At 40.5% G+C, this 72,089-nt stretch overlaps 2 protein-coding genes and 1 long non-coding RNA gene across 3 annotated transcripts; 1 reads left to right on the forward strand and 2 right to left on the reverse strand.

The window, feature by feature from the left end:
• Positions 1-1,135: 1,135 nt before the first annotated feature.
• Positions 1,136-3,384, forward strand: LOC124269584. Its single transcript, XM_046704608.1, has 2 exons — positions 1,136-1,370; positions 2,337-3,384. The coding sequence occupies exon 2, from the start codon at positions 2,349-2,351 to the stop codon at positions 3,297-3,299; it is 951 nt and encodes a 316-aa protein (XP_046560564.1). The 5' UTR covers positions 1,136-1,370; positions 2,337-2,348; the 3' UTR covers positions 3,300-3,384.
• Positions 3,385-13,162: 9,778 nt separating this feature from the next.
• LOC124269585 (outer dense fiber protein 3-like) lies at positions 13,163-15,793 on the reverse strand. The gene is made up of 5 exons (XM_046704610.1): positions 15,584-15,793; positions 14,852-15,041; positions 14,281-14,405; positions 13,766-13,906; positions 13,163-13,257 (listed from the first exon to the last, which is right to left on the reverse strand). Exons 1-5 carry the CDS (start codon positions 15,791-15,793, stop codon positions 13,165-13,167), a joined length of 759 nt encoding a protein of 252 aa, XP_046560566.1. The 3' UTR covers positions 13,163-13,164.
• A 22,718-nt stretch (positions 15,794-38,511) lies between these two features.
• LOC124269589 lies at positions 38,512-40,681 on the reverse strand. The gene is made up of 2 exons (XR_006896546.1): positions 40,320-40,681; positions 38,512-39,679 (listed from the first exon to the last, which is right to left on the reverse strand). It is a non-coding gene; the product is annotated as an uncharacterized LOC124269589 (long non-coding RNA).
• Positions 40,682-72,089: the final 31,408 nt, after the last annotated feature.

The raw sequence follows: 72,089 nt of genomic DNA on the forward strand, positions 1-72,089 counted from the left end.
ACGAAGCACATGTGACACATGTGGTCTCACCACAAGTGAGTTTGTTCAAAATTGCCTCTGTTCCCCCAGCAGAAAATGGGTACCCGGTGAAATAAGTGGTGAGACTATTAACCTTCTAGCGCCAAACAGGCAGCTTGGGTTATCCGGAGTAATACTGATCAGATTGTGCGCTTTGAGCAGCATATCTAGGCTGGAAAAGGCGCGTCATAAATATTCTCATTATCATATACGCCACGTACGGTAGAGTAATACAATATCCACAGTATCGCCGTACGTATGTAATGTATACAAAGCCGTGTCACTAATTATCTCTCGTACCCATTCAGCTTAGCACCACGAAACAGGCGGATGGTGGTCACACTGGACTTGACCTTGACGCCGTCACATCTGTTACAGCCAGTATCATCTTTACCATAAGTATTGAACCATGTTCTTTAAGACAGTTTGTTGTTGGTTTGAGTATGATCAATACTAAAAGACGTGTGAGCAGTTGAGCAGTTTTTAAACTCGACATGAAACGATATGATTGAATGTCATTTTTAATTCGCCCGTATGTTGTTGTCTTGTGAAAACTGAACCACATAAAGCAGGTATTGTACGATTCGAATTCGGCATCAATCTGAATGTTACTATATATATATATACATGTTATACAAAAATGTAAACTCTTCACAAGTTCAATAACGTGTCATATGAAATCTCACAATTACAGTCAATGTAAGTATAAGTATTGAACCATGTTCTTTAAGTCATTTTGTTCTTGGTTTGTGTATGATCAATACAAAACGACATATGAGCGGTGCTTAAACTCGACATGAAACGATATGATTAAATGTCATTTTTAACTCGCTCGTATGTTGTTGTCTTGTGAAAACTGCACCACATACAGCGGGCACTGTAGACTTTAAATTCGGCATCAATCTGTATTTGTATATTACTATATTAATATACATGTCATACAAAAATTTAACACGAGTTCAATAATATACCACATGATATCTCACAATTACAGTGGACGAAATTGATTTTCTTTGAGAAATGTTGTCGACACTCATGAATGCCAGTACACTGTTGACAGATGGCAGTGGTTATGTCCCACGCTGCTATCACGTGATGCTGTCTACGACAACATGTATATGATTGCGAAGTGGGTCACTATACGCCTCTGAACTGACCCAGGGAAAATCCTCGGGACCTCCGTGTCCATGAAGTGATTTAAACAAGCCCATGCTGAGTCATGCTAGCTTGTATAATGTTATCTTTACATTCATCAATATATAAGCAGAATACTCCTACGAAATATTTATTCCCAAGGAACGGTCTAGTCGGAACAAGGCTTAGGATTGGAGCAAGACTTTGACCACAATCAGGTAGGAATTGGCACAGCTGTGAATATCTGTAGTAACTTTATTCCACGTTGTAGCCAGTTTTGGAAAAGTCTATCGCAATAACTTACGTGAAATTTTGAAACTTGAATATCTAGCTCATCTGAATGTGTTAATCCTATTTTAACAAAACACATAATGTTGACAAAGGGAGATGATGGTTTTGTGAATTTGAAGTTTCAAATCACATAAACGACCTCTGAAACATTTCTAAATATTTTCCCCAAAACTGTTGCCTTACATAATATTTTTAGGAAGATATTTTGAAATACTGGTGTGCACAATTGTAGGTTAAGACGTTGTGGTTCCTGATGTAGTAAAAGCATGTACCACAATATATCCTTGGCAGAAAACGACTGGGACCGTTATTCCCATTATTTTATGTGTTAAGCTCCGATTCTGTTGCAGAACAATGAATGTTTTAACGTCAAAACAATGCTCAATCGTTTCCTTATCTACTTTATAGAAGGAAAGCTATAATTGTGCCTCGCACAGTATATGTTTGTCTCGTTTTCAATTTATCTCATATAATCGAGTAAAGAATATCGATCTCAGAATAATATTTGAATATATATACATGTACATAGACAGGGTTTGCTAACACTATGTATCGTTTACTAGCGATGATATATAAGAAACCATACTTTGATCTTATATTTCGTAATAGGAAAATACTCTCTTGAATTTGTTTTGCACGTAAAAGTTATATGCATGTAAAAGAACTTGGCATGTGATCGTGTTACAGCCCATTATCAGAAATACCGTACAAATGGATGACAAAGGACCTAATGATTCGGAAAATAGTGCCATGAGTAGGAGGTCGAAAACCTTTTCAAGATAATTAATACCTTTTATTTTTTGAAAGAAGAACTGGTTTTAAGGTTCATGATATGTGACTTTCCAACGAATGCTTGCATTTTATATTAATTGTTATTGGTTACCACACTTCAGATAAACAAGAACATGTCCAGCAACGGGAAATACAAAATCATCATCCTCCATGACAACAAAGAATGGTTCTCCTTCCTGAAGGAAGAATTCAAAGAATATGACGTCACAATGGAACAGTGGATCTCTGACGAAATAGACTTTGAAGTGACATCTGAGCCACCCAAAAATGCTGTCTTTTACAACCGCTGCAGCCCATCCTCTTACATCAGGGGACATCGCCTCTCTCTGGATCAAGCAAGAGTCATAATTCAATGGTTGAGAAATCACAACCGAATTGTTGTCAACGGCGAGATGGCCATTGACGTTGAGGACAGCAAAGCCTATCAATACGTCATGGCCAAAAAATGTGGACTTAACGTACCAAAGACAATTTTCACATCCAACCCAAATGCACAACTCATTGAAGAAAACTTTGGGAGAGACTCTGCATTTGTTATAAAACCAAACCGAGGTGGAAGAGGTCTCGACGTGAGAAAGTTCGACAACCTGGCTGATTTCGAACAAAACACGGAACCCCTCGCATCCACAACCGGTCTGTACGTCATCCAAGGTTTCATTCCGTTGACCAGCGGACTTTTCCGGGCGGAGTTTGTCGGCAAAAAGTATCTCTATACCAGCAAGGCTACGGCTTGTGATGGTTTCAACTCCAACTTTTGCCCGTGCGAGGTACCACGTGACAGGTTCAAAATTCTCCCCGATGTGGAGGACCCATTCATTGAGAACTGTACCAACTTCTTCAGATCGACAGCCCTTGATAACGGCGCGATTGAGTACATATATGACGCTAATGGCGTTCCATACGTCATCGACATCAACTGCAACACGGGTTACAACACTGAAGCGGAAGAAGAAGCTGGTTCCAGACGAGGCTACGTTGAAGTGGCCAAATACGTCTACAGCAAAGTGACCGAACTACGGAAATCTCACGCCGAAAAGAAAAACAGCATAACTCATGAGGATTAGAGGCATCATGCCATCAGACCGTGGTTCAGGGTTATAATATGATTGACTGATCTTCACTGCATTCAAATAAAATGTAAAATAAGAACTAGATTGCTTAATTATTTTTATATAATTATACACTTTTCGAAAGCCAAAATATCCAGCATGAATACTATACGTGGGTGTGAATGTGTGTATGGATGAGTGTGAATGATGTACATGTACTTATTTTAAAATCGTGTTCATGTAAACCTCTAGAATTAGCATCAACTACAAAAACATGTTAAAAATTAAAAATAATTTCGAAAGCCACTTATTGTGACAATATGTATACAGGTAATATAGAAGAATATTGAGGTGAGGTGAGGTGAAATTGGGTTTAACGTCGTGCTTGAGAATATTTCGCTCATAGATAGAATATTGATAAGCCAGGAGTACCAATATATGTAATATTCCAGATACAGATATATGTGATGATTATATGATACTACTGATGACATAGATGCTACCGTCATGCGTCGCCTATGAGTAAGCTTAGTTTCAATTATACACTCGAAGAGCCGTCGAACAGCGAAAGATCTTGTGCAGATAAAGTAGTTTTGACAAGAAGAAATATTTAAAGTCATATTTTATACATTTATGACTTATGCACCTGCGGAACTCACTTGGTTATATGTTGTAACGCCTGAGCCATCAATATTCTATCTATATTACCGCGACCTGTATATAATCTCATCTAGAACTGCCAAACTAGTGATTAATATTGTGAAAACCCTCCACACCTTTGTGGTGCAATGAAGCATTATTTACAGGCTGCAGGAGACGGGTTCGAACCCGGAATACCCACAGTGTGTAACGTCATATGAGCAGCATCCATGTATCTTTACTATAACGTTGCTAGAAGTATGAAGTATGAGGTGAACGTTCAGGTTCGATACTTGGACGTGCATGTTTTACTCATTCAAGCTTAAGCATACTGAGCCCCAGGCCTATATCGTCTCTCATAGTGGAGTGTTAGCTTCCCTTGAATGTGAACGGATCCGCTGCAGGTAGATTGGTCTGACCAACAATCTTGACTAGTCAGCACATTCTTCGTTCTCAAGAGTACATGCAAAGCGATAGGATGTACGAGCTGCTATAGCTGAAATGGTGTTCAGATCACACATAATATTACTCTCATCTGTTTATGAAGTAATGAGAACTGGTTACATATTCACTTTAATGCAATCATTACTTAAAATAGTGATGTGTAGCCCTCATTAAGTCATATGTTTAAGCTTAAATTTTATATTCTTATGTAACTACACATATCTACTTCCCCGATGGCGTCATACCAAAAGACGTTAAAATATGGTACTTGTTGGTCCCTGCCTGGCGCTCGGCATAAATGGGTACAACAAGGACTGGTCGGTTCGGAGTCAGTATAATGTGTCTGAGTGGGGTTTGACCCCAAATTATCCAAAATATAAAACTATAAAACCATAAAACTATAAAACTATAAAACAAGCTTCAGTTTGGGCTAGTACAATCAGCTGCACATACACATACACACGCATGCACGTCGTCATATGAGCAAAATATTCTCAAGCACGACGTTAAACCCAATGTCACCTCACCTCACACATATCTACAATTATGTGTATATTTTATTGGTGGTCAAATTGACCAACGCATTTTTGAATTGGCAATATAATCCACCAAAAATACAATGTACTTCTGAAATACAATGCGATCATAAAATCTATGTCAAGTAGAAGATATTCGATAAGCGGATTTGCTTACGAGTAATGCAAAGTGTAATCGCATCGCACCCAACGCTATAATCTAATACCCCAATGCAGGTGCCTTTTGTGGTGATCCATGAAGATCCGGGTTAGATTTATCTTCAGTAGCCCTTGCTTGTCGTAAGAGGCGTCTAGCGGGATCGGGTGGTCAGGCTCGCTGACTTGGTTGACACATGTCACTGTATCCAAATTGCGTAGATCGATGCTCATGCTGTTGATCAATGGATTGTCTGGTCCAGACTCGATTATTTACAGACCTCCGCCATATGGCTGGAATATTACCACCGGGTACCCATTAGTCGCCTCTTGCCTAAGTTACAACAAACAGGGGTTGCTGAAGACCAATTCGAACCCGGTTTGTCGAAGTACGATAACAAGCTAGTTCTCAATAACGAATATCGTTGGCACGCTTGATAATCGACAAAATATTCCTGGACGTTAGGGAAGAGTTTGTTTAAACACCTAGTACAGGCCAACTGTCTCTTTGGAGTCTTTACATAGACCCACCATAACACTAACATGATAGTAATAATAACATTTCTATTGTAACGTTTCCACCAATACATGCCCGCCTCCGTGGTGTAGTGGTTAGAGCGTCCGCCCGGAGAGCGGAAGGTCGAGGGTTCGATCCCCGGTCGCGTCATTCCAAAACACGTTAAAATATGGTACTTGTTGGTCTCTGCCTGGCGCTCGGCATTAATGGGTACAACAAGGACTGGTCGGCTCGGAGTCAGTATAATGTGTCTGAGTGGGGTATTCATGCTTCACTGCGGCGTGGTATCTCAGTGGGCTAGCACTATTAAACCAGCTTCAGTCTGGGCTAGTACAAGCAGCCGCACATACACATACACACGCATGCACGTCGTCATATGAGCGAAATATTCTCAAGCACGACGTTAAACCCAATTTCACCTCACCTCACCTCCACCAATACATAGTGTAATTGTATCGCAGAATGATGATACTTTAAACCATAACAAATATCCAATATCCCTATAGATGTTGGTCCATATTCCAACTCATACGATCACTTAAATCGATAATGTCACACATCGAATTGAAAGGCATGTCTGTCTTTTCCATCAACCTCAACAAAGGCTGGAGATCGTTCCTTCTCAGTTGCAGCTCCCGCCCTGTGGAACGCGGTCCCCCTTGACATCAGGAACAGTGACTCTCTCCCAACTTTTAAGAGAAAACTCAAAACATTTCTTTTCTCATCTAGTGATTGAACTGTAACGTGCAAAGCACCATTGAGCAGCTGCATATAGCTGGAAATATTATTATTATTATTATTATTATTAATCAGGCTCATTTAACGCTCTGTTGTGTGAATGTAGTTTATCAGTCACTGATAGTATATCTTTGAATAGTTATTGGTATACGGGATTCACAGTGTCCCATCTGGACCAGCAGAGTTAGAACGTGCAAGGCTCGACTTTCATGGTTTACAGTGTGCGTTTATCAACATATACATGGATTGAAAACAGTTTAACAGTAAAACATTACACATGTGTCACGTGTATTCACCGCATTTCAATGCATATATACATTTCATAATGAAACTACATATAGGCAAGAAAATCACAGATGGATTCTACCATGACTTCAGTAAACACTGGATTGTGATTGGTTAATTAAAGTCATTCAGAGGTATATAATCACGTTATACAGGTCTCTGTTTTCCGTGCGCAATCATACATGGTTTACGGTAATGCACTATTTTTGTCTGCCCACTAACATGGCGGACACCGAACAACCTACCGATGCATCGATAAATTACGGCGATTTTACTGTCGGAAATTACACATATGTCTTTAAAGATGGATTTAGCGATGACGGGCACGACTCACTACTTGCGTAAATCACAGCAATAGGTGTTTATACATACAAAAGTACTTCGAAAGCATGGAAACAAATATTCAGTCGAACAAGATCAAAACATCGTCTGCTTTCCGAATAAAAATTCAGCAAAAACAAATATGTTTACGTTGATTCTATGTTATGTCAGAATAGATCAGCAATAGACTGCTACAAAATTTCCGTGTTAAATTTATTATCAGCTTTCGTCAACGATATCGCCACTGATCTTGATCCGGTAACGGAGGATGCATTAACATCGAACGCCGAAGAAATTTTAGATTCTAATGCCTTCCGTCCACATAAATAAACAGTTGGGTTATCAATTCAAACAAAATGATATTTTGAAATTTGTACTGTTTCAAATTTAGCGGTAGTAAAACACAATTAGATCTACAGAATCTGCAAACCGTTCTGTTTAGCCCAACATATTTTTTTTTTCTAAATGTATAATATCGTTGAAAAAGTTATTTAGCTTAGTCATGATCCCTCTTATCCATTACACTGCTTGATCTAAAGTAGTCTATTAAAGTATAATTAATTACCTTACCGTGTTTATGCCAGAGGTACACCCTCGTGTCCTGATCCATCCTTTCGGAAATATCACCACAAATCTGGCTCTTTGTCAACAGACTCGCGAACATGCCAGCCAATCCGATTCAATTTGAATTCACTACACTTTGAAGCCACTAGGTCACAAAACACTTTCCAAAATGTAGAAAATAATATCCGTAGAATCGAATTTGAGCACAAAGTACACACATGAGTGTGTAAGAGTCACCACAGCTGTCGCACGCAGACGTAGAGGTGCGTGAAATCGTCAAGTTGACAGGGCGCAAAATTCAACAGTATCTAAATTCGGTACAACACGGACTTCTCGTTACAGCAAAAGCGCCCCTACTCTTAAATTTTGTACCAGTACCAGTAATTAGATATCAAAGACTATCTCAGTCATACAATCAGGTTAACCTTGCGCAAACTGTCAGTGGCTCTCCTGTCGCATCTTTCCAAATGTAAACAATGACTTCGAGAAAGGTCAAGGCCATGAGGTTGCTGCCACTATTCTGGTGGGGAAAGGGTCTACGGTGGAATTTTCAAATGTGAACCAAGCTTTTGAAACTTATTTGATATATGTTTTCCAACTTATCAGTTAATGATTGGTGATTGATGCATTGAAAAACAAAACGTGATTTGTTATTACTGAATCTGGAGTTTGTTAGTCATTGACGGTTTGCCACCAAACACCCGTTTCGGGCGATACCACTTGAGATTGGAATGCGAGGCCGCTTCACGTATTGACTCGTAACCAAAGAAAGAGCTCCACCTGAAATTGTTCATAAAATTGTCATGGTAGAATGGAGATAAACCTACTGTGTTGGAAAATCAGAGGTATATAACGAAATTATAATAGCTCTAAATTGTTCATTTAAAACCTCACGCTACGCGTTCGGTTTTAAATGAAATTTAGAAACTATTATAATTCGCCTCGGCATCGAACGAATAAGTCTCAGAATCTCGTGTTGCCCAATAGCAGCCCACTCTGCCTGTAGTGCCTGTGCGAGTTGCTGAAGTGTCTGGGGCTGAGGGTTACGGCGTCGCACCCGTCTGTCCAGGGCATCCCACAGATGTTCGATCGGGTTTAAGTCCGGTGATCTTGAGGGTCTGGGGAGCACACTGATGTTGTGGTTCTGGAGGAAGTCTCTACTGTGACGTGCTGTGTGGGGCCTGGCATTGTCCTGTTGAAACAACTCCCTCTGGCGATCAATGATTGGAAGGAGGTGTGGGCGTAGGATTTCGTCACAGTACCGTTGAGCTGTCAGGTTGCCCTGGATCATCACCAAATCACTTCTCCTACGGCAGGTGATCGCTCCCCACATCATAACACTTTCCCGGCCGAATCTGTCGACCTGGGGAACGCAAGCGTCGGTTCACGTCGATGTCTGTACACCCGCATTCTTCCATCGCGTCGTTCCAATAGAAATCGTGATTCATCACTGAACCGGATTCTACGCCAATTCGGTAGGTTCCAGGCCTGTACGTTGGTGCACCATTGAACTCGATGTCGACGATGTTGTTGTCGAAGCACAGGGCCAAAATAAGGTCTTCTGGCACGTAAACCAGCCTCTCTCCACCTGTTCCTGGCGGTCTGTGCAGATAGCCTCCTCAATCCGGGTATTTGTCGAGCGGTACTGGTCGCCGTAGCTGTTCGATGACGCAGGTGATGTACCCGGATGTAGCGATCCTGCGCTGCAGTGGTCGCTCGAGGTCGCCCACTACGAGGGGCATCTGCTACCGCATTCTGCCGCGATGGTGCTTTGGTGAACATTCATGCGTCGGGCAACTGCATGTTGAGACTGGCCAGCTTCAAGCAAACCAATGGCGATATGACGGTTGGCTTCACTTAGACGTGGCATTTTGCTTTCGTCAACAATATTCCAAATACAGTGAATAATCGACAGACAAGTATCAACCTTTTATACCCATCATTGAGACTATCTGATCCCCAACTTTCACGTGCATTGCATGTGAATTGTGTATTCTGTGACACTACACGCCGAAATTGAAAATCATGCTGTTAAATACGGGTATTTTACGGATGGTACGTTTTGTTGTGATGTTTCAAAACATAAACACCATGGGACTCATAAACAGAGCAAAACCTTTTGTAAAATGAATCACGTTTTAATTCATTGCTACATGAAATTGCTATTTTCATTATGCGTTTCTTTTTTGGGAGAGTATATATATGAGAAACTAATCTAGATGTCTCTTTCTCACTCAACATGATAAATGAATAATATATATAGAGAGTTATATATGTATAATTATTCATCTGTCCGAGAAACCTTATCTTCTATCACGGATGGCGCACTTACGCCCGTCCTTTGTGTGATTACCGCCAACTGGCATTAAGGAATAGCTGGTTAGCACACTTGGCGAACGCCAGCTTCATTATACATTATATTCATATGAATGTCCATCACGACAGAGTCATTTTACTCATGTCCGTCCTGTTTATGTAAATAAGTAGCATGTATAAAACCTATGCTGGTACTTGTATTGCCAAAAAGAGGGGATGGCCGGAGTGGTAGAGACAGACAGGACCCGGGTTACGCTGTCCTGGATCTCCTTTCACGAAGCAACCTTTACTAAGGTTAACCTTGACTCCCATTCTTTAACACTGCACTAAGGTTACCTTAGTGACTTACGATCACCTTAGTGCTTTGTGAAAGGAGGCCCTGGTCCCCGGTCACGCTCCTGGGGAGCCGGTATCCGCTAAATAAAGGCTCTACTTACACAAAGACTCAGGTCTTATAAACATAGGCTCTACTTACACAAAGACGATCGCCAACAACCCGTAAGTAACAGTAGCATTGTCGACACTTAAAATATATATTCGCGAAACATGTTTGTCTTTGTCATGTTTTTGAGTAGTAATAAATAACCTTATGAAATAAACAGATTTTTGACTCAGATTGAATCATAATACAATCTAAACCGATACGTGTTATGACTCATAAAGTATAAAACTAACACAGCATATATTTATTAATATTTAAAACATCGTCATGTGAAGGTGATTCGACAATACACCGTTCTGAGTACCATCAACATTAAAATATTGACAAGTAATGCAACCTTTTGGAACGTCTGCATTTGATGTATGAGTGAGTGAGTTTGGTTTCACGCCGCTCTTGTCCGGATAAACGGGGTTCGACTGTACCCAAGTTGGGAATCGAATCCGGGCCTTCGGCGTGACGAGTGAACGTTTTAACCACTTGGCTACCCCATCGCCCAAGTGACAAATAAATACTGTCTATTATAGTATATGTTGTAGAAATTAATTATGAAAGTCGTTAGATGGGAGATGAACCATCGATATCGTAACAAATCAGTATACATGGAATTATTTTCCAGTATATTTACGAGCACAGGAGATCAACCACGAGTGTCTTATCTTTTACTACATTTCACGATAAACAAACAGCTGTGTATATTCTCAAAGAACAGGTGTGGCGTTGGTTTACTATTTCCTTCAGATTTCTGTTCTTGCATCATTATTGCAAACGGTATCAGCACATATATCATCAAACATAGTATACATTTCAAAACAAAATTGATTCTCTCGTGACAGCCACTATGGCGTTGGCGAATACCCCCAAGTATGTATGGACATTTCCAAAGTATTACCTTCCCAGTTAAACCCATTTGTGTCTTTTATTAATTAATTACAGTGAAATCTGAGGACGATGTCTGGTTTATATTTGAAACCGAAATCGATTCTAGTGTGACAGCCACTATGGCGTTGGCAAATAACCCCAAGTATATATGAACAGTTTCCAAAGTATTACCTTCCCAGTTAAACTCCTTTGTGTTATTCATTAATTAATTACAGTGCAATGGCTGAAGACGATTTCTGGTGTTCCCCGCCGAGACATTGCTGGAGTTTTACAGCGGCGCCAATCCCCCTCACTGACTCATTAATGACATAATTGCTCTGTGTACTTACCACATGCATTGATGACATGTGACAAAGACATTCTTTTGGTCTTCATTACGGAATGGTCAAACATCAACTTTCAAGCTCCATCCTCATCATCTGGGAGGAAGGGGTAGCCTAGTGGTTAAAGCGTTCGCTCGTCACGCCGAAGATCCGGGTTCGAATCCCCACATGGGTACAATGTGTGAAGCCCATTTCTGGTGTCCCCCGCCGTGATGTTGCTGGAATATTGCTAAAAGCGGCGTAAAACCAAACTCAGTCAGTCAGTCAGTCCATCCTCATCTCACCCATTAGCTACAGCGGTAAACAATATTTACTTTTCCACGTCCATAGTTCTCATCATTTATCAGCGCAGTAACCATCCTCCCATATTCGCCGGAAGGTAACCTGGAGACCGAATTAGAGAACAAGGGAATATGGGTTCAATGTACACAGAAGGCAGCAGTTTACTGTTTGGACAAATACAGGGTGATCAACGAAGCGACAGATTAATTATATCCTTGTCTGCTTACATTTAATATCAAATGAATACACAAATACACAGTACCAGTCGTCTCAAGTAACCATATACTTGGCATATAGTTGCTTCATCCAGTAGCACAGTCTTGGACATTAAGCCAATGTGCATACACGAATGATTGCTGTTATTCCTGTATCTTCGACTAGTGCGGGTATTATGACCAAAGATTGAAGAACTGAATGATATTTATGTTGTAGTTAATTAAATTATGTCAAGGAAAATAATGTGTTCAGGTTTGTGACTAACTGTTTTGTATCTTGTGTGCGTATTATGATTGTATGTGTTTTTGGGATTTTTTTGTTTTGTGTGTTTTGTGTGTGTGGTTTTGTGTTTTTCGTGTGTGTGTGCGTGTGTGTTTGTGTGACACTACCAGTACCGGTGCTAGCCGAGACTGATGCCAAAAACATGGATAGCCCACACAGAGTGAATAGACATCGAGTTGACCTTCCCATATGCTGACCACTAAGCACTGTCCGTTGTCTGGGCAGATGCTCTTTCTATTAGACCAATGACAATATCGTCATCGACATCACACAGGTATATTACCAGTGGATGTTTGGGTGTTTTTACCGCAGAACTATTCCAGCTATATAACGGTGATCTGTTGATATTAGAATTCCGAAGCAGACAATCAAGTGATCAGCGACATGAACATTGCTCTACACTACTGGCAGCATGATATTTGCACAAATATATGTGATATTATGCTTGTCGAAATTGAATTCAATTAATGAACAGATTAATAACATGATTAATATATATCTCTCAAATGTTTAATTCAAAACTCAAAGCTATACATATACATTCATAGATGAAGTTAAACATAAAAATGTACAAAAACATAAAACATTCAAATGATGATACTATTAACAACCATATAAGTAATATATGGTCGGCAAAATTTCAGATGAAGGTTGTCCCCCTATGTCTCGTCTCCTACCGCGAAAGAATTGCGAAACAACTTAGTAGAAGCTGTTAGTCCTTATATGAATTCACGTTTATGTCAGTACTAATGGAACTGACTTGAGCAATGCTCTCAGCTTTGTCAACGTCTCTCCAACATGTACACAACGTGACACGTTGAACTATAATACATAACAATGGTATATGGCTGCTCCGTACCATATAAAGATAGTGATTGAGGAAGGTAGTTGTCCTGAAGTGGAATGCTTTGTAGTTTGCATTGAACAATGTAGATTTGCTTGTGTCGGTTGCCGTGGATACCTATTCTTGAACATCAACGATGAGTGGAGTAAGGTATTGGCTGTGGCGGATTCCAAAGGAGTAGTCGGGTTCCTTCTTCTTGTGGATCCACACCTAGGAAGAAAACACTCCATGTTATATATCTTCCACTCACAGGAAAGAAGAAGAAACATTAAAATATTGTCTGGAAGACCTCAAAAAAGAGGCTTGTTGAAACAATACTGGAGTTCAGAAATTGGGAAGCATTCTGGTGGGTCACTGACACCGCCTCCGTGGTTACATCAAGACATCTTTCCCAATTTCAAAGATCGATGCTCATGTTGTTGATTCAAGGCTTGATTGTTAAGAGACCGCGGTCCTATAGCTGGGATATTGCTGAGTGGGGGGTTACAAATAAAACAACACGACTGGTTTGTCAGGATATGGATCCATAAGATGCACACTCCACATTTTCATTCATGTTATATGGCAACCTGTGCCAAATAGTGCTCGCCTTTTTTTCAACCTTTGGATTTGATACTGGTGTTAGATCGTTTATTAATCTTTCTTTGCCCATAATCTGAATGCCGGACCAATGTTTCACTGATAGATACGTTATATGACGTTGAAGATGAACACTTACCTTCTGTGGTGAGTGAGCTCCTGGTCCTGGCTTCTTGGTGGTGTCCCCTGGCATGATGTTCCTGCTGGTCATACTGAACAAAGGGGCCTTGTTCTTGAACGTGCTGGGGTCGGTGGTGTTGTAGGTGCCTGGTCCAGGGGCCTGAAGAGCAACACAATAAGCATCATGTAAATATACTACCTGTAATCAGTCGACAAGTGTTTTGCCGAGTCGAGTGACGCTCATGTCATTTACATTCCACACCTTAACAGTGGATTTTTCATGCTCAAAGGTAAGCATATTATTTTTCATTCTATAGCTGGGAATGAGTTATATACTAACGAACTCGTGTAACAGTCCACTCGCTATGACTTGACATAACTCAGAAGTGCACAGATTACACCAAAGGAGTTACCTATGCCCGATGTTAGGGCGATATGGGCCCCAAGGCTAACTACCAAAAGGGCAATAATTCCTGCAATATGCCGTTTGTTCATAAAGACACAATTCAGTCCACAATGGAAGCGTGTGCGTACCCTGGCCAGATCCTCGGAAGACCCTCCAATGGTCTGTCTCCCAGAGAGACTGTAGCAGGCTGCCTGTTTCTTCCCACTCTGAACTGTCTTGCCGACCATATTGGGCAACGTGTAGCTGTTGGCAGCTGGAAATATACAGTTGAATAATTTCAAATATCACATTAAAAAAATATTAACAAGCGAGAAGATTTGCTACAAAGTTCTGCTTGTGCAAGGCGTATGAGCACATCTGGCTGGTATAGAGAGGCAATGAAATATGTTCACACTTTCAGCCACTGGATTGCATGCTCCAGGCTTTAACACATCATTGTCTCCTCCAAGACAGCCAAATCATTTGTAATGGAACTAAAGATCTATTCAGATTCAAGGTCATGGAAATAATATCAGTTAAAAAGCCCTATCCAATCTTAAAATGTAATTGGTAACTATTAAACAATCTTTTCATTCATTAATGTATATAGAATATGTCTACATTTCGTTACATTCGGTATCCTTAAACCCGTATCCGTTGAAAACTCCACAACTCCGAACATTATTACTTGTTCTGATCAAAATCATCCGTGTCTCTCACCTGGATTGTTGTCGGTCCTTCTGTACCTCTGTCTCATTCCAAAACTGTACTGTGGATGACGGAACTTGGCGCTGGGGCCGACTTGTTCAGGGTTATAAACACCAGGCCCGGGAGTCTTAAATGATTTGGCATCCTGCTGCCGACCGTATAGGGAGTAATGGGGGGTACCATCCATACCATCGCGGTTGACCTGTGGGAGAGAAGATTTAGTGAGTGAGCGAGTGAGTTTAGTTTTACGACGCACTCAGCAATATTCAAGCTGTATGGCGGCGGTCTGTAAATAATCAAGTCTGGACCAGACAATCCAGTGATCAACATCACTAGCATCGATCTACGCAATTGGGATACGATGCTATGTGTCAACCAAGTCAGCAAGTCTGACCACCCGATCCCGTTAGTAGCCTCTTACGACAAGCACGGGATGCTGAAGACCAATTCTAACCTGGATCTTCACAGGTGAGTGAAGTCTCAAGTTACATATGGTGTTCAAATTCAACTTTCAAGACATCCTTTGAAAAACCACACACTTTCTGAAGCTGGTTTGTTGATTTTGTTCATTTAGTTTAAAGCCATATTTGGATATTTTTATGCTGTGGGACTAATCTTTCTTGGTTGTTACTTTTACTGTAACTGTGTCTTATGGCAATACATATATGTGGTTGTCTTTGAAAACTTCTGGAAGAACGAGGGTGGTGGATGGTTGGTGTTGGGTGGTTGAGATGGGATCCTTACCTTGGTGTCTGGGTAGTAGCATGGGCCAGGGCTGCAGTCATCCCAAAACTTGCCGTGACGGACGCCAAAAGAGTAGGAAGGCTGTTTGATGTGAGAACTGCGAGGATCGTGGGTATTCTGGCCGATCAGTTTGGGAAGGCCATAGGCAGGGCCAGGGCTGGTGTACATAGCAGCGATCGCTCCACGGGGTTTGGTTACGTTGTGCGCCATTGTAATGGAATCTAATGAACAAAACAGTCAAAGAAAATATATTATTTTAGGGAAAAGAAATGCAAGTCTGGATTAAATATGATTGCTAATGTAATGACCAAGACGTTGTGATATCAATACTATAACATACATTATAAATAGCCTGGGGACTGTGTAATTGAAATTGCCAATTATATTTACCAAATTATGTTTTTTCATATATTTAGTATTCAGTATTTGAAGTAATATTACTTGCAATTGGATAGCGTCATGGTTATATGGCTGACTGTAAAAACTAATTGTACAGTTGTTCAATTTGCTGATGTGCTAACTATTGAGGTACTTTGATTGTAAAATTTTCGTTATAAAGGTCAATCAAATAAAAAGAAGTAAATTGTACCTCTACCATAAAAAAGCTTTTCTGAGAACTAAAAAGCGAGTATATTTTTGGAAGGAAGCATTGACTTGGTATTAGATATTGCGGAGTAGGTTGTCATATGAACAACAAATCATGCAGAATGAATTTCATGACTGCCATGCTAGCTATTTGTCTGAAAACTACCGGCAGATATACACTCAAACGTCAACGCCAGAAATTAACCAGTCTCGCTTCTACACTGAAACACATACTGCTCAAGCTCCACTCATACAATCTGCACAAAACACGTATGTGTTCATTACCTAACATAGATAAGAAATCTAATGAAACAAATGAAATATGCTTATGTATTGAAGCTCGACTCTAGGCATATTCTAGACCCTTCCATAATTTCCAAATGTCTAGCAAGCTGTCACATTAAGAAAACGTTTCTCGATATACGTTATACAAACGGATCAACGGCAAACAGCCAACGGCTCAACACTGACGTAAACGAACCTTTTTAGGGAGGTTCAAGTATGCTAAAATGTACAACGTACCAAGTTTGATGTATTCAACAGTGCCTTTGCCCGACTGTCCTTGCAATACTTGTGAAGTAAGTGACAACTTATCTTGCTCTGACGAACCTTCAACCCGGCATATATAGTCACCCGTTAATTCCCTAATCACCTTCAAAGCAACCGGTCCGCAGACAAAAACTTCCAGCGCCGTCCCTGGCAACGTAATTCCGTGTCCTTACCAACTCATCCATAAGCCTTAACGAATCATTAATCCTACATATGAGGTAAGCAGTTTACGTCAAGCATACAGCGGCGAAGCTTATTAGATAACAGCTTAACAGAAACCCTGACGCTCAGATTCACCTCACGACTAACAACTGGCTAAACTTCTCTAAGTGGCATTCAGGAGCAGGTATGAGGAAGAGGAACTGGTTTGTATCGATAGAAAACTTCTTTGTTGCAGTAGATGCAACGTTTCGGTGTAGATGCTAACATCGTTATTAAGCATCAGTTGTTGAAGAGGAACACTTTTTATGAACAGACAATTTCTTTATTGCAATAGATGCAACGTTTCGGTGTAGATGCTAACATCGTTATTGAGCATCAGTTGTTGTAGAGGAACACTTTTTATGAAGAATGTCTTTATTGCAATAGATGCAACGTTTCGGTGTAGATGCTAACACCGTTACTAAGCATCAGTTGTTGAAGAGGAACACTTTTTATGAACAGACAATTTCTTTATTGCAATAGATGCAACGTTTCGGTGTAGATGCTAACATCGTTATTGAGCATCAGTTGTTGTAGAAGAACACTTTTTATGAATAATGTCTTAATCGCAATAGATGCAACGTTTCGGTGTAGATGCTAACATCGTTATTAAGCTTCAGTTGTTGAAAAGGAACACTTTTTATGAACAGACAATTTCTTTATTGCAATAGATGCAACGTATCGGTGTAGATGCTAACATCGTTATTGAGCATCAGTTGTTGTAGAGGAACACTTTTTATGAAGAAGTCTTTAATAGATGCAACGTTTCGGTGTAGATGCTAACATCGTTATTGAGCATCAGTTGTTGTAGAGGAACAGATATGAAGACATCTTTATTGCAATAGATGCAACGTTTGGTGTAGATGCTAACATCGTTATTGAGCATCAGTTGTTGTAGAGGAACACTTTTTATGAAGAATGTCTTTATTGCAATAGATGCAACGTTTCGGTGTAGATGCTAACATCGTTATTGAGCATCAGTTGTCGTAGAGGAACACTTGTTATGAAGAATGTCTTTATTGCAATAGATGCAACGTTTCGGTGTAGATGCTAACATCGTTATTGAGCATCAGTTGTTGTAGAGGAACACTTTTTATGAAGAATGTCTTTATTGCAATAGATGCAACGTTTCGGTGTAGATGCTAACATCGTTATTAAGCATCAGTTGTTGTAGAGGAACACTTTTTATGAACAGACAATTTCTTTATTGCAATAGATGCAACGTTTCGGTGTAGATGCTAACATCGTTATTAAGCATCAATGGTTGAAGAGGAACACTTTTATGAACAGACAATTTCTTTATTGCAATAGATGCAACGTTTCGGTGTAGATGCTAACATCGTTATTGAGCATCAGTTGTTGAAGAGGAACACTTTTTATGAAGAATGTCTTTATTGCAATAGATGCAACGTTTCGGTGTAGATGCTAACATCGTTATTGAGCATCAGTTGTTGTAGAGGAACACTTTTTATGAAGAATGTCTTAATTGCAATAGATGCAACGTTTCGGTGTAGATGCTAACATCGTTATTAAGCATCAGTTGTCGTAGAGGAACACTTGTTATGAAGAATGTCTTTATTGCAATAGATGCAACGTTTCGGTGTAGATGCTAACATCGTTATTGAGCATCAGTTGTTGTAGAGGAACACTTTTTATGAAGAATGACTTTATTGCAATAGATGCAACGTTTCGGTGTAGATGCTAACATCGATGCATCAATGGTTGAAGAGGAACACTTTTTATGAACAGACAATTTCTTTATTGCAATAGATGCAACGTTTCGGTGTAGATGCTAACATCGTTATTGAGCATCAGTTGTTGTAGAGGAACACTTTTTATGAAGAATGTCTTTATTGCAATAGATGCAACGTTTCGGTGTAGATGCTAACATCGTTATTAAGCATCAGTTGTTGTAGAGGAACACTTTTTATGAAGAATGACTTTATTGCAATAGATGCAACGTTTCGGTGTAGATGCTAACATCGTTATTAAGCATCAGTTGTTGAAGAGGAACACTTTTTATGAACAGACAATTTCTTTATTGCAATAGATGCAACGTTTCGGTGTAGATGCTAACATCGTTATTGAGCATCAGTTGTTGTAGAGGAACACTTTTTATGAACAGACAATTTCTTTATTGCAATAGATGCAACGTTTCGGTGTAGATGCTAACACCGTTATAAAGCATCAGTTGTTGAAGAGGAACACTCTTTTTGACAGACAATTTCTTTGTTGTAATAGGTGCGACGCGTGGTGCTTGATAACGGTGCAATAAGAAGTTGTCAGTCCATAAATATTGGTCCTTTTCAACTGACTTCTATATTTGAAATGATGTTTGTGAGCCAGGAATGCGTACCATGAAAGACAACTCACATCTGACACATGGGTTAATATAATTATATTTCGATCTAATTATAATTATACATTCATAGATAAATTATATTATGATATTATTACTATATATGTTAAGCAAGACTTAGTGCTTGTGCGGTGTGTCAGTGAGTGGCGAAAATATTCTGACAACGTTCTGATATTGGAACATTACAGGTAAAATTTATTACCGACAACCATTGTTTTATGCATCAAAATGTAGGCCTATAGTCGATGTATTTACACAATGTTTCCGTTTTTCTTGTAGGAACTTTAATAAATCATCCATGACGTTGTTTAACAGCGCATTGAGCAAAAACCCAGCTATTTGCTGGGGATATGTAAAGTATCGATTCTGGGCTTTGTGGGCTTTGATTGACTTTGTGAGCATCGATCTAAAGTATCGATTCTGGGATACGATAATAATAAAGAAATGGTCAGTGGTCAGTAAGCCTGACCATCCGACCACCTTACGAACAGCAAGATATACTGAAGATCAGTTCTCATCCCGATCTTCGCGGGGATGTAATTACCAAAGTGGCATTGTCTTAGATTGGCGTTAATAGCTTGTTTGCTTGCTAGTGTGTTCCACGGTGTGCGTTCAAACTCAGGAATTTGTGTAGGCGTACAGAAAGTGATCAAACACTATAATGTACATGGACAAACGGTAGGTTGCAATTACACAAATTCCCTAGAACCGCCTTGTGTTATATTTCTCTTTAGGTAATAAAGTTTCAGTGATCGTGGATCCCCTAATATGAAGGTGGGTCTGCTCTCACCCTACCAGTGCTAATCAGTTTCCGTTAAGTACATAATCGACTAAGGTGTGACGAAGCGAACACTACAAACTATAGCCTACCCACTTAACTGCAGGACTTGTGTTTAGGGGTTGTATCCGAATACATGTACCTTACCAAGCTAATAAGTAGAGGTGGGTGTTGCAGAGAATTTTCATATTGTGATATATTGCGATGCGAAAGCATATATTGCGATATGTATTGCAAAATATTGCAAGAATTATGTTTCTAAACAAAAACTACTTATAATCGAGTTAATGCTTGATTATAAAGAAAAACACAACAAAATCACTATGATTGATTAACCTTTAATAAAAACGTTTAATCATGACAAAATAAAAATGTAAGTAATATTTGGCACTAATGAAACAAGGAAAAGAACAATTTAAAAAGCGGAAATATCCGAAGATTTCCGAGTGTTACGAAGTTTTCCGAATGCAAGTCAAAATACCGGTTTTCGATCAGTGTATCGCAATACGTATCGTTTTCATGTCTGAACCGGTAAATACCGGTAAAGCGGTTATATTGCGCAGCCCTACTAATAAGTCTTGACTATCTGGGGGTTTGGGTTTCGTGGGTTGTTTTGTTGTTGTTGTTGTTTGTTTGTTGTTGTTGTGACGTAAGCGCACATTCACACTCTCCCCGTTGAATAATGCCCCAATTCTCGTGTCTCGTTTGCTTCGCTTAATGTTCAGTAAGGACTGATTATACAATGGAAACTATCTTTCAAGCAGATGTGCCACTTTATCCGAGCATACGTTCTTCCATAAGTGTTCAGCTGCCTTGAATATGGCAATTCTAAACGTATAATGTATGATTCGTCTTATGGTCGCTTATGGATTTCCGCAATAGAAAAGAGACAGAACAACATTCAGGGAAGACAATGTACCAGGACATACCGGAATATTATGGTTTTCTCAGCCCGAATATGTTTATAGGTTTGACAGCACCCATGATGTAGGGTTTAACCGCAGTCATCACTTCCCACATTAAGGTCAGGACATTCCTGGAATACTGGGCCTAGATTTTCGAAGCTGTCTTAACGCTAAGATAGTCGTAAGTGCCATACATTAACATACACTTACGACTATCTTAGCGCTAAGGGAGCTTCGAAAATCTAGGCCCTGTTCAAAGTGGCATTATTCACACACGCATTTGGGACATAACCCTTTTTCGCCGAGCTCCCTAAATGCAGGACGTTTGAGGAGACACGCCTCCCCTAAGGGTTTATTTGATGTTTAACGCTGCACTCAGCAATATTCAAGCTATATTGCGACGCTCTGTGAGCAAGCGAATGCGGACCAGACAATCTAGTGATTAACAGCATGAGCATCGATCTACGCAACTGGGATACAATGACATGTGTCAACCAAGTCAGCGAGCCTGACCACCCGATCCCGTTAGTCGCCTCTTACGACAAGCATGGGTTACTGAAGGCCAGTGCTAACCCGGATCTTCACGGGTCCTACCAAGAGTTCGTCAAATGAATTTGCTACAGTCACAAAACAAATGTTAACAGACTGATATATATCGTGTAATCTTTTTATTGACAGTGATTTTGTTTGTCAAGAAAATTTATATCATGGCAATAAGTCAGCTGGCTGGGGGTTTCTGAAGACCAATGTAACCCAGATCTTCAAGGGGTCACCTGCGTATAACTAGTGTGTGTAGATTGTAGTAACTCAGTGTGAACGTGATTATTAGTTTCCACTATACTTAACTGTGCTGTGAAACACTAAAAAACACAAAACTGTTGTTCAGCATTTGGAAACAAGTACCAAGCCTTCAGTAAGGATAATCTCATTTCTGTGACTACCTTTCAGTACCATGTACTCATAACCTGTTGACATTAAGACAGAATAAGAATAAACTAAAGAATAGATTTTATAGATTTTATTCTAAAATGTTTCATTGCTATATGTGAACACTACACAGACTTTAAGGATGAATATCATCCTGAATTTTATTTATTTAGCCACATGCCTCGCTCTTATAGACGTGCTTTAGCACTTTTTAGATGTGGTATTGCTCCTCTAAGAGTTGAAACTGGACGTTATAATTGTACTCCTCTAAAGGAAAGAACATGTTTTTACTGTAATGATTTTATTGAAGATGAATGTCATGTTTTACTGCACTGTCCACTTTATTCTTTTGAAAGAGGTGTCCTTTTTAGTAAATGTGAACAGCTTACTGTGAGCTGTTTGTCTTTTAGTGACTTTGATAAGATCCGATTTTTACTGTCCAATCCACAGGTGTCTTTTAATACAACCAAAACCTGCTTTCTTATCATTCGGCGTCGACATGCCCTTTTATATTCTTAACTTCGTACTGTAAATATGTATTATATATCCTATATTCTTTTAGTTTTGTATTTTATATGATATAGTCTCTCATAAGTCTGTAAAGATTGGCTCAACGTTTTATTATTCTCTTCTATGTACATATGTATGATGTTGAGGTGAGACTCAAATAAATTATCTGTCTGTCCCTACCACCCCACATCCTGTCACCTGTCGTCCCCATCCCACACCCTGTCACCTGTCATTCCCATCCCCAACCTGTCACCTGTCATCCCACACCCCTGTCACTCCCATCCCACACCCCTGTCACCTGTCATCCCCATCCTAGACCACGTCACCTCCCATCCCACACCCTGTCACCCGTCATCCCACACCCTGTCACCTGTCTTTCCACTTCCTGTTACCTGTCATCCCACACACCCTGTCATTCTCCTATCCCACACCCCTGTCACCTGTCTTCCCACACCCCTGTCACATCCATCCCATACCCCTGTCACCTGTCATCCCACACCCTGTCACCTGTCTTTTCCACTTCCTGTTACCTGTCATCCCCATCCTGCCCACACCCTGTCACCTGTCATCCCCATCCCTCCTACACACCCTGTCATCCTGTCATCCCCACCCCCACTCCCACCCACCCCTGTCACCTGTCTTCCTGACTACCCGTCACCTGTCATCCCTCATCCCACACCCCTGTCACCTGTCATCATCCCCATCCCACCCTCCCCCCCTGTCATCCCGTCATCCCATCCCACCCGTCATCTACCCTGTCACCCGTCTTCCCCACTCCCTGTCACCCGTCATCCCCATCCCACCCACACTCATCCCCTGTCACCCGTCATCCACACCCCTGTCACCTGTCTTTCCACTTCCATGTTACCCATCATCCCCATCCCACCTCACACACCCCGTCACCCGTTATCCCCCATACCACCCACACACCACTCACCCGTCATCCCCATCATCCCACACCCCGTTTTCCCACACCCCGTCACCTGTCTTTCCATCCCACACCCTGTCACCCCCATCCCACCCCAGACCCCGTCACCTGTCTTCCCAGACCCTGTCACCTGTCTTCCTTCACCCTGTCACACGTCATTCCCATCCCACACCCTGTCACCCGTCTTCCCACACCCCTGTCACACGTCATTCCCATCTCACACCCCTTCACCCGTCATCCCCATCCCACTCCCCTGTCTTTTCCACCCCTGTCACCCGTCATCCCCCACCCCACACCCAGTCACCCGTCTTTCCATCCCTGTCACCCGTCATCCCCATCCCACACCCCGTCACCCGTCTTCCCACACCCCGTCACATGTCATTCCCATTTCACACCCCTGTCACCCGTCACCCCCCACCCCACACCCAGTCACCCGTCTTTCCATCCCTGTCACCTGTCATCCCCATCCCACACCCTGTCACCCGTCTTCCCACACCCTGTCACCCGTCTTTCCACCCCACACCCCGTCACCCGCTTCCCACACCCTGTCATCACGTCATTCCCATCTCACACCCCTGTCACCCGTCATCCCCACCCCACACCCAGTCACACGTCATTCCCATCTCACACCCTGTCACCCGTCATCCCCCACCCCACACCCAGTCACCCGTCTTTCCCACCACCCCCCACCCCATCCCACCCCAGACGTCGTCACCCGTCATCCCCGTCCCATGACCCCAAGAACCAGCCACAGCCGACACCTCTATTAGCTGACACTGATAGTGGGTGTGAATATCTGCTCGGGATATGCGGGAGATGAACTGAGAATGTCTAAAACCACAATGGACCTCCATATAGTGCCGCTGAAGAAGACCAGACCAGTCCTGCACAAAATAATTAAAAAAAACATAATGCAGTCAGAATTAATTTTCGGTAAGAATTGATGTGTCCGTGCAATAACCAGATTTTGGACTGGTTATTGTAATTTATCATATGAGATAAAGTCGAGCTGACCTCTTGAGATATCAGGTAGAGACAAACTGCACAAGATAATTATACATGGAGGGAAAAGGAAATCAAACTTGTGTCCATACTCGGGTCGTGTGAACAATGTAGCGATTTAATGCTGCATTAACGTGTTCTTGCGACGGGAACACACAACTGACATCGAACTGGGGGGTTAAAATCCTCAATGAGGAAATTATTGTACGACATGCAGCAGAGAAGCGGAGTTGACATAGTATACCCAGCTGATCACAATATACACTGTAACAAATCACATGTACTTGCAATGAGTTCAAAAGGTTCGTATCTCGTGAAGGTCCGGGTTAGAATATTGGTCTCCAGCAACCAATGCTTGTCGTAAAAGGCGACTAACGGGATCGGGTGGTCAGGCTCGCTGGCTTGATTGACAAATGTCATCGGTTCCCAATTGCGCAGATCGATGCTCATGCTGTTGATCACTGGATTGTCTGGTCCAGACTCGATTATTTACAGACCGCCCCCATATAGCTGGAATATTGCTGAGTGCGGCGCTAAAACTAAACTCACTCACTCACAAAAAAGGTTCTTGCTAATAACTCACTGTCGGTTACTTGCAAGGCCCCAATACAAAACATGTGCACAATGCGTTGCCACGGGCCATTTGGAAGTGGTCGATATGGGCAGATAACTCTTCACCTTCCACGCGTCCTGTTCTGTCTCCGACGGCCCAGCAGTCAGCACCTGAGGGATGTTCCATGAGCCAAGTTCGGGTATCGAACCCAAAACTGCGATTTTAACACAACTATCGGCTCTAATCAGGGCCTCTATCTCTGGAGGCAGGTTGTAGAGCTGAAGCACGACCTGTACAGTCTGTCGTGGCATCGTGGGGAAATACAGACTGACAAAACAGCCGGAGAGAGTTGAATGCGACTGTGTATCCAGGCAGGTAGACAACAATAACGTCACGTGATACGCAGTTCCGCCTTCATGTTGTGACGTCATGACTATGTTACTGTCCAACAGTGACGTCATCGTGACTGTGACGCTATCATTATTGTGACGACACGTGTTTTGTTCAAAGAAAGCGACGAGGCACTGCTTAAGCTGGTCCCCGCCTCCCTTTGCGCGCGAAATGCGAGACGGGGCACAGTTTACAGCACTGCTCGTCCTTGTTCAATATTGGGTTGTCTGATGACTGAGAATGCAGAATTTCGTTTGATTGTTGTTTAACGTCGCACTCAACAGCTGTATGAGGGCAGTCTGTAAAAAGTCGTGTCGGAATCTGACAACCCTGTGATTGACATACTGAGCTTCAAACAGACGTTCAAATAAATGACCCTGTTCCTTAATGACTGTAGCACCGCGGTATACCAGTATTCAACTGATGTCAAACCGAAACCTGAGTCTCAGACAATGATCTACCGAATTTTCTCGTGTGAAAGAGAAAATAGACATCACAAACAACTATGGTTACACTGAATTCCAATTCCCTTTTCATACGAAAATGGTATTTACAATAAAATTTAATTTTAAACTTTAATAACATCGTATTTCTATATTATATGGCGATGTGTAGGCTGCATGACCTAAACTAAGACGCCACAGACTGCACTTGTTTAATGAGGTCGTAAAATGGTTCACAATGCATCTGGCTGACTGGGTTACTGGCTATGTGGCTTTTGCGCTTATTCAGGGTAGTTCTGTAACGCACAATGTGATTGATATAATATCAACTCCGTACCAGATTGCCAAACTTTTCTAGCGGCAGAGCGTCGTTTTGAGATGTCCACGGTTTCCATGTTTCCGTTTGTCAGAGCACGCTGCACGACGTGTTTGCAAGGATTAGAAGGAGCCTAGTGTTGCAATATACAAGTGCTTAGATGTATCAAATAATACTGATGAGTATTTATGTATCCAGTTAAAAGAATTGGTCTCAAAATTCTGGACTGGTTATTGTACTTAGTTGCGCAATAGGACGGAACCCAGTCAACAGGAAACGAGACTGTTGTGTAATGAATGTTTTGACTTGCATGTCCGAAGAGCTTTAAAGGTTTTGTTACCCAATATCTGTACTGTATATGCTCTCAATAATACAAATCGGTTACCAAAAGGACGAGATAAAAAAATATATATTTCCCTTTAGACCACAGAAACTGCATAATTTAGGAAATGAGCAAAACTATTACAAATCGTTCTTTCTTGCTCATATTCTTAGTTCCATAGCAGTTCTTTCCACTACATTCGTGTCGAATCAAGGACCTTCGCTTGGAATCTAATTTATTTCTGCGCAACGACTGACACAAATGTAATACACGTAAATTATTGAAAAAACTGAAGATGCATTTCAACAACGAGACGATGGTACCCGTGAAGGGTTAGAACTTGCCGTGAGAGGTGACTTGTCGTAAGAGGCAACTGACAGGATTGGGTCATGCTCGCTGACTATTGTTGGTCAGTGGATTGATCTGGTCTAGACTCAATTGTTTAAATACCGCCGCCATATAGTTGGAATACTGCTGAGTGTGACCTTAAACAACAAACAAACAAACGAGACGAGGGGTGTAAATTCCCAACTAAAGTTTTATATCTAACTTAACATGTCATTCTAACATGCCTGGCTTACAGAGGTGAGGAGAGGTGAAATCGGGTTTTACGTCGTGCTTGAGAATATTTCGCTCATATGACGACGTGCATGCGTGTGTATGTGTATGTGCGGCTGCTTGTACTAGCCCAGACTTAAGCTGGTTTTATAGTGCTAGCCCACTGAGATACCATGCTGCAGTGAAGCATGAATACCCCACTCAGACACATTATACTGACTCCGAGCCGACCAGCCCTTGTTGCACCCATTAATGCCGAGCGCCAGGCAGGGACCAACAAGTACCATATTTTAACGTCTTGTGGTATGACGCGACCGGGGATCGAACCCTCGACCTTCCGCTCTCCGGGCGGACGCTCTAACCACTACACCACAGAGGCGGTCCCTCATTTACAGATGCACGCACACAGAAGAGTGGTGCAACATAAAGGAATTAACGTATTTCGGCGTCAATACACAGCCATTCAGCCCTGCATTACCCATGTACCCTTTACAATACTGTTATGGAAGGGAGACCAGACACGGACCGACTGGCAGATATTTGAAATCCACCATTGCTGTTTATACCCTATGTATGATGATTATCAAAACGATTACCGAAGACCCGGGTTCGATTTCTGGTGTCCCATTCTTATTGCTGAAATATTTAGGCGGGGGCAAAACCTTAATCACTCAGTCACTCACTAGTATTCGATGTGCATTTGCAATCATTATACCCAGGCCTACCAAAAAAACTTTCCCATTGTGCAGAAAAACGCAGAAAAGCCCACATTTATCGTAGAAAATAGCAACATAAACATAATACCTCGCTACTGAAACAGTAAAACGGCAACTTTAAATCGCTAACACTGCATCATAAAACGAGGAGCCCGCAACTTCGATTTTGCGCATGCGCACATGGAAGAGGAAGTCTCGACCGCATGTTGACATTTTCCAGCTTGGACAAAAGTTACATTCCTTTTTAAGTATTTCTGTTGTGTTATTTGGCATTTATCATCATGATACTTGTGTGCACACTTGTTTAGTTTACTTTCCATTCGTATGAAACGATTGACAGCAATTATTTCGACATATTTAATACTTTTTCTACGCGAGGCGATTCACGGATGCTCGGAAATTGGAAAGAAGCCCGGATCGTAATGCGCATGCGCAGTAGAGGTCAAAGTTCGCTGATATAAAAATGTTGCAGTTTCATAGTTTTCGTTGCCGTTTTCACAGTTTCAGTAACGAGGTATTATGTTTATGTTGCTATTTCCACGATTAATGTGGGCTTTTCTGCGTTTTTCTGCACAGTGGGAAAGTTTTCTTTGGTAGGCCTGATACCACTCTTCGTGAACTTCCGTACTCTTCAAGGCCGTTGTTCTTCAGTGAGCGTGCGGAAACGCAAAATAATCTATTTCTTATGCTTATAAGTTTATCGATCCAGATGATATATGATCATTATTTTGGTCTTTCTTGTCTGATGTTAATATGTCTACATGGAATTATGGGTTAGGGTGAATTCCATACATTTATTTGCAAGCCGGAAGGCAAGGTAATAAAAGTAGAGACAAAGCATTTAGGCAAGGTAATAATAAGTACATCTACTTCAATTTCAATTACAAATATGTACACACGCACACGGACTTCTAGCGGTATTTATTGAGCAGATCATTATTGTCTGCACAATTGCTGCTTCACAATTGAGAAGAAAGAATAATTAAAATACAAGGAATAGTCCAACAGTTTTATAATCAGGGGACATAACCACTACTGCTGCCAGGGAATAGAGGCGAAATACACATCTTGATCAGAAAACAGTGAGTGAGTTTGGTTTTACGCCGCCTTTAGCAATATTCCAGCAATGTCACAACTGGGGACTCCAGAAATGGGCTTCACACATTGTACCCATGTGGGAAATCGATCTCGGGTCTTCGGCGTGGAGAGCGAACGCTTTAACCACTAGGCTACCCCACAGCTTCGATCAGAATAGAAAAATCCTGAATATGTCCAAGTCAGACTGGACATTTATAACTTGTTTGAGTGGCATTTTAGAAGTTGAGACGTACAATATGGAACAAAGTTTTATGGATAACAACTTTTTATTTCGTGAGTGCGACGTTTCGATACAGATTTTGTACCGTTGTCAAGCAAGAGCTCCTCCACTTCATGTATCACTCTTTGCTTGACAACGGTACAAGAATCTGTATCGAAACGTCGCACTCACGAAATAAAGAAGTTGTTATCCATAAAAACTTGTTCCATATTGGACATTTATGTCTGCTTCAACAGAATTAAAAAGAGAAAAACTTGACAAAAACTTCACTAAAAGATCAAATAATGATCATTTAGTCTATTCTAGCCTTTCAGTACCTTCCAAACAAGGGGTTCAGTGGTAGCCTAGCGGTGAACGCGTTGGCTCCTCATGCTAAATACTCGGGCTTGATTCACCACATGACAGAAATATGTGAAACCCATTTCTGTTGTCCAACGCCCTTTCTGGAGTTTTGTTAAAAGCTCCGCAAACGAGGTGGCACTAGAGGCTTGAGTTAAAGAAACACACATAAAGAAATTGATTGATGTATTATATATCTGATTGTTTGTGACACTTTACATTCGAAATAATGAAGGAATATATTTTTACAATTTAACTTCAGGTTTGACAAAACAATAATTGATCCAAGCGCAAGTAAAATTTCAATTTCGTCGGATCACATGTTCATAAATATCGTACGTTACTTGAAGCCAATGTTTACTTGCGCGATAACAAAGTGTGTTGTGTCACACAGACATTGTAAATACTTTGGTGATGACTTGTGCCAAAGATAAGTTTCTGAATTTGCGAAATGTTGTTCACGTTGTTCAATGATAAGCAAGAGAAACAGTAGCTAAGATACGCGTTCATGTCAGTGAATGCTATGTATGTTGATCAAGAGAAACAGCAAAATGCGACAACCCTCATTATCACACAATCTGTACCTTTACACCTTACAAATCCCATATAAAACGAAGATAACATTTAATACGAAACATGAATCGAAATAAAGTACCTACAGAGGATTTTGATGGACTTCAATTGTTTTTAAAAAGTCACCCGAATGAAAAGCGGTTTCGGTTTTGCATCAACCAAAATGGCTGCGCCCTCAACGAGTCCTGTTCGGATATAAGATCAATGTTGCAACAGTGTGGGTTGTATCAAAATTGCCAATAAGCTGATCAGGCACACACACAGATCGAGCTGTGGCAGAGACGGTCTGCCTGGTCTGGCGTTGCCGAGTCAAGATCTGCAGCCAGAAATTTTCGATCCGGGAGGGGAGCTGGTTTACTCACTCACTCACACACTGATTTAACGCGTTTTTGGACGAGACCCCTCCAGCTGGACGTTTTGAGGAGACAGGTGGTAGGAATATCTCCCCTACGTATAACTTGTGTGTATAGACTGTAGTTGCTCAGTGCCAGTGTGATGTTAGACCACTTGCTCTTTGAACTTTACAATAGTCTCTTTGCAGTGAAAACGTACCGATGAATTTCACTTTAAAGAAAAAAGTAAATCAAATTAAGTCAAATTAAGATTGCGAATCCTCATGATTTTACCTTGCCAAATGAACATTTAAATCTCAAAATTTTATTCAACATGGATACAAGTTGTTTAAAAACGATCATAGATTCAAATCGCTATTACTGGTTTGTATTACAAGGGGGTAAGCGCAGTAGATGGAACAGTGAAACAAAGGCACGTGCGGTACGTGATGAGCGTTAACTTAGACCAGCCCCACTTGTTCTCGGTGTTTCATCTAATGTGCATACGCCCTTGTAATACAAACCAATAATAACAATTTGAAACTATGATCGTTTGTTAAACAACTTTTATCCTAATTAAGTTGAATAATCGCTTTAATCGATTTACTTTTCCATTTAGAGTAAAATTCATCAGTACGTTTTCTCGGCAAGCAGACTATAACAGTGCTGTGAAACACTGAAAACAAGCAATGTCAGCTCTGAGAAACAAGTAACGAGCCTTCACTAAGGTAAGTCTCATTTCTGTGATTACCTTCCAGCACCATGCAGTCATAACCTGACGTGTGTTGACATTAGGACAAAATAAGAAGAAACTAAAGAACGTATTTTATAGTTTTTATTCTAAAATTTTTCATTGCAAAATATGAAGAGACATCTCAAACATGAAAGTACAGTATTGTTTGCACACATTTTTTCTATGATACTGTACAACTGATAGATATAAAATATTTACAAATCACATATTGACACATTACTGTGTACCCAAATGCCAATGAAGCTATATCTATGAATCGGTTTCTGTTCTTCCTTAGGACTTTACTTGGTGTTTACATTATCCTATGCACTGTGTTCGTGGAAAGTGGCTGTTCTGTCATTTGTTATTTTATCATTGTTTAATATACAAATTTATCAGTGATGAAAAAACATTATTTATACGGCATGTTGTAATTTGCCGTAAGTTCACCCCAAAACCCACATCCATTCCCTGTCATCCGTGATCCCAAATCCCTCAGCCCGTCCCCCCAAACTCTACACTCAACACCCCACATCTGCCCTCCCGCTCCTCTCAACCCTCACCCCGCCATCCGTCATGCCACACCCCACACCTTGTCTGTCATACAGACCCTGAAACAAATGTACCCAATGCAGCCCATGCATGTCTAGAATGCGTGGCAGGTCTAGATTACCACAGTCTGCAAATGAGGAAAGTCTCTGGGCTTTTTTAATTGTATTTTATTAACATATTTTAGAAACATTATTTTCTGTAAAATATGTTCAATTCGGAGACTAGATGCGGCCTAACCCCCACACCTTGTCACCCATTATTTCCCCACATCGAATATCCCATATCCCTCATTCCCATCCCACATCCTGACACCCGTCATGTTGTACCTCACCCCGTCACCCGTCCTCCCACAACCCACACCCTGTCAAGCTTCATCCCACACCCCGTCACCCCTCAACCCCCACCTCGTCACCTGTCTTCACTCACCCCACCCTGTCACCCGTCTTTCCACGACCCAAACCCCGTTGCCCGTCTTCCCACACCCCGTCATCCCCTACCCCGCACCCCAGTCACACCTCACCCGTCTTCCCTCACCCCCACCCCGTCACCCGTCTTTCCTCACCCCGTCACCTCCCATCCCCCAACCTACACCCCACACCCGGTCACGCGTCTTCCCTCACCCCCATCCCGTCACCCGTCTTTCCTCACCCCACAATCATCCCAGACCGCGTCTTCCCTCACCCCGTCACCCGTCTTTCCTAATCCCACAACCCATCCCAAACCCCGTCTTCCCTCACCCCGTCACCCATCTTCCCTCACCCCACAACCCACCCCGCACCCGTCCTCCCACAACCCACACCCTGTCTTCCATCACCCCGTCACCCGTCTTCCCTCACCCCATCCCAAACACCGTCTTCCCTCACCCCGTCACCCGTCTTCACTCACCCCACCCCGTCACCAGTCTTCTCACAACCCAAACTCCGTCGCCCGTCTTCCCACACCCCGTCATCCCCTACCCCGTCACCCCGCACCCTGCCACATGTCTTCCCTCACACCACCATCCCGTCACCCGTCTTTCTTCATCCCACAACCTATCCTAAACCCCATCACCCGTCTTCCCTCACCCCGTCACCCGTCTTCCCACAACCCATCCCCAACCCCGTCACCCGTCTACCACCTGTCCACCCCACCCCCCCGTCTTTTCCTCACCCTACAACCCATCCCAAACCCTGTCTTCCCCTCACCCCGTCACCCATCTTCCCTCACCCCACAACCCACCCCTGCACCCTGTCCTCCCACAACCCACACCCTGTCTTCCATCACCCCCTACCCCGTCACCCGTCTTCACTCACCCCACCCCGTCACCAGTCTTCTCACATCCCAAACATCCCGTCGCCCGTCTTCCCACACCCCGTCATCCCTACCCCGTCACCCCCCACCCTGTCACATGTCTTCCCTCGTCATCCCAAACCCAGTCACCCGTCTTCCCTCACCCCACATCCCGTCACCCGTCTTCCCTCACCCCACATCCGTCATGCCACACCCCCGTCACCCATCTTCACTTACCCCATACTCCGTCACCCGTCTTCCCACACCCTATCACTCGTTTTCCATCACCCCCCACCCCATCACCCGTCTTCCCTCGTCCCACAACCCATCACCCGTCTTCCTAAATCCTGTCACCCATCATCCTCACCCATCACGTCACCCGTCATCCGTCTTTCCTCACCGATCCCGTCGCTCGTCTTCTCCCAAACCCCCCTTCGTTCCAAACCCCCGTCATCCCTCACCCCACCCTGTCACCCGTCACGCCCCTTGACCCGATCACTATGCCAGGAGATTTATATCCCGAAAAGGGGGAACCCAAAACAAACTACAACAAAAACCAATTGTTTTGTTTCGAACTCATCATATACTAAAAGCCTCAAGAGAACTGAGGTGGGTTCATTATTAAAATACCATTATTTGGCTTTTAAATACTCCACGTACAATAACAGGTGTATGTCGACTGAACAGAAAACGTCATGTTGATGTCTTTGTTTGGCTTAAGGTGCTGGAGCCGGTAGCGCCATGGCTGTTTCTTCTCACTCGGTAACTGTAACAACTCTAGGAGTGGAACACAGCTATTCCTTGGAAACAGAAAAAAATAAATGACGAAACCATTCATCACATTGAACCTGACTATTGCATTAAATCTGGCCTGGTCAACGCTCGACATGCTCGGGAGCACCAAGTTACCCATGTACAGATTCTACCATGAAGTTGAGTCAGGTACCATGTGTCTCTTGGTGATCGACCTAATTCTAGGCCATTAAACGTGAGTTAGTGGACTTAAACAATACGTTGGTCGTCTTGAATAAGAATTGGAAGTATTATAGTCTGTTTGCAGTGAAAACGTACCGATGAAATCAAATAAAGTGAAATTAAGGATGCGAATCTTCATAATTTTGCCTTGCCAACTGAACATTTAAATGTCAGAATTTTATTCATTGTAGGACAAAAGTTGTTTAGCAAACGATCATACATTCAAATCGCTATTATTGGTTTGTATTACAAGGGGGCAAGAGCAGTAGTTGGAACAATGAAACAAATGCACGTGCGGTTCGTGATGATCGTTAACTTAGACCAACTCTACGCTTGTTCTCGGTATTTCATTTAATGTGCATACACCCTTGTAATACAAACCAATAATAGCGATTTGAAACTATGACCGTTTGTTAAACAACTTTTATCCTAAGTTGAATAAAATTCTGAGATTTAAATGTTCAGTTGGCAAGGTAAATTTATGAGGATTCGCAATCTTAATTTCATCTTATTCGATTTACATTTTTGTTTAAATTGATATTCATCGGTACGTTTTCAATGCAAACAGACTATACAAATGAGCACTTTTAACAAGCAGAATGTTACTCACCTGCGAAGTACTTGTTTTCCAGGGGAGCATTTGCGATTTATTTCGTCGCTACATCCTGAGCAACATTTAACTTGGCTCACATGGATGACTCGCAGTTCCATCTGGCGTCCATCACCAGACCCTCACAGTTGGTTTCAGATGGCGGTTTAGCGCTCCGAATCTGATGACGGAGTAATCCAGATCAGTGTGGGCAATCCAGTACTAAGACGACGACAGGTATATCCTTTTGCGTTCACCATACATCCCTGAGAACCCGCCACAGCCAATACCTCTCCTGGCTGACACTGGTAGTTAGTGCGGATGTCTGCTCGACATATTCAGGGGATGAACCACCGACATACAGTGGTTGTTGACAGAACAATTCAGTACCAAGACTTCAACAGGTATTCTTTGGCGTTCACAAGGTCCCAGGAACCCACAGACACAACCCCCTCCCCAACCCTCCGACATATTCGGGAGATGAACTGGGTGTGTTTCAAACCCCATCGGACCTTCATGGTGCCGCTGAAGAAGTTCAGACTTGTCCTGCAACAGATAAGCTCAAATATAATCCAATCAGAACTTAGCCGTGTCCTTACAAAAACTCTCTATGAGTGAGTGAGTGAGTATGGTTTTACGCCGCTTTTATATTTTATTATATTATATTTATATAGCGCTGAGTTTCAGCTCGGCTGCTCGCATGCGCTTTTTAGCAATATTCCAGTAATGTCACGGCAGGAGACACCAGAAATGGGCTTCACATATTGTACCCATGTGGGGAATCGAACCCGGGTCTTCGGCGTGACGAGCGAACGCTTTAACTACTAGGCTACCCCACCGCCCAAGCTCTGTATGAAGGTCATGTGATTGCACAACTGAAACACTGGTTCATGATTTCGACAGGTTAACCTTATTTATACGAGATAAAGTCGAGCTGCCATATTGAGAGATCAAGTAACGTAGTTATGTACATCATTATCCCAGAGGTACACGCTATACAAAATGATTGCATATGGAGGGAGAAGGCGGAAGGAAATCAAATTTATACCTGTACTGGTACCGACTTTATGCAGTATTAACAGATTAGTTATTGACGTATACGGAAATAGAGATGAACACATTATAGCATGTCGGGAAAATAATCGACATGACTTATTGTTCATGCTTATAACTCACTGTTTGTTTCTTGCAGTACCAGTATTGTCTTGCATTGTCACCAATTATCTTGAAGTGTCCGATCTGGACAGATAACTCTTCACCTTCCACACGCCCTGCTCTGTCTCCGACATCTGCGGGATGTTCCATAAACGAAGTTCGGGGATCGAACCCACAACTCCGATTGTATCCCGTCTTTTTGTCCTCATCATGACCTAGGACAGGCTGTAGAACTGAAACACACCTGTACAGTCTGTCCTGGCATCGCGAGGAAATATAGACTGACAAGATACGAGTTGAATGCGGCTGTGTATCCAAGCAGATAGGTCTACAACAATAGGGTCACGTGACACGCAGATCCAACCACGTCGTGATGAAGACACCAACTATGACGTCATTGTGATTATTACGTCACGTGTTTTTGATCGAGGCGAGCCCAACGCCCTTTATTTGAGATAATATTAATATTACCAGAAAAAGACACCGCACCTAGCGTTAAGAAATACAGTTCGCTCTCCTATGTAAAAGTATAAAAAAGTACACTTTTGCCCTGAACTATTAAAACGTTAAAGCGCTCCGAGTGTTTAAGGTTTAATAATAGTTCAGTTGTGGATAAATCTAAGGCAGAAAACAAAAAGATTAACAAAGTGTTGGACATTAATGGTGTGTGTTTCCTTCACATATAAAACGTAAAATGATATTGACATCCTCCAGACCATTTTTACATTTGGGATAAGATAAATTTATGCCATCTCCCTTCATTGTAATTCAAACCTGATAACCCTGTTCGTATAAAATTTCGTTCTATTTTGGTTACAAATAAGTGTAGAAGCTGTGAAAGTATTATCCCTTTAATGCGATGATACAATCTCTAATTTTAGAGAATTACCTTACAAATCCGTTTTAAACGAAGATGACAAATAACACTAAACATGAAATGGCACCGAAAGCAATATTGTTCTGTTGACGGTACATTTTGTATTGCTTTAAAATTCATCTCCCGAATGAAATGCAGTACTAGTATCTGTTTTACATTAACCAAAATGGCTGCTCCCTTGACGAGGTGTGTTTACCTGTGTTGTTCGTCCTTCGTTTACGCTCTCACAGAGTGAGTGAGTTAGTGTTTTACCTCCGCTTTTAGCAATATTCCAGCAATATCACGGCGGGGGAACACCAGAAATGAGCTTCACATGTTGTACCCATGTGGGGAATCGAACCCGGGTCTTCGGCGTGAAGAGCGAACGCTTTAACCACTAGGCTACCCCCACTCCGGCACAGCGATGACTTAACATAACTGCCACAAGCTAATTTGCATATCACCCGGACTTTTCTCTTGTTTGTAATCAAACGCGCTCATAATCAGAAGGACTGGACTCACGAAAGTCGGCGCTCTCTTCATAATGTTTTACATTTTACATATTCTTCCACAACTGCGACAGTAACGTTTATGACGTACATATTTAGCAACTGGCTGCATCGTTTGCATTCGATGACAGCACTCAAATGTAAACAAAGGATCGCTACGCAAATCGAAATTTTAGGATATTTTCTCAATGAAACTAAACCATTCTATCAAAGATGTTTAATAGTTGTGTAGACTCATCAAAATAAAAGTTGCGAAATATGTAAATTATATTGAATGGAATACAAGATGTGACGAATCGTCACATTTTTCAGGTATCATGCTAGCTTGCCACATGGATCTTTGCAGCTACCCCACCAACCCCAGCTCTCTCAGAGGCAACGGTGATATCCATCTGGTGCATTTGCAAAGTGATGTTTGAAATACATAATGCGCGGGTATCATTTAATATTTGCAGTGTGTTGCATATTTTGCTTGTGTTGCAGTATAAAGGGTTGTGGGGTATCCTAGTGCTTAAGCATTCGCTCGTCACCCTGAGAACTCCAATTGCATTAAATAATATAAATACTATATATTCATAACTGGTTCATCAATATGTAAACATATCACTTATTAGCAAGAAGTAAAATGACTCGGACATATTGATACATTTTACTTTTCAGCTAAAAGCATATTGGACACTTTATCGGAACAATGTGTTTGTATATGTGTGCACAATGCATTGTTATTTTACACATGCCCATATGTTCAAACAGGATGCATCTCAACCTGGCCTATGGTTACATTATTTACATTACAGGAGAGAATGGAGAAATTTGCTTCCTTTCACAAGGAGTGAAGCCTGAACTGGTGCGAAGGGAAAAGAACTTCATACAGAGGATTTTTCCAGGTAATTATGATTTGTTAATAAACCCATGCACGACCATACACAAGCACACACGTGCACACACACACTACTTGTAATTTCTGCAAAGGATTATTGTTCCAGAATGCACTTGTGAGTTAGTGTGATGAACTACATGTTTTGTTTTGTATATAATTTTATTTATCATCCAAAGATATTGCATGTGTGAGATCAAACGTTGACAGTAGATTTTGTACAATGTCTTGACAATGCTATGACATCATGAACTTGATGATGTCACAGTGCTATGACATCGCTGCACTGCAAGTCTAGTAGTAGTACTGTGTTCAGAGATGTACATTTTTCATTGAAAACTAATGAAGAGTGATGTTGATCACTGGATTGTCTGGTCCAGACTCGATTATTTACAGACCACCGCCATATAGCTGGAATATTGCTGAGTGCGGCATAAACCTAAACTCACTCACTCACTCTGATGTCAAATATATCAACACCCGTTGATAAAAGTAAACATATCCTCGGCAAGCCTTGGATATTGTAACTTTACCAACTCGTGTTGATATAATTGATATCAGAAGACACTTGGGTGAGATTATCTATGTATGAATCAGAATATATAAAATAGTGACAAACATAAAGAGCCTGTTTCCACACATTTGTGCATGCTCAAGGTGCCTACACAATATTACCCTGTATAACCCTAGCTGCCTGTGAGGCACTAGGTTTACCACATGACTTATCCCACCAGGTACCAATTCACTGCTGGGTGAACAAAGGCAATTCATGTTGAAACATCATGTACACATCAATAACACAAAGATGGTTGACAAAGTAGACAATAGTTTATTCATAACAACTTTTGTAATCATTCTGTAACAGTTACATTATAATACAAGCGGTTTTGTTGACTTCATTCTCTGCCAACTTCTAAGAAATGCATGTTTAACAAAACAGAACAGAATTTCATAATCACAACCAATATTCAGATAGTATACACCAAACACATTTCTGTTTCCAGAAAGCAGTTTTACATCTGTCATTTCCATAAAGCAAGCCGGAAAAGATGGCTACAGAAGACACCATCAAGACAAATGAGAAAGCAATGGCGTCAGAACATGTTCCTGTGCTTCTGTCTGTGAGCGGAACTTTTAAAATGCATAACAAATAATTACAAAACAACAATGCAACATAAACATATTTATATTTAACCATATATTTATGGCAAACATTAAATTGGATTGGTAAACAAGTACATATTGAGCCATTGGACACTTAGTGTATGAAGTAATTAATAAATCAGTGACAGTAGATTGTAATACAAGGCAAGCCAGATGGATATATGTGTTAAATATAGTTGCTGTTTATACAAATCAAGTCATAACTAAAATAAAAATCTTCAAGTATTGAATATGAAGTTTGGAGATGAACCTAATATTTGGATTTATCAATGAAATATATACTTCTGTACAACACTGTTTACAACATTTCATTTGGAAGATTTAGTTATTGTGTAAACATAAGGAAGAAATGTAAAGCTTTGTATGGAGCGATATACACAGAAACAAATAGTATTATCCAAAATATGTCTAAAACTGATTAAGATCAGTTCAATCAATCTTTATCACGGAACTTAAAAGGCTGCAGGTCTATTGTACATTTATATACACAATATTTACAACTGAGCAGCTGAAAGCATATGTAAAATATTTACAGATTACAAATTTAAAGCAGATTTTCTATGTATAATTGCAAAATAGATATACAATGACAGGTTCTCTAATTCAATATTTTCATTTGTTAATAATATAGTCATTTTATTTCATTTGGATGGGTATAATAGTAGGATGTTAAATATTTCTTTCTAAGGTTTTCATAGTGGGGCAGATAAAAGGAAAATGGTATTCATCTTCTACAGCATTAAGGTTACAGAGGTTGCAAATTCTATGGTTCTGGCGAGGAGTATTCATATAACACCCAGTTTCAACAAACAACTTCGTGCAATGAGCTACAAAAGAATAAAGAAGAATTTTTTGATAAATAATATTTCCAATGTTTATGATACAGACATTTAGAGGGTCGATAGATTGATTCAAGCCATCTTTGTTGCCAGATGTCTTTCATTCTTTGGGTCAGTGACAAAGAATTTTCTGGTTGGGACATGGCATAGTTAACAATAAGTAATCAGTACTTTATAACTTTAACAGTAGAATATATGTAATGATATTTCCCCCAAAATATGGATATTTCTAATTATATTTATCAAAACCTTAAGGGCTTGTACAGATGCCTGTTTTGTGTGGTTAATCCACTAAAGATGATTAGAAAATAGACTCTAAGATATTTATATACGTTTGTAGTTTTAGTTTTCGCCTTTGTAAACCCATCTTCAAGCTTCATCACTCCGATGGCTCCGTCATCCACCTATCAAGGTTTGTCTCCCTTTGGTCACATTAACATTTTGCCTGAGTTGTTGATCCCAAGCTGTAATAGGCCTGATATTGAGTTACAGCCACAGCAGATCCCCCCCCCCTAAGTTGAGAAAATAGATAATTTGTACATAATTCCTTAGGTATTTCAGGAGAGACAATATTCCTAACTTTGTGAGCATTAATTTTTATATTTAGGTAGGACTTATTTTCCTTACCTCATTTGTTTCTAAAACTTATATGAATGAGAATTTATATGCTTGTTTTTATCCACCTTGTCCAACATGTCCCACCTATAAGAGTCGGACTATGGAAGTAAAGTTCAGGAACTGAGACCCCAGTGAGGGCACTACACAAACTTCATCAACTATCTGGTTATGCCCACCTCTGGTATATGTGCATAATATGGACGATTAACATAAGAAGTGTTTGCTGTTATGTGGAGAATTCTCAAGATAGATTGTACAATTAAGTTGAAGTTTACAGGAATATAAGAACATAAACTTGAAACTGCTTGTATGTTATACTTATCATGTATGTTCCATTCCAGCCATGGGTGATGGCCTTCAGACCTTTCAACCAACACGTGGGACTAACAACTAACAATGGAGTAGAGATGCTTCATTCTCTGTTTAAGAGTGAGCAAAACATAGGACAGACATCAGCCTAACAGGGCTGATTGAACTTCTAATGAAACACCACAAGAGCAGACAGAGGTCCCTCCTTTGACTGCTTCAGCGATCCCCACAAGACCTTCTTGACCAAGAGAGGGTCAACATACTTTGACCACCTGCAGGAGGAGACTGAATGAGGTGATGTAGACTCAATCTATCCACAAAGGTGAATCAACTTACCAAGTGAGCAATCAAGGTGTTGTTTTAAATGAGGACATCAAAGATCTCTGTTCTTGTCAAGACTTTAGAAGATTTGTTTTTCCATGTGAGCATTTTCTGGCAGCATTATATCACAACACTACCAGAGGAGGCTTTACCCAAGCAATACAGAGGTTCTTGACCAAGAGAGGGTCAACATGCTTTGACCACTGCAAGAGGAGACTGAATGAGGTGACACCGAGTTAGTCTATCCACAAAGGTGAATGAACTTCCTGTAATGATCTCTGACCCTATCAGGTTTTCTAGTAGCTTATTCTAGAGTATTCCAGAACTTTGTTAGCATATGTTTTATCCTTAGGTATGACTTTTGTTTTCCCTTACATTATTTGTTTTCTTAAATGTTTGTAACTGAACTTATATTGATGGTTAACTTAAGTATTTGAGAATTGTTTTATCCAATTTGTCCAACATCATGTCCCACCTGGAAGAGTCAGACTATGGAAGTAAAGTTCAGGAACTGAGAGAGCTCAGTGGGGCACTACACAAACTTCCGTCAACTTTATGTTTATGGATAACTTCTGGTTATGCCCACTTCGGGTTTATGGGAATAAGATGCACGATTATCATTCTGAACATAAAAGTGTTTGTTGTTAAGTGGAGTCGAGAATGTCATTTGATGTGACTTTTATCCATAATACTTCTAACCTTATGTTTGAAGATGCATATTGAATGTATCATATATACATCTACATCATTTCACACAAACATGATTATTTATTTTTTTCATAAGGAACCGTGCAATCTACAGAATGGCATTAAGTGTTATTATTTTTTTTATTTGTTTGTTTTGTTTATATATATTTCTATTATATAATATGATAAATTTGTAAAGCTCCCCATATAATTTGGAAACTAAAACACTCTAAGGAGCTTCACAGAAAGATTCACAACTGCCACTGAGTGTAGGCTGATAGAAAGAGTTGGGCTTTTCTGCCCTGCTTAAGAATGTCATAAGATTTTCTCAAGATAGATTGTACAATTAAGTTGAAGTTTACAAGAATATATCACTTAAACTTGAAACTGCTTGTATGTTATACCTATCATGTATGTTCCTATTCCAGCCATGGGCTTATGGCCTTGGGACCTTTCAACCAACACGGGACTAACAACTAACAATGGAGTTGGGAGGCTTCATTCTCTGTTTAACAGTGAACAAAAACATACGACAGACATCAGCCTAACAGGGCTGATTGAACTTCTAATGAAACACCACAAGAGCAGACAGAGGTCCCTCCTCAGACTGCTTCAATGATCCCCCACAAGACCTTCTTGACTAAGAGAGGGTCAACATACTTTGACCACTGCAAGAGGAGACTGAATGAGGTGATGTAGACTCAAATCTATTCACAAACGTGAATCAACTTACCAAGTGAGCAATTAAGGTGTTGCCTTAAATGAGGACATCAAAGATCTCTGTTCTTGTCAAGACTTTAGAAGATCTGTTTTTCCATAAGCATATATTCTGGCAGCATTATATCACAACACTACCAGAGTGGCTTTACCCAAGCAATACAGAGGTTCTTGACCAAGAGAGGGTCAACATGCTTTGACCACTGCAAGAGGAGACTGAATGAGGCGATGTAGACTCAAGTCTATTCACAATCTATCATCGCTAAGGTTGGGGTCAACTCATGATACCCGGGGTCGTCAAACATTTGATTTTGATGCTCTGGTGCGAGCTGTGGATCCACAACAGACTGTTTGTGCGCCCCAAGTCTCTCAGGTTCCCCAACTTGGGAATGCCCTCACAAGATGAGGTGTAACATAGTCATGTTTACGCTAGAAACGTGATAGCTTGTCCACTGAATACATGGGTGATAAGATCTACCTGCTGGGCTGATAAGACTAACGGTCAACCAGCACCTGGACAAACATCTTGTTATGATACTGATGTGCTGATTGTCCACGAAATATAGGGTCGAGGTATATAGCTGGGACAAACATCTTGTTGTGATACCCAGACTACGACAACGCTGCTGATAAACTTCTCAACCCAGAGTTGAACATGGCAGTGGTAAACTGAAACTCAGATCAACCAATAATTTGTTGACACAACTACTGTCAGTAGAGACAAACAAAGTGTTTACCACGAAAACCATGGCAATAGGCAGATCTGGTCGGTCGGAAGGTTATGACCAGCCTTCTAGAAATGCAGCATAAATACCCCAGGTATTCAGTGGCAAGGCAGACTTGTCTCGGCGACTCCCTTGAGTCATAGAACGCCTCAGTTCCCAGTTCTAGTAATCTAGACTGTTTGCATATATTGTAACTATGCATTTTTGATGTTTGATTTTCTCTGTGATGTCCTTGGCATGCTGATTAAAACCTTCGTCGTTGAAAACCCACTGACTCCTGTTGTGCCAGCCTCAACGTTGGGTCTCTTGTGAACATTTTGTGGTTACTCTGTTACAAGAAGGGGTGCTCTCTTGCGTTTTTGGTGCTGTGACCCGGATTCACTTCTGAGAAGGAATGCACTGGAACGATACTGGATTGACGCCCTTCAGTGTTCGTGTATCTTCCAGAGGTGACAGGTGAGTAACTCGCAGAGTGTATTTTCTTGAGTCTCAACAAAATGGCTGAAATGGGGGAATTTTTGCAAGGCATGGCATTACAGATAACAGGACAATTGGCTCACTTGAGTAAGGCAATAGGGACGCAAGGCATAACCAACACAATTCAACCATTGAAGGGGAACAACAAAAGTTAAAGGAGTGGATAAGGTCGATTGAAAAATACGCAGTTTTGGCAGGAACGGAACAAAATGATATAAAACTAATAGCGTATCAAGCTAGCAAAGGGACAATAAGTAACTTTATCCATAGGTACATTAGTGATCACCCACGAGCCACATGGGAAGAGTTAAAATTGGAATTAACCACCCGATTTGCAGAAATTGCCGATCCACAACATGCATTCATGTTGTTGCGGACTTTGAAACAAAGGCCAGGTGAGAGTGTTCAAATGTTCGGAGAAAGGCTCCTAAATTTGGCTGAGGATGCCTATGCTGGCCTGGGGCGGGATGGACAGCAGGGTCCAGCCATAGAAAGACAACTTGTGGGATTTTTCATAGATGGGCTCGCTCATGATTATCTTAAGATGAAGGTGATGAGAGACAACTCTCACAGTCTGGCCAATGCTTTGGCAGCAGCCACCCAGGAACAAAACATTAGGGCTAGATTTGATTTGAGTCATAGAACGCCTCAGTTCCCAGTTCTAGTAATCTAGACTGTTTGCATATATTGTAACTATGCATTTTTTGAAGTTTGATTTTCTCTGTGATGTCCTTGGCATGCTGATTAAAACCTTCGTCCTTGAAAACCCACTGACTCCTGTTGTGCCGGCCTCAACGTTGGGACTCTTGTGAACATTTTGTGGTTACTCTGTTACAGAGGTTCCAAGGTCTACCTCCCCATCTTCCCTATTGGAAGACATTCCTACACCGGAAGGCAGTACAGCACAACCTTGAGAAATGGGGCGTGAGGGCGTGAGGCCTTTGTTCCAGATGAGGACCTCAACGAAAACGATCGCAATGACCTACCTACATTTAGGCAAAGCGACCAGACTTGAAAAAAAATATCAAAATCAGTGCAGAGGAAAGTGAAATTATTTGTATTCCTATTAGGGCCACTGATTTTTGTATTATCTTGAAAATTCAAGATATTAAGTTGAAAATTCAAGAAAAAAATTCACTCCTGTTTGATGCCAGGTTTGACAATGAAGATTTCTTTATTGGAAACAAAATTGAAGACATGGACCATCTCCTGAATAGAATCAGACCTCCGTATTTAATCAACAGACTGCCTAGAAAACTGAAAAACTACCATCGCTGGAAAGCCTCTGAAATTCGTTCTTGGTTTCTCTTCTACAGTAGTCCTTGTTTACAGGGCATCCTACCTCATATATACCTTCAACACATTGCTTGTTTAGTGGAAGGAATCTATCTTCTCTTGATGGAATGCATATCACCACATATCTGCTCTGAGCGAAGACCTTACTACATGCATTCTACAAGAATTCAACTGATTTGTATGGAGAAAACTTTGCTGTACTAAGCGTTCACAATTTATGGCATTATGCAGACTTTGTGAAGATGTGGGGGCCATTATGAGCATGGTCATGCTTTGGATTCGAATCCTGCAATGGAGAAATGTTGCAGTCCGTGAATGGCAAAGGAAATGTTTGTTCAGAAATATTTTGGTCTCTCCATGCAGAAAAGCAAATAGACCTTGGAATGAAAAGCATGCCAAAAAGGACAAGTGAAGTCTTACTTCCAGAAGGTGCTGCTTGGTAGCAAAAGAAAACAGCCAAAAACTGCTCAAGCATATCAATGCGAGTACATTCCACCCCTCCAAGATCTTTGAAAATGATTTGCTGAGGGATATGAATATCAATAGCACAGAGGTGACAACTGCAAATAACAATGAAGCATCCCAAGCCAAGGTTCTGAAGATAGTATTGTAGTGATGTTATTATGTTATAGATAATATTATTAATGGTTATACATACATGTTAGTGTGCTTAGTATAAATGTTGTAAATGAAACATAGTGTAACAAAGTAGGCACGTAGAATTAAAGGCCGGGGTTCAAACCTATACACAGATGGGGTGTGGCCTCCTGCCTTGCCAAAGCTGTCTTTCAATGCAAAGCAATGCAGTATTCAAGTACATTCCATGGAATATCACACTACTGGTTATGAAGATTTGGACGGCATCAACATCATGCCAGACGCTCGTCATGGTTGGAGGAAAAATGCCAAGGATAGTAGTCTGGTGGCCATTGGTGACTACACACATAAGGTGTCAACATGCCAACATATTACCAAACAGAATGATCCTAGATAATGTCTTGAGAAAGCTGTGAAAAATAGTATAACCTGGAGAAACAGCGGATCATGGAAGTTGAACAAGAAAGACTCTCTCTCACATTGATGGTTACTCCTCTCCAGAGAGAAACTTTATATAATCTATTTCATCATCATAACTGGGATATAATAGAAGTTCCCCATTCCAAGGCAACAGTGACAACACTTCCAGGTATGAATGAACCTGATGGTGACCCCGAGTTTGTCATTCAACAGAGACCTGAAGCAGATGAGTGTCCTCACTGTTTGTGCAAACCATGCATAACAGACCCAGTGAACAGGCAAATGTGGTGGGAGGAAGATATCCTTCAGGAAAACACAAGAAATTCTGAACTTAGAAAGGGACACTATAAGCAATTTTGGACCATGCTTCTTCACCGAGGTGTATGGAGAGATGCTCGATATCAAGAAAGAAAGAGACAGGCATCAGAAAGACATTTCAACAGACATCACTTGGTGTGGACTGGAACCAGACACCAGCGTGACTGGATGCCAGGTTCCCCACCCCCCTGTTTAAGTTGAAAATTCAAGAGTGAGCGAGTTGAAAATTCAAGATGACATCTTGAAAATTCGAGATAGCGTGTTGACACTTCACCACAAGCTCACTCTCACAGATACTGATTCTGAGTAAACATGGAGGAGTTTAGGCGGAAAAGGGGGGTTCCTGATGCTTCCCTTGAGAAGATAAAGTCTGAAAAGGTAAGTTTTAATTCTATTGTCATGTTTCATTGCAAATTGATAATGTTAATTTAGATGCTTGATGGGCATTTAGAAGTTGAAAGGTAACACAACATATGGTATGGATTTTCACCATCTTTAATGTTTATAACACAGCGTTTCTGGGCTACTTCCTGCCCCTTCATCAGTCGAATGACAGAATGTGATCTACAAGCAAAATATACAGTGGGTACAGGAGGCCAGTGAGATGTTTATTTAAGTAACTGCTTATCTTCTTATAACAGTATATTAAGAGTAAAATAAGTAATTTCGGCATGGTGACCTATTTCAGAAGTGAATTTAGGCAACTATTTAGCCTGTCTCACAGTCCCTGAACCACAATAAGTAGAGATAAATAAGAGAGCTTGAGTTTTTCTTGATGACTGAATCCAGAGTGCTCTGTTAGTATTCACTGTTCAGCTATGTCGAAGAAAATATTTTTACAAAGACAACTAACAGACAGTTCAGAGAATGCGAGGAATGATACAGAAGAATACAATTCTGATCTACGAAGGAAAGTTCCACTGCCAAGATAAGAGACGGTAATAACAACTGACTCAAGCAGCGATTTTGACGAGGTTTCTAGCTTGGAACTTATCCCTCAACACGAATTTAAGTGATTCCGAGAATTCGAGTGAACATGCTTTACAGATTGTTTACAGAAAAATACTTGTCACTAAAATGATGGGAAAAATGAAAGCAATCCAGTATTTGCTTTAGCTTGCTGGTACACTGCAGAATGTCTGGGGTTAAAATGTAGAAATGGTTTAATGTGGAAGGAGAATGTAAGACAGTTGTTGTTTTAGGCAACACAAACCTGATGAACACAGTGGGAATTATGGTTTGTATCTATTCATCCTGACAATGTCATGAAAAAACAACAAACTTTATTTTCATTCCCATATTAAAATGTCAACTTCAGTAAGTCTTTGTTGAGAAAATATTTATTGGGGTGCAGGATGCAGTCTGCTTATCAATGAGATAAGAAAAACTTCTGAAAATTATTTTTCCATTTCAGAAAAATTTACTGTCAGTGGGTCCATAAAGCAAGTTAAAAATTAGGCCTGAGATGGAAGAAATTAAATTAAGAATGATGGTGTTGTGATTAATTCCTATTATTTTCAACAAGTTGTAGCAATATCAATGTAGGGCTCTTGTCTTCAGGAACAACTTGAAAGTCTCGCCATGAGAAAGAAATCACCTGGCTTGGCAACTGGTGTTCTCTTTCGAAAGATGTTTTCACCAGAAGAGATAGGTGGGAGGAGTGCCTTAGGCACAAGAGGGAAACCTGGCATAGATCAGACTAAAAAAGGAGGCATTAGTTGGTGAGTAAATAAAAATGAATGAAACCGTAACTTCAATGTAATTACCTGTTGATTAATAATGCAACAGTTAAAACATGACGCTGGGAGGCCAACCATGATATGAGGGGTGGTTAGGAGGAGTTAAAATCATGGTTTACCTTCAAACCAAAACAGATTGCACATGTTGATACAGGTGTTATTTTGAAATTAAAAAACAACTTTTTTTTACAATTATTGAAATTTGAAAAAATTGAATCAGAATTCATTCATATTCCATAACTCTGTTACACCTTTTTGTTCCTTCTTTTCGTTCAATAGGGATCATTTTGAAGTGCTTTCCTGGTTGCTACACTGAAGCTGATGTTCACCGAAAGCTGGCAGAGCTGCTCAAACCATCAAGATTCGTGGAGACAACTGATGAGTGATTTGTCTAGGCCTGCTCAGAGGCCGGTCTCTTTTTTCTTCATTTTATATATAAATGTGATAAAATGATAATATTTTCTGCTTATTTTACTTTGGATATTTTATTACATTGTTTACAAATTAAAATGTTACAGTACTTAAATGACAGTTTTTGCCTTTTTTGTGCTGGATTCATTTGTTATTTAAGGAACAGTAACTAGCTATACCTAAAAGTTACACATACATGAATTATTTATGTAACCTGTTGCTTTTTGACAAATTTATTTGGTCTATTGTGTAGTATGGTAAGATTGCAACAATCACTTGCGGATTTTCTACAGCAAATATATGGGGTAAACTTGCTGCTTTTCTGTGGAAAATATGTGGAAAAACAGGGTCTACTCATACTGCATTTCTGTGGCAATCACTTGCAGATTTTCTACAGCAAACACATGCGGTATTTCTGCGGTAAACTTGCAGTAAAATTGTGTGGAATATCTGCTGCATTTTTGCGGTAGATTTGCGGCATTAGGACCTCATGTCAATTTGTTCCTGTTTTCATGCCGTTGTGTAAAATAGCCAGTTGTGGCAAAGTTGCATCCCAATACTTGCAGTAAATTTGTGTGACAAAGTTGCGGCATTTGCTTGCAGTAAATTTCTGTGGTAAAACTGTTGATTGCCGCATGTTTTGCGGAATTCTCACATAGGGGATTCCTCTGAATCTCCTCTCCCTTATCCATCTATAAAGTGCAATCATTTCCTGTTCCAATAAATAGAACATCTTCTCACGCCTCCCAAATTTTATACCTACCTGATAATTTAATCAAGACCGAGTCCAGTCTTTATTTCACCACCATGTCTACTACTGATTCAGCAGTTTGCTCAATCAGTAACACTTTAACTTGCCCCTTCAACCTAGCAATTCATACAAAGTCCTCCATGTCCTGCGTTTCTGCCCTATGTTTCAATCACAAATCACATGTTAGCAAACCACCTTGTTCCACAACTTCAGGAACTAACACCAGGTTCAGTACTTGTGTATGAATCAGATCTACTTGCTGTCGATTGTCATGCTCATCAAAGAATGATTCAGGGATGTAAGTTTTGCATCCTCTTTATCCCTTGTAGATCTATATTTCTTCCAAAGATTTGTATTTACCTCGACATTTGGCATCATGCTCAGATGTTCAAAGAACGGTTTCCGTTCAACATCCAGTGAATCTAGCACTCATCCAGGCCTTTTTCAATGATACACAATATGGAACTATTCGTGGTAATACTACATTCCGGGAATCTATCGATATCAAACGTGCCTCCCTTTCACTTGTTATAAGTCCAGATAAGAAGGACCATCTGTGGTTTATCCTGACTAGTACAAAGGGCTAAGAACAGAACAATTGCCTTCACCAATTTAGCTGAACCTATCCTTGATGGTTCAGCTATCGATCCCTGTTGCTTCGTGGTCCAACCTTGATTCCATACTGGCACTTATTGGCTTAACTTTGGCATCCGCATCTACTCTTGCATTTGTATATACCTTTCAAAGTCTACGCGCAATATCCACCCTTCTCATACTCCTCCAAACCAGTAGGGTCAAGGCAGATGTTCATCTCCCTCAATTTAAATACAACGCTCCCACAACCAACCCCCTTTAACCCTTTTGCGGCCTTACAGTCAATCGAATTTACCTTGGACCACGCCATGGTCATTGTCCTTACTTTTCAGTCTATTTTTAATGTTTCCCTTTTATTGTGCTTCACTTTCAAGGTGATCTGTCAAAAGTATCAACAGTCTTGTACTATCGTATTGGAAATAACATATGGTCCCGAATGCTTTTTTATACCAATTGCCAGGCTGATTAAATGTATCACGCAGTACAACAGAGGCCCCAGTTAACATCACCAATCTTTAGATAGTGGGTTGGATTCGTCCACGTTTATATGTCGATATGCCAGGGCTTACGATCACAGATGTTTCTTTAGGTAAGGCAGTCATGTTACCTTCCTACTTTCTACTGCCATTCAGAACGGCTATTTTGTGCATATGTTTGAATTAATCATCATGGGTACATGCTGCCAGTTGTCTCTGTGAAACGTGCAGGCACACTGCCAGCTACTGCTATTTCCCATCTCTCATAGTGTAAACTTTCATAATGTATGTAGTTCATACAAATTTCAGGGTGAAACTTTAAAAGAACAGGGGGATACTATTAACATAGGGGAAATGCACAATGTTTTAGAATATTTTATGACGGTATATGTTATTGAAATATGGAAATGTTACAGACTAACTGACCATGTTTCACAATCTTCAATCGGCCAAGGGTCACATTGATAAAACGAACGTCCGAGACCAGTATCCTGTATGTATCGGCAGATAGAGATAGGCTAATCGAATTCAGTGTGAACTTCACTCATCAACACCGAAGATTATCAAAATCATTATACAATCCTGCCAAGATAGAGTAACTTAACTTATAGGCAGTCGAGTTAGGCAATAGGATTAAGATATAGCAGCTGAAGTTCACAACAACAAGCTTATCGTCAGTTTTATCGGTAAATGGGATTATCTATGATAGCAGGAATAGGTATACAACAGGGACGACACAGTCGCAAATCATCTTGTGACTGCTGTGTAATAAACTCCTTGTTTATTTTACTCAACTTTCTTCTACTTTGACAAATCTTTACCATTGCTATTCTATATTAACTGTATCTATTGTTGATACCTTAACTTAATGTTCCAACCCATGGCACAACCTTTACGTTTATGTGGAACGTGGCGTCGTTAAATGTATTTCTCAATTACTCTGTATTGTGGTTTAGGATTGTTTATTTGATAATGATTAACTGTACATTGTTTTGTGCCTATTGTAGATTGTATAAAGTACGTCGGGTACCCTAACTGTTGCATTACGTACAAACACTATGCTGTTTAGTGACTGTTGTAGAATGTATATTGTATGAACGCCCGCTGGGGTGATGTGTAGATTGTATAGAGTTTTATTACTGTTTAGGATTGTATATTTGATAATGATTAACTCTACATTGTTTTGTGTCTAGTGTAGATTGTATAAAGTGCGTCAGGTACCCTTGCTGTTGCATTACGTGCAAACACTATGTTGTTTAGTGACTGTTGCAGAATGCACGTTGTATGAACGACCGCTGGGGTGATGTGTAGATTGCATAGAGTGTGTCGGGTACCATGACTATCACACTGCGTTATGAGCACTATGCTGATTTGTGCAGCATGAACGCCAACCTGGGTTGACATATAGAATATTGAACTCTTGTAATAATTACGTTGTGATTAATGTGAAATGAATCTACATGTAATGTTTATTTACTCTGAAAGCTGACTGATAACTATTATAACTATAACACATATTGTTATTGCATGATAATGCACAAATGATCCTGTGACTGCTGTGTAATAAACTTGTTTATTTTACTCAGGTGTTGTGTGTGGGTTGGTATAGTCATACCTCTTGCCAAGCGAGCTAATTCCCCAACACTTGCGTTTTAATACAATGTACAGAAGATGGGAGGATATACCTATAAAGAAAACATGAAACAAGGCATGTCAAGGTAAGTAAATGTACCCTGTCATACTTTATATTCTTTCTCCAGAAATTTGGTCACAGAAATGGTACCTAAGTCTGCTGACCCATGAAGATCCGGGGTAGAATAGATCTTCAGCAACCCATGCTTGGCACAAAAGACGACTATGCTTGTACAGCATAGATTCTAAATATGCTTGGTATAAGTATTGCCTCACAATCGTTTTTTATATTTGTGGATGCAAAACACAAATTTTTCACTCGCACCAAAAGTATATTCTGTTATACGTTCAGGTATGGTTATTGTCAATGGTACGTTCATTACTTCTTTTCACTTACCTCTCATTTTGTGATGAGCTTAAGCATGGGCCACTGATAAAAATATTGGCCTTACCCTGTCAATTGATGGATAAATGATGTACACTGAAGACACAACGATCAGGTGCAGGTATTTCTTAAAACACAAGGCATTGTTGATTAAGAATTGCATGAGTGCTGAATTAAGATCAGCATGTGGCCTTGGCTATCCGGCACTGCCATACACAGAAAATGCAAACAAAGCAATAAATAGCGTGATAAAGAAAGACTGTACAGGGCATCAGAACATTCCTGAGTTTGTCACATTTCTGAAAAGACTTGTATCACATGCAGTATACAGTATATCAAGTGCAATATACTGTATACCACATACACTATACGGTGTGCGCCGGGCGAATTCCCGGCTGGGTCGTAACACCCATAGTCTCCCCCTCTCCCCTTGGGGGATGTAACGATGTCACAGGTCAGGCATGTACTGGTCAGCTGTTTGGCCGCTGGCCTGATAATGGGTGCAGGATTTAAACATACTCTTGAAATTCTGAGACTGTGGCTTTCTGCTATGGTCTTATTAGGTCAAGAGTAGGATGATCCTGATGACCACTGCACGAGAGGCATGTGGGTTGTGGACGAGGTTCCACATGTTCTTGCCATATTACCATTTTAGGAATACAGTCTGAGATATAGTCAAATTAATGAGCGCTAGTGAGTTAGTTTGGAACTGGGAGCTGAACACTAAGCTCCTAGTTAAACACAGCTCACAATAAAATGTTGTGGACCCGCAGACGGACTTGTGTTGTCACTTTGAGGAATATCCGCCAACACACAACAACAACCCACACCTACATTTGTCCTTTAATAATATGGTTTCCCCTAATAAGTATTGTCGTCACATCCTATATATCAGTCGGATTATTGTTGAATCTCATAATTGTATCTGTACAATGGCTCTTTCTGCCTGCACTGTCAAGGTGACAACAAGCAAACTTGTTTTTTAGGTTTCACCTGGACTGTACAGTCGGAACTTGCAACTCTGTAAACCAAGACCTTTTATTTTAATACATATTATTACTGTCTTTCTGTGTTGTGTCATCTTTGACTGGAGCACTTCACACAATAGACACACTTGCCCATCCCTTTTCCCGTGAGACGTAATTGTTACGCAACCACAGCAATTACCCAAGTCTGACAGTAGTCTACAGAGGAAGGCAACTTGAGGCACAGAAGGGTGCTGAACACAGACCAACGGACAACACCAACAGCCAAGGCTAGCAGATCAGCTGAGCAGAGAAGTCCGAAGAACAACCCTGGTCTCACCTGGTCAGCGCCTAGCCTCTCTCACGGTCTCCACCACATTCCGATTGTTGTATTACTGACTGTTAACGTTATATGCCGTGGTAATTAAAGAACAGTGTTGAAACTGTTCATCCTTCGTCGTGTTATCGTGCTACACATGTCTTCACTTATTAATCCGGTATATGCACACAAAAAATATATATATTGTTGCTAGATAAGAAGATGTCAGCTTTATGTAGAAGGAAATTGCAAAGGGATGCAAGTTTCATATAGCAAGCTGAGACTGTTATCAGTTCTCATAATCACATCAGTGTGGAATTGAAGGCCTCGCGCATGGGATAATGCCATGCCTGCAGGCCAACTCTCTTGGACTGGATGGTAATCATGTTTTCATTACTGGAACAGAAGTTCAGAAGGTTTCTTATGCCCCCGCCATATATGGCAGGGGCATATAGGGTTACCCTCGGTGTCCGTCCTTACGAAACAGAGAATATCCACTTCTCCACCATAACCGCTCTGTGGAATTCAATGAACTTATACATGGGCTTTCTTGGGACTCTAATGGTGTGCATCTCATATTTTGTTTTTTATTTTTTGGGTTTTTTTTGGTAAGTTTAGAGACATTTGAACTTAGATACATTTTGCTGAATTTCTCTATGGTGATAGTGTAATAGGGGATGAAGTCTATCCACTTCTCCACAAAAACTGCTCAACAGAATTGAATGAACTTCTACATGTCTTTTGTAGGGACTCTAAAGGTGTGCATTTCATAAATTTTTTATGCAATTTCGTTATCCACTTCTCCTCAAAAACTACTTTATGGAATTCATTTAGATTACACATGTGCTTTATAGGGACTCTAAAGGTGTGCATCTCATATTTTGATTTTGTATTTTATTTATTTTTCCAATTTTAATGCCGTTTGAACTTAGATAAATTTTGTTGAATTTCTCTCTGAATATAGTGTTGTAGGGGGTGAAGTCTATCCACTTCTCCACAAAAGCTGCTCAAGAGAATTGATTGAGCTTCTACGTGTGTTTCATTGGAACTCTAAAAGGTGTGTATCTCATACCTTGTTCATCCAATTTCTTAATTTTGTCACTTCTACAGATGTTTGAACTTAGTTGAATTTGGTTCTATTCATCCAGTTCGTCCCATACAACAGGGGGTGTAACGTTATCCACTTCTCCTTAAAAACTACTTTATGGAATTCATTTAGATTACACATGTGCTTTATAAGTGACTCTAAAGGTGTGCATCTCATATTTTGATTTTGTATTTTATTTATTTTTCCAATTTTAATGCCATTTGAACTTAGATATATTTTGTTGAATTTTTCTCTGAATATAGTGTTGTAGGGGGTGTACTTTATCCACTTCACCTCAAAAACCGCTGCACAAAACTAATTTAGCTTACATGTCTTTTATAGAGACTCTAAAGGTGTGCATCTCATATCTTGTTTTTCGTATTTTATAGTTTTTTTTGTATGTTTAAAGAATTTTGAACTTAGATAAATTTTCCTGAATTTCTCTCTGATGATAGTGAAATAGGGGATTAAGTCTATCCACTTATCCACAAAAACTGCTCAACAGAATTGATTAAGCTTATACATGTGTTTCATTGAGACTCGAAAGGTGTGCATGTCATAGTTGCATAGATGTTTATCGAACTTGTTCGTGAATTTTGTTCCAATTATTGATCTTATGAATGTCAGCGGGGGCATCCGTGTCCCCAGACACAATTTTTTCTTGTTTTATACTTTATGAAAGTGTATCGAAACATGATTTGTACTTTTTATGACTATGCCGTCAAAATAGCATAAACATAAGTTTATGAAACCCGTCTGGAACCTTACAAAATCAAGTGAGTAAAATGTTTTGAAAGTTTGTCCCTTTCCATCTCTGCTTCAACTGAATGTGCTGTTCTCGTTTTGAAGGTAAGCCTACTTTACATTTCTATATTTTAATTGTAACTTTAACTTTAACTGTGACTTTGAAAGTTAAGGTTAAAATATTTGGACTTTACCACTTTTCTAGAACCTCACCTAGGTTAGAAATAGGTCTCCTATACGTGTTTCTATACTTCTATTTCGAAAATGTAGTATTGGCGTCATGGTCATTTCTTGGACTCTCTTGCTATTTCAATGTATTGTAACATGTGTGGATTTATTACGCATGGACACACCTGGATAAGGAAATGGATAAGGGAAATCTCTGCTTCAACTGAATGTGCTGTTCTCGTTTTGAAGGTTAACTCCCTCGACATCCAATATTCCCCGGGATCAACTAATGAGTCAATAACTAAGACCGCATTAATCACAAAGTTTATACTTGGTGCTATCTTGTATCAATCTCATTACAATAAGATCGTGCACTCTGATACCTTGCATTCTAGAACCATCCATTCTACTAATTTCTAGGACAGAGAGTATCAGAGTGCAAGATGTGATTTTAATGAGATTGACCTCATATAGAACAGTATATATCCCCCCGCCGTCAGTATAAAACAGTAATTATAAGAGATTGCTGTTTATAATTTATCAATTTGAACAATTTTCAAAATGAACATGTACCAGGGGTCATTTTATTTTTCAGTTGAAAATACTACGTTATCATGTGTCTGGAACTGAGTGTGTCTGAGTTCCCACTGAAACTTAAAATTACTTCAATGACATTCTGCAATATACCTTGGAGTCTTTCAGATGTACAACTGTTATATAGGCAAAGTTGAATTCCGTATTCTGATACATGTATTTATTACATGTAGACATATAAGTTTGTAAGTACACATGAACAGTTCTTTGACTAGTAAAAGACTAGTCTAGCACTAGCACTAGTAGTGCTTTGGGATTCATAATACTGAACATATATCCTGTGTCTAAACACTGTCCTGGCGAGTTTTGGTGAGTGTATAATATAGATGAAGTGACAACTTTTTGGAAAGACTGTGCAGTTTTAAAGTTTAACACCAACTGTGCAATTTGCTAGAGTACTTAACAAGACAAAATTATACGTTAGATATTCAGATCTGAAATTGTATGTCCAACATTCTGTTTACATTTCACAATTTTCATTGTGCATCATTTATTTCCTTACATGTAACTGAAGGCCAGTTTGAATATAACTGGTATAACTTTTTTCTTAGGTGCGATAGTATTTCATCTTTGAAAAAGAGTTGAGAGACTGGAAAGAATTCTTCAACAGCTCCCCAGTCATCGCAAGCTGCTGCTGTCCCCCCACCATCAGATTCCCACCAATCAGCCTAGTGTTTGGTCACAGAACCTAGAGAAACTCAAAATAGGAATCAAACTTCTCCTGCTGAATGCCTTCCATTCAGTGTGGAAACACTTGTGGACAGCATAAAACATGTTGCCAAAGACAATGTGTATGGCTCTGTTAAAAAGCTGGCCATGAGTGTTTTCACAGAACAGGAGTTGTGTGATTGTTCTGTGAGTGGAAAGCGGTCTGCCAACTCAACAGAAACCCGCTCAGCCCTGAGTGCGGCAAAATATAATGTTGGAGCAGGCTGCTTTTCAGCATTTGGCTTCTGTCACCCACAAGGCAACTGTGGAGAAGCTACAAAATCTACAGAAACACCTCAGACAAAAGCGAAAAATGAAAAAATGAAAAAAATGAATCAGTTATTTGGAACCTTTCTGAAAGTGCTTGTATTAAAAAGACATCTGTCCATATGAATAAAATATATTGAAGAAATTGGGTTTTGTATCATCAATTAACAGATTTGTTCATTATTAAGTTAAACTGAAAATTTCAATGTACATGTTAAATTTTGAGATTTCTGATAATTGTGATGAAACCCTGTATTAAGTCGAATTCTATACAATTTATGTGGTCTGTGTGTGTTTGTCACGGACATTCATGTCAAGATTAAAGGTCAACTTGTGAATTTAACCTAAATCTGTTATCATACTAACGGACCCATAATACTTAGTTTTCAGGCTATATGGTCTAAATTATGTTAACTTGTTTATTTTGGGAAGAATGCAGTATTTTCTTCTATTAATCTCATTGGAAGACTATTATCAAATCTTTATTGGGACTGTATCTTCATTATTAGTTACTCTTGAACAATTAAAATTATACGTGAAAGTAGCCAGTAACATCAGCTATCACATGTTCAGATTTCAACTCATAAGATTAATGGATAATTTTTGCTATATATTAAAACCTGATGCTTGAGAAACACAATTACTAAGTTTCAAGTATCAGTTTCAATCTTTCTTGGTCTAGTCAGAGGTTGTCCTCTCCGATGTCCCCCAAACTCCTATAAATTCCAAACCATTCTAGTTGGGGTCAGTTCCCATGGTGGACTCGCACCAACTAGGACCTCTTGGAACGCTGGACACAGGAATATGTTGGTAAGTTCCTTGTTATCTTACCTTCAGTCTGGCGTCCCACTTATTACTTCATGTAATAGACTATAGTCCTGTCAGGGGTACCTTTATTATTACTGGTATCACAACATGAAGATTCATGTTCTTCATGTTCATATAGTCTTGCAAGAATATAAGGCTTAAAAGGAATTCAGTTCATTGTTACCTATTACAACTTTCTTTTGGTTATTCAGGTCTACATGTGTTATAATCCTAATAAATGTATTAGCATTACAGTTGGGTTGTGCTCTTTTTCATATATATTATTTTATCTTAGTTCACTGGTGCGGTCATTATGGTGTTTCTAGACGACCACACATGGTTGAGCCAATGACCCTTAACGCAGGGGTCATTACCTCTGCCAGCACCATGACAATTGTGCATCATTTATTTCCTTACATGTAACTGAAGGCCAGTTTGAATATAACTGGTATGACTTTTTTCTTAGGTGCGACAGTATTTCATCCTTAAAGAAGAGAGTTGAGAGACTAGAAAGAATCCTTCATCAATCTCCCAGTCATCGCCACCTGCTGCTGTCCCCCCACCCTCAGATTCCCACCAATCAGCCTAGTGTTTGGTCACAGAACCTAGAGAAACTCAAAAGAGCAATCACACTTCTCCTGCTGAATGCCTTCCATTCAGTGTGGAAACACTTGAGGACAGCTCAAAACATGTTGCCAAAGACAATGTGTATGGCACTGTTAAAAAGCTGGCCATGAGTGTTTTCACAGAACAGGAAACCCGCTCAGCCTTGAGTGCGGCAAAATATAAAATGTTGGAGCAGGCCGCTTTTCAACATTTGGGTTCTGTGGCCCACAAGGCGATTGTCAAGAAGCTACAAAATCTACAGAAACACCTCCGACAAAAGCAAAAAATGAAAAACTGAATCAGTTATTTGGAACCTTTTTGAAAGTACTTGTATTAAAAAGACATCTGTCCATGTGAATAAAATATATTGAAGAAGTTGTGTTTTGTATCATCAATTAACAGATTTGTTCATTATTAAGTTAAACTGAAAATATCAATGTACATGTTAAATTTGAGATTTCTGATAATCAGTCTATGACTTATTTATAGCCTTTTATTTCAGTTTAAGTTATGATGTTCATGAAGAGTTCATGAACCCATCACAGAGTGATGAACTAGGCCAAATGTAAGAAATGTGGCTATCTTTTAGGATATCACAGAAACGGTGAAAGTGTCATCCAGTAATTGGTATGACACATCCCACCCTCCAGAAATTCCATCCTGGCCACAGAATGTATCAGGTTACTATAAGCAAACAAGATTTTCCACACTGCTTGACCTGCACAGACCTCATGGCTCAGACACAGCATCACATGCAGACAATTAGGATGTAGGTTTATAAGTATCTTGACTGAGCTGAACATTTTTAATGCCATAAAAACAGCACATTTGTAAATGTCACCAGTCTATATAGCTGACATAGTGTTATGTAGTACAGCCACACAGGAAACAGCAACACAAACACAGAAGATGGAGAGTGACTACACTTGAACAAGATAAGAAGGTAAGTTATTTGGAAGTAGTATTCTGACTTATGCTGTATTTGTACTTGCTACTAATTGAAAGTAACACAAACATGTCCTTTATGTATACTTTGTAGTTGTGACGAAACCCTGTATTAAGTTGACTTCAATACAATTTATGTAGTCCATGTGTGTTTGTCAAGAATTAAAGTCAACTTATGAATGTAACCTAAATCTTGTATCATGCAACTGGGCCCATAATACTTAATTTTTGGGCTATATGGTCTAATTTATGTAAATGTGTTTATTTTGGGAGAAATGCAGTATTTTCTTCTATTAATCTCAGTGGAAGACTATTTTCAAATCTTTATTGGGACTAGATCTTCATTATTAGTTACTGTAGAACAATTAAAATCATACGTGACGGTAGCCACTAACATCAGCTATCACATGTTCAGATTTCACTCATAAGATTAATGAATATTTTTTTGCTATATATTAAAACCTGATGCTTGAGAAACACAATCACTAAGTTTCAAGTATCAGTTTCAATCTTTCTTGGTCTAGTCAGAGGTTGTCCCCTCTGACTTCTGCCAAACTCCTATAAATTCCAAACCATTCTAGTTGGGGTCAGTTCCCACGGTGGACTCACACCAACTAGGACCTCTTGGAACGCTGGACACAGGAATATGTTGGTAAGTTCCTTGTAATCTTACCTTCAGTCTGGCGTTCCACTTATTACTTCATGTAATAGACTATAGTCCTGTCAGGGGTACCTTTATTATTACTGGTATCACAACATGAAGATTCATGTTCTTCATGTTCATATAGTCTTACAAGAATATAAGGCTTAACAGGAATTCAGTTCATTGTTACCTATTACAACTTTATTTAGGTTATGCAGGTCTACATGTGTTATAGTCCTAATAAATGTACTAGCATTACAGTTGGGTTGTGCTCTTTTTCATATATATTATTTTATCTTCTAGACGACCACACATGGTTGAGCCAATGACCCTTAACGCAGGGGTCATTACCGCTGCCAGTACCGTGACACTATGTCAACTAGTTTACCATTGTATAGGCAAACAAACCTGGTGGAGTAAACTATGTAAAGGTAAGGGAAGTTGACAAATGCCAAGCAATCATTGAATCTGTTTTCTGACCAGGGTCCACTTTCATAGAGCAATATTAGCGCTGCAATTATTGTAAATCCTTAAAATCACGATCACTTGCACGTTGTGATTGTAGGCTATCATTGTAAATTACAATCGAATGTATGTACAAGGGGCTAAGATCACAGTAATCTGTGACAAAATGTGGTTTCCAGGCAGGGTCTGTTTCACACAAGTGATAAGCTTTACGTATGGGGATTGTGTATTGCACAAAACTGTATGGTTCACCTGGAAACTTCAACAACGTGCAGAATGAACCAACTATTTAATGACAGAAACACTATTCCCACCCTGTGACTCCAATGCTGGAACAAGTGTGAAACAACATACCTTTTTGATAATCGAGGAAAGGATAATAGTGAAAAGTGTCCACATGTGAATAAAAATGGCCGTGACCTTTTCAATAACTCAAGAGCAGATAATTTTAGTTTATATGCAAGATGGGAGTAGTTTCCCTTGGCATATTATGACGTTGCCATAGAGTTTGCCATTGTTAATGTTGTAACTCCGCAGTGCTCCACATATATTTCTATTCAGTCACATTAGTGTGGGTGACTTTGTCTTAGTTGGTCATTAACATAATCTACAATTAATACAAGTTAACTTGCAAAATAAAGTTACTTTCTCTTTCACAAATCCATAAATGAGTATGTCTTTTAGTCATATACAAGTATTCTTGTGGATCTATATAGACATCTAATTTGTTTGGTTAGGCAATCACATGATACAGTATGACGTCAAAACAGTACACAACACTTTTTATGTTTTCAGAAACATCAACAAAGGCAGACCGTGGTTACTGCAGATGAAGACTCAGATTGAACTAAAAGACTGTATTATCATCTGAATATCAATAGATTAAATTCTTTATAGAATTATATCCCTTGCGTTGTTGAATTGTTTACATAATTCTTTATCATGTGTAACAGTATGGTTGGAGGCTGTGTAGACGGGCAGGCTTGTTTTCCATGGAAGATGAAAGTCAGTCAGTGCTGGTCAACAGTGGGTGATGATAAGGGCAAATTGACCAGATAAAGGTATGATTGTACTGACCACCACTAATGACTGAAAACGATTTAACTGTGTTTGTGATGATTTAGCAAACTGTCCAGCGAAATGCTGACTGGTCACTAAGTGTACCTGAACGGTCAAGAGAAATGCTGACTAGTCGCCACGTGATCCTGTGGCGATGTTCCTATATAAGCAGCACCGTCAAGGCAGTCTACAGAGGAAGGCAACTTGAGGCACAGAAGGGCGCTGAACCTAGACCAACGGACAACACCAACAGCCAAGGCTAGCAGATCAGCTGAGCAGAGAAGTCCGAAGAACAACCCTGGTCTCACCTGGTCAGCGCCCAGCCTCTCTCACGGTCTCCACCACATTCCGATTGTTGTATTACTGACTGTTAACGTTATATGCCATGGTAATTAAAGAGCAGTGTTGAAACTTTTCATCCTTCGTCGTGTTATCGTGCTACACATGTCTTCACTTATTAATCCGGTATATGCACACAAAAAATATATATATTGTTGCTAGATAAGGGGATGTCAGCTTAATGTAGAAGGAAATTGCAAAGGGACACAAGTTTCATATAGCCAACTGAGACTGATCAGTTCTCATAATCACATCAGTGTGGAATTGAAGGCCTCGCGCATGGGATAATGCCATGCCTGCAGGCCAACTCTCTTGGACTGGATGGTAATCATGTTTTCATAACTGGAACAGAAGTTCAGAAGGTTTCTTATGCCCCCACTTCTCAAAAACTACTTTATGGAATTCATTTAGATTACACATGTGCTTTATAGGGACTCTAAAGGTGTGCATCTCATATTTAGATTTTGTATTTTATTTATTTTTCCAATTTTAATGCCGTTTGAACTTAGATAAATTTTCTTGAATTTCTCTCTGAATATAGTGTTGTAGGGGGTGAAGTCTATCAACTGCTCCACAAAAGCTGCTCAAGAGAATTGATTGAGCTTCTACGTGTGTTTCATTGGAACTCTAAAAGTTGTGTATCTCATACCTTGTTCATCCAATTTCTTAATTTTGTCACTTCTACAGATGTTTGAACTTAGTTGAATTTGGTTCTATTCATCCAGTTTGTCCCATACAACAGGGGGTGTACGTTATCCACTTCTCCTTAAAAACTACTTTATGGAATTCATTTAGATTACACATGTGCTTTATAGGGACTCTAAAGGTGTGCATCTCATATTTTGATTTTGTATTTTATTTATTTTTCCAATTTTAATGCCGTTTGAACTTAGATATATTTTGTTGAATCTCTCTCTGAATAGTGTTGTAGGGGGTGTACTTTATCCACTTCACCTCAAAAACCACTGCACAAAACTAATTTAGCTTACATGTCTTTTATAGAGACTCTAAAGGTGTGCATCTCATATTTGTTTTTGTATTTTATAATTTTTTGTTTGTTTAGAGAATTTTGAATTTTCCTGAATTTCTCTCTGATGATAGTGAAATAGGGGATTAAGTCTATCCACTTATCCACAAAAACTGCTCAACAGAATTGATTAAGCTTATACATGTGTTTCATTGAGACTCGAAAGGTGTGCATGTCATAGTTGCATAGATGTTTATCGAACTTGTTCGTGAATTTTGTTCCAATTATTGATCTTATGAATGTCAGCGGGGGCATCCGTGTCCCCAGACACAATTTTTTCTTGTTTTATACTTTTTTATGAAAGTGTATCGAAACATGATTTGTACTTTTTATTACTATGCCGTCAAAATAGCAAACGTAAGTTTATGAAACCCGTCTGGAGCCTTACAAAATCAAGTGAGTAAAATGTTTTGAAAGTTTGTCCCTTTCCATCTCTGCTTCAACTGAATGTGCTGTTCTCGTTTTGAAGGTAAGCCTACTTTACGCTTCTATATTTTAATTGTAACTTTAACTTTAACTGTGACTTTGAAAGTTTAGGTTAAAATGTTTGGACTTTACCACTTTTCTAGAACCTCACCTAGGTTAGAAATAGGTCTCCTATACATGTTTCTATACTTCTATTTAGAAAATGTAGTATTGGCGCCATGGTCATTTCTTGGACTCTCTTGCTATTTCAATGTATTGTAACGTGTGGATTTATTACGCATGGACACACCTGGATAAGGAAATGGATAAGGAAATCTCTGCTTCAACTGAATGTGCTGTTCTCATTTGAAGGTTAACTCCCTCGACATCCAATATTCCCTGGGATCAACTAATGAGTCAATAACTAAGACCGCATTAATCACAAAGTTTATACTTGGTGCTATCTTGTATCAATCTCATTACAATAAGATCGTGCTCTCTGATACCTTGCATTCTAGAACCATCCATTCTAGGACAGAGAGTATCAGAGTGCAAGATCTGATTTTAATGAGATTGACCTCGTATAGAACAGTATATATCCCCCCGCCGTCAGTATATAACAGTAATTATAAGAGATTGCTGTTCATAATTTATCAATTTGAACAATTTTCAAAATGAACATGTACCAGGGGTCATTTTATTTTTCAGTTGAAAATACTACGTTATCATGTGTCTGGAACTGAGTGTGTCTGAGTTCCCACTGAAACTTAAAATTACTTCAATGACATTCTGCAATATACCTTGGAGTCTTTCAGATGTACAACTGTTATATAGGCAAAGTTGAATTCCGTATTCTGATACATGTATTTATTACATGTAGACATATAAGTTTGTAAGTACACATGAACAGTTCTTTGACTAGTAAAGACTAGTCTAGCACTAGCACTAGTAGTGCTTTGGGATTCATAATACTGAACATATATCCTGTGTCTAAACACTGTCCTGGCGAGTTTTGGTGAGTGTATAATATAGATGAAGTGACAACTTTTGGAAAGACTGTGCAATTTTAAAGTTTAACACCAATTGTGCAATTTGCTAGAGTACTTAACAAGACAAAATTATATGTTAGATATTCAGATCTGAAATTGTATGTCCAACATTCTGTTTACATTTCACAATTTTCATTGTGCATCATTTATTTCCTTACATGTAACTGAAGGCAAGTTTGAATATAACTGGTATAACTTTTTCTTAGGGTGCGATAGTATTTCATCTTTGAAAAAGAGTTGAGAGACTGGAAAGAATTCTTCAACAGCTCCCCAGTCATCATGAAGCTGCTGCTGTCCCCCCACCGTCAGATTCCCACCAATCAGCCTAGTGTTTGGTCACAGAACCTAGAGAAACTCAAAAGAGCAATCACACTTCTCCTGCTGAATGCCTTCCATTCAGAAACACTTGTGGACAGCATAAAACATGTTGCCAAAGACAATGTGTATGGCACTGTTAAAAAGCTGCCCATGAGTGTTTTCACAGAACAGGAGTTGTCTGATTGTTCTGTGAGTGGAAAGCGGTCTGCCAACTCACCAGAAACCCGCTCAGCCCTGAGTGCGGCAAAATATAATGTTGGAGCAGGCTGCTTTTCAGCATTTGGCTTCTGTCACCCACAAGGCAACTGTGGAGAAGCTACAAAATCTACAGAAACACCTCCGACAAAAGCGAAAAATGAAAAAATGAATCAGTTATTTGGAACCTTTCTGAAAGTGCTTGTATTAAAAAGACATCTGTCCATATGAATAAAATATATTGAAGAAGTTGGGTTTTGTATCATCAATTAACAGATTTGTTCATTATTAAGTTAAACTGAAAATTTCAATGTACATGTTAAATTTTGAGATTTCTGATAATTGTGACGAAACCCTGTATTAAGTTGAATTCTATACAATTTATGTGGTCTGTGTGTGTTTGTCACGGACATTCATGTCAAGATTTAAAGTCAACTTATGAATTTAACCTAAATCTGTTATCATACTAACGGACCCATAATAATGTAATTTTTAGAGTAAAATTGATATTTTATACTTATCCTGACTCATGCTCTTTTGCTTGTCTTCTTCTTCTTGAGAACATAGTGGAACACTTGTATCTCCTTATTTGAAGCTCCCTTCAAAATAAAATCACTAATTGGTACTCACCACGAGTTGCTCCCCTTTGTCTCCCCTGGCGGGAAAAGGTGTCGCCACCCTCTGGCCATGTGCTCCACTCTCTCCTGATTTAGCGAGCCCAACACTTGAATTTACAGGGAAATCCAAAGTGTTATGTGGGGAGGATGGGAGGGCTAACCTCATGAGTCAGGATAAGTATAAAATATCAATTTTACTCTAAAATTACATATTTTCCTTATCCTGACTCATGCTCTTTGCTTGTAGCATCCTACGGAACGGAGGTGGGTAACAGAGTACTTTGGATTTATAATTAGTGATTTTGTATAGATATACTGTAATATCTCCCTCACGGAACTTCATGAAGTCTTAGATTTAGGATGTTTCCTGTATAAAGAAAACCATAGGTTATATAAAGCCATTAAAGGGAATTACATTATGAATATATTGAACAATACATATAAATTATATATATATATATATAGGTGACTCTGATAGAGGCACTGAAATTGACTATATCCAAGTATATGCTTAAGGTAGAATACTTAAGCTGAACATATATACATAGCCCTAAAACTCCTTAGAGTTATAAGCTAGATGAGTATGTATAAAATACATATTAATCTTGTGAGGCTAATATTTTAACGCCTCTGAGGGACTGTCAGTTGCTGAGCGAGGACCAGTGGTCCGAATGGTGAATGCCAGAGACATCTTCTGTAGTGATGTCTCTTAGGTAGTGATTAGCAAATACCATGTTAGATTTCCAATAGCATCCTTCCATAATCGTGTTCAAGGAACAGTTACCGTGTAGGGCGAGGGTAGAGGCCAGTGCCCTGATCTCATGTGGATTTGATGCTGTTGGTGGGTCCAAGCCTGCTGCCTTGTAGGCACGGAGAATGACAGTCCTTATCCAAATAGATATTGTGGTCCGTGACACTTCTGTTTGATTCTGTGAGGCTTATAATGGGATGAATAAACGCTTGAGAAATCTTCTCCTTGTTTTGGATCGTAAGTAAATAAACTTTGAGCTCTTACCGGACACAGTGATAGGTCTTGTGTATCTTGTGATCCGAGAATAGAGGATAGGCCGGGATGTGGAATAATCTGTCTGGTTGACCTGGCAGTTGATTCTTTGCAATGAAATCCCATCTTAATCCGAGGTGTGCTGTGTTATGATTGTCATCAAACTGTATCCTCTAATCCAGAGCGTGAATTTCAGACATTCTTGCTGCTGTGACTAGCGATAGCAGAAACAATGTTTTCTGTGAGAGAAATTCAAAGTTTGTCGATTCCAAGGGTTCATAGACCTCACTCGTGAGGTGTTGTAACACTACATTCAGATCCCAAGCTGGGCGTGGAACTTCCGCTTTTGGTCCTCCAATCGGAAAGCTCGTGAGTAAGGCCAGTAACTCTGGAGATCTTGTCAATTTGACACCCGTTCTCATGGTGATTACAGAGCTAAAGCGGCAAGATATGTTGATATCGTTGAACCTTTTAAATGTTTGTTTTGGCGTAGGTAACACAAATAGTCTGCCACTTGAGGTTGTGAAGCCTCTCTTGCTGTAAACCCTTTCTTTGTTGCATAATTTTGAAACTGTGCCACTTGTCGTCGCATTACAAGTTACGAGTTGAGTAACGTAAAAGGCAAAGCGTGACTGCTTTTGCCGCCCTGGCAGAATATCCTCTCTTGTTTAAACACATTTGTATACAGTCCATACGTGTAGTTGGAACATTGCTGGGTTTCCGTGCACTTGTTTGGTGTGAGGATGAATTAACAGGTTTTGCGCGCGGCAGGAAGCTCCAGTGTTGGTTGACCGATTTCTTGAATTAGTATGGAAACCACGTTCTCTAGCTTGACCAGTAGGGCGACCAAAGTGAGTTGTAGGCTCTGTGTTTGTCTGATTTTCTGTAATACTTGAGGTATTATTGCTGGCGGAAAGCAGCGTGCACGCATTGAGGCCTTCCCATGATAGACTTAGAGCGTCCGTTGCCCAAGCTTGGGGTCTGGGACTGGTGACACGAATGTCGGTAGCTGATTGTTGAATCGGCGTGGCGAATAGGTCTATTAGCGGGCTCCTAATTGCTTGATTATCTGTGCAAAAATTTCCCGGTTGATCATCCACTCTGTCGGTGATGGTAGATGAGGCCGAGAGAGAGGCGTCTGCTAGTATATTTCTGGCTCCGGGAATGTGCACTGCTCTGACATGTAGATTTAGATCTTGTATTAAATCGAACAGTTGAAAGCTTAGGTTCAAAAGGTTCATCGATCTCGTTGAGCCTTGCTTGTTTATGTAGAACGCCACTGTCGAATTGTCTGTATGGATCATTAGGCGCATTTTGTAGAAATGTGCTCCAATGTAGAATGGCGTTGATTACAGCTTTCATTTCTAGACTGTTTATATGGAGTTTGCATTCTTGCTGATTCCATAACCCTGATATCGTGTGGTTGGTGAGATGAGCTCCCCAACCTTGGAGTGACGATCTACATACAGATGGGTTTTGTATTCCTGCTCTGCTAAACAAATCCTTCGCAGACATTCGATTTCTTGGTCCACCATAGTAGATGTGGTCTGAGATGTTTCGGTAGACTGAATGGTTGTACATCGTTGAGATGTGCGTTGATGAGGACCTGTAGGGGACGTAACTGTAATCTGCCTGTGACAGTCATGTCTTGGGCTGATGTGAGAAGACCTAGTAGGCTCTGCCATTGTCGCAGTGGTAGCGAGAGAGTAGAGCTGGTGGAATGGTCTGTTGTATCTTGAGCCAACGGTCTTCTGGTACCATAATACGGTTTGCGATTTGTGATGAATCGAATACCTAGGAACTGTAGGTCTTTGCGATGGTACTAGGTCCGACTTGCGTAAGTTTACTAACCAACCTAGTTGTGTTAGTAGCTTTATGATGTAATTTAACTGTAGTTTGAGGCGCGAGTGGATCTTGATCTACTTGTATCCGTCGTCGAGGTAAAAGCACTCGCGTAGCCCTTGACGATGTAGAAATTTGATAATCGGTTTTCGTTATCCTCGTGAATAGCCAGGGGCTGATGATATTCGAATGGGAGTACTTTCCACTGGTAATGTAGCCCTTCTAGAGTAAATCGTAGGTATTTCCTGGAATCGGGATGAATGGGGATGTGCAAGTAGGCATCCTGTAGATCTATGCTGCCCATGTAGTCCATAGGGCCGAATCATCTGGCGTAACTGAGGTAAATGTATCATCGCGAAACCGGTGGTTTTGCGTAGATAGTTCTTGTTGAAAAGCTCATGTTGTAGATGAGTCTGTATTTCTCCGTGGAGTTTTTCTTGGGAACTAGGAAAACTGGGGAGTAGAAACCTGGTTCGGCGTTTGCTTGATCTATTACTTCTATGGCCTGTTTGGATAGGAGTGATGAGACAGCCTCTTTTATCTTTGGTAGTTGTTAGCTTATAAAAATCGAACTTGGGGGTTTGATTGTCAGCGGAGGCTTGTCCTGTAGAGGGATCACGAAATCCGTGTTGAATAATGTTGGAGGCGTAAGGATCTTGCAGTATTCCCCAGTTTTCCCAGTGTAGTTGGGCGTCCACCCACTTGAGCTGGTTGTACTGGAGCGGCTGGGGTGGAAGACTCCAGTCGTTCGAACCTGTGTTTCAGCGTCTATAATTGCGGGAACCTCTGGGTGTCCTGCCTCTTCCTGATCCTCCTCTATAGTTGCCATATGGGCGTAACGAAAGAATCTTTACCTCTAGAGCTGGCTATCTTCCTGTCTCTTGCTCTTTGTAGGCCCGTGAACTTAGATCTGCCTGAGTATCTTTGTGAAGTCTGACCCGAATGGCGCTGGCTAGTGTGTCCATCGATCTAATCATAAGGACTTCCCTGGAATCCTTAGAGACTTCCTTGGCGACCTTGTCGATTTCTCCGTCAAAGATGGATGTTGTCGACCACGGGGCTGTATAAAGTGGGGCTGTAAAGTTCTCCCCCCAATTACAGGAGGCGAGGAGGCCTTGACGACGAGCTAAGGTCAATGCTGCTGAAACAGATGTAAGATGATCCGTTAAAACTGCTGATCTTTCTTTTGCATAAGTAAGGCAGAATAAATCATTCTATCATCTTCCGTCGTGGAATCCGGAATCTAGTAATAAGAGTCTCATTGATCGTCCTAGATCTATTTAACCCAAAGAACACATCGTCTCGTCATGGTTTCTATATGAGCCAACTTGCGATCATCCATCTTGTAAATCTTGTTCTTTACATCGCTGATGATCTTATAGTTCTCATCGATGTCCTGGGCCTTGTAGAAGGAGTCCATGTTATGCGTGGAGAACTTCTTGGCTTGAAAGTTGGGTAGATGTGGTATCTGAACTTTCGTAGCTTTCTGGAAAGCTGCATCTAGATTCTGTGGCACTGCATAATCGAGGGTCGTCGGGGTAGAGTGATTGCATCTGGATCATCTTCCTTCATCAAATCGTCTGAGCTGTATTGCCACTTTTAGATGGTGATGTGAGATCTAGGTTATTGACCATCCAATACCGTATCTCTGCATCAGAAAATATGATTCCTCCATCATCCTCAAAACCATCATCATTAATAAATTGTAGATGCTCTTCGGGACTGCGTGTAGCTGTCTGTATATCTGATGAGGTTTGTGGCGATCTAGTTGACTTGTGCGCGCTCTATGTGGAGATCTGATGGGTGATCGACCTGGTGATGAGCGAAGTGGAGATGCGTCTATGGGATGATCTTTCGGAGACTTGTGAGGTGAATGTTGATAGCCCAGCGAAGCTCTTCGGCAGTCCCTCGATGTTCTTCTAGGCGATGAAGATCTGGAATCATATGTCCTTAGCGAATGCCTTAGCGAAGCTTCATTCGCGTCGGTCGGGGATCGATGATATGACCCAGCGAAGGCTTCCGTGATGTCTGATGGTCTGAGTCCATATCTAGAGATGAAATCGAAGATGGTGATGATCTCTCCGCCGCCGAAGGCCAGCGAAGAGCTGTACATCTAGGTCCGCCGTCAAGGTGGTGCGGGACTTCCTTAGCGAAGGTGACATCGTCTTGGCTGCTTCGTTATTGGGGGTGCCTCTGGGGTGCTGTCACGTTGGAGCCTTCAGCGAAGGCTCGGACCCTGCTTGCGCGCGGTTTGTAGTGGTCCTCCATGATGTTCATAATCTGCGCATCATGTCTTCTGGGATGATCTGTGGCGAAGTCGTCGGCGTCTTTTCTGCGATGGGGTTCACATCAATGGCGTCTGGCGTCGGTGTAGAGGCATCAGGCTGCATGGAGATCTCTGCAGAAGTCACAGTCGCTGACACGGTCGCTTCTTCTGCGTAAGTCGGGGATGATTATCGGCTGATCATCGTAGAGGCCCAACTCTGCTGCTGGAGCGATCTCGGCTGAGAAAGTTCTTGCTGTCTTCGTGAATTTCCCTTTGGAAGTCTGCGCTGCCCTGGAGTGTCCTCAATCTGCGTTGAGGCGGCGATGAGAGCCCTCTTAGACTTAGTCTGCAATGGCGGGATGTCTGGGGAGGCGGTCGTTTCTTGAGTAACGGACTGCGTCCCGTTCCTCTGCGCGGGGGTCTCTAGCAGAACACCAGGCGGGAGAGGGTCGATCGCTAGCAGCTGACTGGAAGGAATATCTGGACTCTCTGCCATGTTTTGCCCTTGTTTGCGTGATCTATCTGCATGCGTCTTAAGGCATAAAGATGATATTTATTAAATGCAGAATGAGATAAATTAATGCAGTAACTGCAGCGTGAATTAAGCGCTACGGTAGAACAACTAGGGCATATTACATGTGGATGGGAGGCAGAAAAGCGTAATCTACAAATCGTACAGATTTTCATGAGCGTAAAGCTAGCTGAACAATCGCGAATACTGCGTGAATAAACGGTAGAAATCACGATAATTAATCAATACAAATAGTAAAGGATACTAGCTATACCTCTATAGTAACCTATGAGAGGTAAAACTAAGAGATTATCAAAGGATATGTGTGTAAGGAGACACAAAGGCTCTCACATCCTGCTCACTGGAAGAAGAAGGAGAGTGAAGCACATGGCCAGAGGGTGGCGACACCTTTCCGCCAGGGGAGACAAAGGGAGCAACTTCGTGGTGAGTACCAATTAGTGATTTTATTTTGAAGGGCTTCAAATAAGGAGATACAAGTGTTCCACTATGTTAGCAAGAAGAAGAAGACAAGCAAAGAGCATGAGTCAGGATAAGGAAAAATTAATAAATGTACTAGCATTACAGTTGGGTTGTGCTCTTTTTCATATATATTATTTTATCTTAGTTCACTGGTGCGGTCATTATGGTGTTTCTAGACGACCACAGGTGGTTGAGCCAATGACCCTTAACGCAGGGGTCATTACCACTGCCAGCACCATGACAATTGTGCATCATTTATTTCCTTACATGTAAGTTGTAACTGAAGGCCAGTTTGAATATAACAGGTATGACTTTTTTCTTAGGTGCGACAGTATTTCATCTTTGAAAAAGAGAGTTGAGAGACTAGAAAGAATCCTTCATCAAGCTCCCCAGTCATCGCCACCTGCTGCTGTACCCCCACCATCAGATTCCCACCAATCAGCCTAGTGTTTGGTCACAGAACTTAGAGAAACTCAAAAGAG

The sequence above is a fragment of the Haliotis rubra genome, unplaced genomic scaffold (genome assembly GCF_003918875.1).
Source record: "Haliotis rubra isolate DU_JTF1 unplaced genomic scaffold, ASM391887v1 Scf1458, whole genome shotgun sequence".
In the NCBI taxonomy this organism is placed as follows: Eukaryota; Metazoa; Mollusca; class Gastropoda; order Lepetellida; family Haliotidae; genus Haliotis; species Haliotis rubra.

What these genes read in the sequence shown, in the direction of transcription:
- LOC124269584 (XM_046704608.1), top strand. Translation starts at nt 2,349, where the DNA reads ATGTCCAGCAACGGGAAATACAAAATCATCATCCTCCATGACAACAAA.
- LOC124269585 (XM_046704610.1), bottom strand. Translation starts at nt 15,793, where the DNA reads ATGGCGCACAACGTAACCAAACCCCGTGGAGCGATCGCTGCTATGTAC. An exon ending in GCTACTACCCAGACACCAAG is followed by an intron (nt 15,042 to 15,583) that starts GTAAGGATCCCA and finishes TCTCTCCCACAG; the next exon opens with GTCAACCGCGATGGTATGGA. An exon ending in CTTCCGAGGATCTGGCCAGG is followed by an intron (nt 13,907 to 14,280) that starts GTACGCACACGC and finishes GTTGCTCTTCAG; the next exon opens with GCCCCTGGACCAGGCACCTA.